At 54.3% G+C, this 70048-nt stretch overlaps 2 protein-coding genes across 2 annotated transcripts; one reads left to right on the forward strand and one right to left on the reverse strand.

Annotated features, from left to right (window-relative positions):
- Positions 1-21884: 21884 nt before the first annotated feature.
- FUT6 (fucosyltransferase 6) lies at positions 21885-25700 on the forward strand. The gene is made up of 2 exons (XM_059831885.1): positions 21885-21909; positions 24607-25700. Exon 2 carries the CDS (start codon positions 24615-24617, stop codon positions 25698-25700), a length of 1086 nt encoding a protein of 361 aa, XP_059687868.1. The 5' UTR covers positions 21885-21909; positions 24607-24614.
- An 11242-nt stretch (positions 25701-36942) lies between these two features.
- On the reverse strand, positions 36943-56042 carry LOC132319912 (neurturin-like). Its single transcript, XM_059831947.1, has 3 exons — positions 56019-56042; positions 39136-39382; positions 36943-37391 (listed from the first exon to the last, which is right to left on the reverse strand). Exons 2-3 carry the CDS (start codon positions 39353-39355, stop codon positions 36943-36945), a joined length of 669 nt encoding a protein of 222 aa, XP_059687930.1. The 5' UTR covers positions 39356-39382; positions 56019-56042.
- Between the last annotated feature and the right edge of the window lie 14006 nt (positions 56043-70048).

A 70048-nucleotide genomic window follows, 5' to 3' on the forward strand; every position in this document is an offset into this window, starting at 1 on the left:
GGCTCAAGAGTTCCTCTGAGTTGGAAACAGCTGGAGACTGGGAGAGGACTTGGAGTAATATATACGCTTGTCTTGTTCTTATGTTTCTCTGGGTGTCCTCTTACGGTCACTGTTAAAGAGAAGCTATGAGGGAAACTGAGCCCTTGGCCTGACCTGGTGGGGTGGTCTGCGTCAGTCCCTTTGACTCTTGTTTATGGGGTCACTTTCTGCTGCTTTGGCATCAGCTGCCTCTCCAGGGACCTGATGCTGGCCTCTGCTGCTGGCTGAGCTGTGAACCAGAGAGGCTGTTTTTTAGACCCGCTCTCTAGATAACTGGAAGCCCAGGCTGTTTCCATCTCAGCACTGAATGAGAAGAGAAGAAAGGCCTGATCCTGCTCAGGTGCAGGGAGGAAAAAGGGAGATGGATGGCTGAGACTGACCCTTCCTCCATCCCACCCACTTCCTCTTCTCAACTCAGCCTCTTGTTCTCATTAATTTCTCTCCAAATCTTCCCTTGCGCTCAAACTGTGACCTTCCCTCTCCCTACAGTGCCCTTGCTCTTCTGCTTCTCCCCTTCCTTTGGTCCCCTGCATCCTCCTCCCAGCCTCTCCTGCCTCAGTCTCATCCTCTGTACGAAAGAGCTCCCAGCCTGCCAACAAGCTTACAAAAAACAGCCTCTACAGTTTGCCAATTCCTAGATTTGTCGAGGAGGGGAAATTGAAGCAAACAAGCAAATGGGCCATGAAAACCAACATCAGGCATCAGGCAAGAATGCAGCTTTCTGTAGCTGGCGAGGGGCTAATATCTACTGTGACAGATCCAGGAAGGTTTTTCTCCTCTGCTTTAAAATGTAAGGTTGGTTTTCTTTTTGTTCTGCATTAAGTCCCACAATCAGAATTGCTCAGCGGCAGAGGAATGTCATGGGTCAGCAGCAGAGAAAACAGATCTTCTCCCTCATGCCTTTTGGGGAGGACGGAAGATGATTCAAATGGATTGACTGGTGGGATTCATGCAGAGGTTCATAATCTGCTTAGAAATATCCCCCTTCTTCACATCCATCCCAAAAAAGCTGCAAATGATGGATTTTCAGGGTGAGCTCCATGGCACGTTGTCTGCCAAAGAAGGCTTTGCACCTGCCTGGCTCTTGGCTCCGTCTCCACTTCAAAGCAGGTGAGCTCTCCATCACCAGATGCCTCACAATGAAAAGGGCTGGCAGAACAGGGCAGAGGTTGTCTTTCTTTTCATCTTGATGTAGCTCATCAACACCAACCACGTCCCCACCTGGGGTTTGTATGGGTTAGCATTAAGATAAACTCCACAGCGCCTCGTCTTGGGTGTCTCGCTGGGAGGTTTAGCTGGATGTAAAAGCACAGACTGTTCTACTGTGAAGGAGGTGTCTTCTGTTCAGTTACGGTTTGTGGGTCCTACCTTGGGACCTCACCCTGCTCTGCCTTTGTATTAAGTCAGGGGCTTGTTCTGGTACCCAATGCCACAGCCATTGAGGAGCTGCCTTCTAATTTCAGGTTGCATTTTGTTGTGGGCCAATTCCTTCCCTCCTGAAGGGGAGAAGGAACATTGTGACAATGTTTGTCCTTACCTTTGTTGACTTTAGTCCCTTCCTGGAAAGGAACTGATGAGAGTGAAGACATTCGTATAGGGGGTCGCAGGGAATTCATCCTGGCTGGAATCACAGGGGCGTGCCCTTGTCCTGACCCTCCCACGACAGTGGCTTTGGAGAAGTCACTGATGCTCTGTACTTTTTGGAGGCTTGAGCTTGGAACAATGTGGCTTGGTTGCCTACTGTGGGAGAGGGATCAGCCAGTGCATTGGAGAGGAGCTGGAATGGGAGAGGCTGTGGGTCTTTCCCAGGTCTGTGCTTGATCACTTCTGAAGGGCTTGGATTTTTGATCTTGATGGGGAGCTGTTCATGATGTGAACTACTTGAAACCACCTTGTGCAAAGTGAATGCTTTCCCTTAAAGAGATGCTTAAACTCCTGTTGATTTTAGGCAGAGCCCGAACAGAAGGTGGTTTGCTCTTGTGTTTTACTGTCTAGTAATAAACATTTATTATTGCTGCTATTCACAATTGAGCACCTCAGCGCAGCAAGCCTTCAAGTGGTGACAGGAGCATGATAAATCTTGCTTCCAGTTCATGCCCTGATCAGTGGAGGACATTTCTTGCTTTGGGATTCCCAGGCTGTTGACAGCTGACATCTAGGTACAGGCTGCCCCAGTGAAACACCCCATGACCTTGACATTGATGTGTGAAGGGTTAATAAGGGCTTTGCTCTGCCTCCGTGTTCACATGTGCTGATTAATTCCAGCCAGGTGTCTATGGTTCAGGTCTTAAAACAACAATTGCTGAAGTGTCTGGGAACACTTAGTTAGGCTTCACTCTGCAATTCCAAGTATGGATAAATATTTGCACCTCTGTGGCTGTAAGACACCTTTGAGATATGAAGGCAATTACTGTAGGAGTTCTTTACAAGACAAAAAGACTGATTTCCTGGAGAGCAGTGGTGGTTCAGAGGCAGGCAGGACTTGTGGGCTCTTTTTGCAGCTCTTTCTGGGTGGTCTTGGGGAGGGAAGGTCATGGGGCAGCTGGTTTTGGGTGCTGGGGGGGTTGTCGTCCTACAGCACCTCGCAGGGAATTCAAGCATGCTCCCACTGATTTTTTGGCTTTACAGTTTCTGGGCCATGGTTGCCCCCAGTGATCCATTTTACATGGGAGAATGAGGAGGAGAAATGCAGAATCCAGAAGCATGTGCAAAGCCCCTTCCTTGAGATACCCTGAGGAAAGGCCCTGTATGGCTCAGCAATCCCAGAAAAGATGTTTTATTTTGGTGAGTTCCTATTTCCATCTAGGTGTAGTTCAATAGCTGTAGTGTTCTGCCTCTTTCCTTTAAAGAAACCAGTGGTTTTCAGTTATATCTTTAGGGGGATACAGCCCTGCGACTCTTAATTTCTGGGTTTCAGCAGTGTGCCATCCTGTGATGTGTGCAAGTATAACAGAAAAAACAGCGTCTGCTTTCTGGCGAGGGCAATTCGGCTTATCTGTGCCTCCCTGCATGCCTGGGGACTCCAAGTAAGTTAGTTACCTGCTCTTCTAAATGTGTTTATGATGGCCCTGCTGATGCACCTCTGACCATTCTTTATTTTTATTTTTATTCCTTTTTTCTGGGTTTGGGTCTGCAAATTGTATGGAGGCTTGTGGACCTAAGCCATGTCTCACTCTGGCCGGAGATACACGTAACCCTCCTGAGCTGGAGTGCGGCAAATTACAACTCGCCCCAGACATTGTCATTGACTTGATTCAGAGACAGGGCTACAGGATCCTTATTATTTGCCCAAATAAATGGCCTCTTGAGAGAGCTCTTTCCTCCAGTGTGTGATGAAGTTGCTTTATACCTCGCTATCCGTACCGCTGGGGAGTCTGTGGTGTATTAAAACTATTGTAATAACTTCACCGGCATTTCCACATTCAAGTGATCATAATAATGCTCATAAAGTACACTCTGGCGTGAAGTATTTATGAATTATTCCACTTGGGGGGGTGGGGGGTGGGAAAAAGACAAAAAGACCTGGGCTGCATTAATAGCTCTGGAAGAACCATAAATTTAGAGGAATCATATTGCGGAGGGTTATTTTGTGTGTGCAATAAAAGGGACATTTATGGCTTTGGTGCGTAAATTTGGTTTTGAAGCAAAGACCTTTGAAATAACTTATAACTTTTCTCCTTTCATTTTAATGTTGCCTTAAAGAGAAACACCAGACACTTCGGTGCTACGCACGAAGGCAAGCGAGGAACAAGGTGGAAGCACAGTGTTAACTTGGCATCTTGTCCTTGGCCGTGGCCTGAAGCAGGAGAGGAAGGTGAGCAGAAAGATGCTCCCGGAGCCCTAAGGGAGATGCTCAGCCTCGGGCTGGCTTCCTCTGAGCCCACACAGGGGTTTGGTGGCCACATGTCTCCCATTCACTGCTGTGGCAATAAATATACGTGATCCCAAATCCCTTGTTAGTAATCATCTTGTCTGGAGGCGTTTCTGGATGCTGCTCACATGCTGCAATAAGGCAGACGGCTGTGAGATTTGTCTTCCCTCATTTCCCAACCTGAGGGAGATGAAGGGGAGGGAGCTGGGGGGCACCCAAGGAGCAGGCATCCCAGCCGCACAGCAGGGTTAATGCCAGGCCTGTGTTTACCCTGGATCGGAAAGAAGGCAGATTCTGCCCTTTAGCAAACTGGGAAGAAAGAATTCACCACATCCCTAGGAGGTGTTCACAAGTGATGGGGAAACGTTTACACCTCTGATCACCTTCTGCCTGAGGAAGAGGAGTGGGAGAGTGGAGCTGGTTTAGGATGTGGCTCTCCGGGATGCCACGGGCAGTCCTTGGTGCAGGATGGCAGAGACGACCTGCTCCAGCGCATCCTGCCCACTGCTGCACCTTCCCTGAGTCCCTGCAGCCAGGGGGGACTGGAGCTGCCAGGAAAGATGTCTGATTCAAGCAGCAGGAATGCAGACACCATCGCTCCTTTTTTGCTCCTTTGCTACATATCATGATCAGGCAGAGAGACCTGAAGCAAAGCCCGAGCTCGTAAATCCTCACTGCTGCCAGGACCGGAGGGTTTTCTTCCCTCTGTCAAACTGAGTAATCAAATCCCCTCAAACACATTTTTAATTGGATAACTGAAGGCTGTAATGTTCCCTCTGGGACATCTGCGGTGTGCTTGCACAGGCAGCAGGGAGACGCTGGCTCCCATTCCCTGGTGTGAGTGACGCCAAGCAGCAGCCGGGGCTTCTCCAGCCTGGAAGCACTTAGGGCTCCGGGTTGCTGCTGGAGCCGTGGCACCCACATGGGAGCAATTTGGGGAGATGCCTGCGAAGCGCTGCGGTTCTGGCTCTGCTCCCTCAGGGCCGGAGTCGTTGGCGAGGTTGGTGACTGCATGGCAGCTGTGGGGAGGTGGGAATGCTGCCCCCCTTTCCCTGCTAAAGCATCACAAGTAGGGAGTGAGCAATGACTGAATAGTTGGGGGATTGTGCTAGAAATCACGGGATTTCCAACGAGGCCACTAGAATAAATTACCCAGGCGTTGAGGCACATTGACCTCTTTGCTTTGAACATTTGAGTTGCCCAGGCTACAAATTCAACGGGAAAGGCACACAATGTGGATATTCCCCTGCCCTTGCCCCATCCCGGCTCTGCCTGCCCAGCCAGCCCCTTCCCTGCTCCGCTCTCTGCTTCCCACAGCAGCTTCTCGGCCGGGGCAGAGCCAGAGTCCCACCGGGACCTTCCCTCAAGGGGCGGTGGAAGAGAGACATAATGTGCGGAGGGAGGGAGGAGATGTTCTTGTCTTGGTCTCCAGCAGACGGATATTGCTGGGAGTCCTGCAGCACTTGGTTTCTATCTCAGCCAAGATGGTTATCATTAATTGTACTAACTCCAGCCGTTCCTGACATCCACAGAAACATCTAATCCTGTTTTGGAGCTACCTACATTCTCAGCCTCTCTACAGCCTCCTTTCCTCGGGAATTTTCCCCTTCAGACAACTGGGCTCTGCTAGAAATGCACGTTACTGTCAAAAACCTAGAGAGGTTCTGCGGGGTAGAAGATGTTGCAATGGGAGCCCGTGCTGGTGCAGGGCGGATGCTGGGGCTTTTTGGGTCTCGGTGCTGGATGCGAATCTGCCTTCTCCAGGGTGCTGCCCCTGTTCCTCAGCCACCGGCTGAGCCCAGCGATGGTGCGTGCCTGTCTGCGATGGTGCGTGCCTGTCTTTCTGTAGACAGTGGCCCTCCTGGTAGGGGTGAAATGATGCTGGATTTGTGGGTAGAGGTTTCATCTCTGACTTAAGTCATTGGGGAAATCGAGAGAAATGGAGAAACTGCTTAAAGAGATGGATGTGTTTTGGATGGAAAGCCTGTTCCCCCTTCATGGGCTGGTTTGCTATGATGTTGGAAAAATGGCATCAAGACCTGAGGATGTCTCTGTCCCTGGGTCTCCCTGGCTCCCTGCCGAGAGCCGGAGGGTGCCACCAGCACCTCTTCTCCGCAAGCCTGACATCTCCAGCAGTCAGTGTCTGTAAGGGAAAAGGAAGCAACCCTAACCTTAACAAAATTAATAAATGGGGAGAAAAGATCCTTGTTCATTCCCGTTTCACTAATAGTAAATATTTAAGTGCTGAAAAACCCCCATGCTATTGCTGCTTTGTGTGCAGGACCTGCGGGTTCTCACGTGAGCCTGTGAGGTTTTCTCGCTGTAACACTGACTGCTGATGGATTTCCCTGCTGGGAGGCAGAAAAATCTTAAATGAATCACTGGTAGAGCTAATTGCGAAGGGTGCCCCACCTCCGTTCCTGGGAGGCTGGTATGTGGATGTTGGTTTGGGATTGTTTACCACAGCAAGGCGTTTTTCCACAGGCAATGTGCGTTTCCAAAGTGTTTCTGTGCATCCAGGATGTAAAGGAGAGTAAACCGAAGGGCAGTTGATAACTAGAGGGTCATTTTCTGATTGACGCTGGCTGGAATCAGGTCTGTAATGGGCCCTTGGCTGTTTTTGGAGAGGTGTTGAGCCCAATGCTCTCTGCTCAGCCCCTAATCTAGGTGAGCCCCTGCCCGGGTGGAAAGTTCACTTCTCAGACCCGTAAATTTAAACAGCTCAGGAGGCAGCTGGGGTCTAATCCAAAACAGTAGGACGGACTGAAATATCCTCCCGGAGGGCTTTCCTGCTGTGCTGGATGCAGATCTGAGGCATTTTACGCAGGGCAGGCTGCTGGCAGTGGACGGGGCGCCAGGATCCCACGTCTCGGGGGATCGGGGGGTTGTCTGTAGGGCCCCGCTCAGATGACGGGTGGTTCCCTTCTGCCACCCAGGACAACGGGCACCGGAGGGGCTAACGGCTCCCCGCATCCTTGGGAGCCTCCTTTGCTGCACACTGGCACCACGAGCCTGGAAAAGGATGTGCCGCCTGCATGAGATTTTGGGAGTGGATGTTACGAGACGATTGGGAAAATGTTGCGTGCTCCCTGTGGTTGTCAGTATGTCCCTTTGGTACGCTTGCCTCCAGGTCTCTGAGCAGGCACCGATCCCACGCTGTGATGGGGCCAGCCTGAGAGAGGGGGGACGTTAATGCAAACCCCGTCAGCTGCACCGACAGCACAGGAATACCTCTCTCTATCCCCTACAGGCTGGATTATCGGGTCTTTCCTTTTTATCCCTGTAGGAAGGAGTTATTCCCCTTGCATTTGTTTCAGAGCAGCGTCCTGGTTCAGACTCTCTCCCTGTGACAGCCCTGCGCAGGAGCACTGGAGTTCCCTGGAAATACTGTGATGGGAAGTAGCCGTGAAATGGCAGACGTCGTCGTGCGTCGATGGCACACGAGGACATTGCTCCCTGGGGGCTGCCAAAAGTCATTTGAGCAGAGAAGTGCAGGTTAAACAAGCCAAAGCCTACGTCAGCCCCCGGAGCACTCCGTGTGCGCCAGCACGTGGGGCTGGTTCCTGCTCCCCTTCGGACTCGTTGCTGCCAGGGGGTCTTGAGGGGCTCCCTGTGGGAGTCCCAGCCAAGATTTCCAGCCCTGACTGTGGATTTTGAGTGCTTTGAGGGGTGAAGCAGGGTTGGTGTTTCAGGGGAGCCGGACCTGCGTGGGGATGGGGCTCCTGGGCACATCTCCGGGGTCGGTGGGTATGGACAGGAACTGTCTCTCAGTAGCATAGCTATGTATTCTCTTAACTAATGTGTTTATCCATTGATCTGGCCTCCCAGAGACCTTTTCACTTAAGGTTTTAAGGGACCTTGTGGTGATGTATGGCCAGTGGTAGAGACAGATGGGTTTTGGTGGAATTAACTTGTTGTCCAAGCCCTTGGCTGGACCGTGACCTTGAGAACAACTTACGAGGGCCTCCTGGCACACAAGACTCAAGCCAGAGGGTCTCCACGAGGGCAAGGGCAGGTGATGGCCATGGGAATCAAGTTAGGTTAGCAACCAGATCATTTTAAATCCTTGTTGGCATCCGGTACCATGAAACAGATTAAACCTTGCACTGAATATGTGAAGTTGGGATAAAGCAGAGCTGGACCCCCCCGGCTGTGCTCCTGCATGGCTTCATTAATGAGAGGAACCAAAATTAACAGTGAGCAAGTTGATTTTTCATTGCTTCTGTTGGATAAAGTTTAGCTTGGAGGACTTTTTAACCTTAAAACAGACGTCTTCAGGTCTGGGCTAAATTATACCTCCACAGGCTGTCATTATATCATAAAAGGAGCAGGTAATTTTAACATTTTTGAACAATTGCCCAGATTAAGTTTGCTAAAGAAGAAACCTCTGTGAGTGTTCATGGACGCGTAGAGGAAACCAGAACTGGAATGCTTTGATTTATGAGTGGGGCTGGGGATGCCCGGGAATGAGCAGGTCCTTGGACAGCCTACACACGAGAGCAGGAGGCTTAAAAGACCTGCTGAAATCCTTTGTGGTCTGAGGATTTCGCTGCTGTACTGATTCATCTCCGATTATCAAACAAAGCACAAATTCCTTCCTGATGACATGTGAGTGAGTGTGTTACCAGAGAAGCCAGCTGATGAATTCAGGGGGAGAGGGATATGGCAGAGGGTCCTTTGGTTTTTGGGGGAGGACTTGAGTGCCTTTGGTTGCTGATGTGATTCATGGAGGTTTCTGCTGCCTGTGGAGTTCATGATGCTCTTTTGTGCTCACTGGAGACGTGGCCATGGAACCAGAAGGCATTTTTAAGAGGTAAAACAGCATCCTTGTCCATGTGCTGGTGACGCATCTTGCAAAATAGCCATATCCCCAAAGAGGAAGAGAAAAACGCCAAACCAGCCCCAAACGACAGCCCTGTGAGCAGCGCGTTGTGAAGACAGGGCTGTGTGTCACTATTCACTCTTTGACATTTTCAAGGGGGGAGAAAAAAGGAGAAAAAGAGAGACATTGTGTGCCGTCTTCTGCTCCAAGTTACCCACATTTTTATACCCCAGTAAAACTTGACTCCTTGAGATCCTGGATCTGCATAGCCCATACCCAGCAGTGGTGGATGCCAGCAGGAGAAGCATCTTGGCCCCATTTTGGGAGTGCAAATGGCAGCAGAGGCTGTGCAGAATCAGGCCTGGGATGGTGTTGGGACCTCACTCTGCTGCCACTGACGTCAGGCGGGAGCGCCCGGGGAGCTGGCTGGAGCAGAGTTAGAAACACCCTTTGCTGGTGTGAATTAGGTTAGAGCGTGGTCCCGGGAGGAAGGGGGAATTCATTAAAACGCCACCACATGTGGAGTGAGGTTATAACTGATTTTGAGCGAGTGCAGCTGACAATCTGAAAATATATTTTCCCCTCCAAAGAGTTTTTATTCTTTCAGCTCTGCCTTGCTTCAGCCTTCCAATACCACAGATGTACGTACAGGCCATGGTCTGGCATTGGCATGAGCTATTCCCAGTAGCGATACAGAGCAGACCAAGGCACTATCAATTATAGGAAGCTATTTAAAGAAAGATGCTGCTTTTCCACGGCTCAGGTCTTTGTGCCTGTTCACGCTCAGTGGGAAGTAAGTGGTATTTTTCAGCTTTTGCAGCAAGAGTTTCTTTTCTTTGTAGTTTCATGCTGCTCCACTGTTGGTTTATTCAGGAATAGCCCAAGCAAAAAGCACCCCAGCTCTCAGCAGGCAACATAAATTCATCTCCTGGAGCTGCAGGAACCCTTTTTGAAGATGCTCCTCAGATGCAGACGCACAGGCAAGCCCTCACGGTTTAACATCACATTGCTAAATTTAACACCATGCACGTCCTTGGCCTGTTTGGGTGATGGGGTTTAGCGTAACTCTGCTCTGAGCTCAGGGAAGTCGCAGCCATTACCCTTGCTCAGCTGACACGAAGGAGCTTGTCTTGCCCTGATGATGTTCTTGGGTGACTGAGCACCCACCCGGCATTGAGTTGCTCTTTGCTTTAATCCCTGCAAAGCCAGGTGCCACAACTGCATCGAAACTGCTTTAAATCTGTGTGCCACTGTCACCCCCTCCTCACCCAGGGATTTCTTTGAGCTTGGGTACCACTGCCCAGCCCTTTCCGAAGGGAGAGCCCAGCTTGGAGTGGGTGGCCCGTTCCATAGCATCCTGGAGAGCCATGTCCTAAATTGGCTCTGCTTTCCCACCCCTTCTGCCCTCCCTGCCAGGTAGAGGGGATCCTCTTCCCCAAGACAAAAAATAGGCTTTGGTGGTGGCTCTTGGGTTTCATTTTTTTAAAGGGTTGTAAAATACTTCTACTAAAATCCACTTGGAGCAGGGGGAACCAAACCAACCCAAACAAACCCATTACAATGCCCCCCTCCCACAGCTGCCTCATCCTTCCCAGTGCTGGGGAAGGGCTTCCCGGCGGGATGGGCTCCTCTCCCTGTGATTTAGGACCCGTCTCCCCGGGAAGCTCTCGCTGAGCCAAGCAAGAGCACAGATCCTGCGCTCTCATTGTTATTCTGCAAAACAGCTGCTTATTTCTGCTTAATCCCTTTCCAAACAGATAGGCTTAAATCAGAAAAGTTTGGTTTTATGCCAGCCTGTACAAGAAGCTGTCCTGAATCATATCTCCGGGCAGACGGACTCTTGTGGGGCTTGTAAAATACTGAGCACCTTCTTGGCAGAGACACAGTGAGTAAGAGTGAGTAAAAAAATTGGCCCGGCCTCCTGGGGAAGGGGGGGCTCCTGGCCCAGCTCATTCCCAGCAGTGCTGCGGCAGCGTCGTGGAAAAGGACTTGCAGCTGAATTGGAGGGGAAAAAAAAAAAAAATCCTCACTATTTAGATTGATGAAGTAAGGGAAAAATGCCTCTGTGAAGAGGACAGCCCCAAAGGGTGTTTCTGTGCACTGGGAAATCACATGCCTGAGTTTCCACTGCCGGTCGAGATGTCCAGTGCCTGGATCCAGCCTGGGCTCTCCTCTTGCAGGGCCAGTGTCCCTGGCTGCCAGGATAGCTCATTTCTCCAGAAATCATGGGGAAGCCGCGAAAGATAAACATCTGTGTGGCCAATGCTGCCTGCGTAAGTGGGGACCTGTTGTGCTGGGATGTCCAGAGGTTGACCTGGGGTGAGTCCTCAGCTGCAGGGACCATGGCAGAGCATCGTGGGGGACACTGGAGACCTCCCTGGCTTGGAGTTAAACCTTTGCTGCTGCCTTGGCCATGTGAATGCAGGGGCAAACCTGGCCTCACCCAGCTTGTGGATGGGTGGTGGTTCGAAACAAATGCCTGGGTATCGCCTCATCCTTGGAGAGAGCACCCGTTTGTGGTAATTCGGACACATGTGTGCAGGTAGAGTTGAAACTCTAACCAAGGAGCCTGGCAGCAAGGGGACACTTTAATTAAATCTCTCTCTTGTTTTGTTTTTTTTAACAAGTCAAGAACTTCGTGAATTTCCCCCTGGAAAAAAATGCACGGCAAAATCAAAGCCATGGGTCATCCCATTGAAGCCGGGTCATCAGAAGCTGAACACTAGCTGCGGGAGAGCAGCTGAGATGAGACGGGGAAGCTTCTCTGCGGAGATGGACTGCCACAGGGCAGCATGGCCTGTTGGAGCTGACAGAGGAGGAAAACATCCTAAACATGTCAGTGCTGGTTTGGGTGGCTGCCAGGGCAGGGCTGGGAGAAGGAGGGCTGGTGAGCTGCAGGTATCGCAGGTAGGATTTCAGATGTCAGGTCTGGGGAAGCGCATACGTACAGGTGCAACCAGCACATGTGCACGCACCAGTGTGGGCAGCCTGTCCCCAACCATGTATGCACACACGTGTGCCTGGAACACAGCCGCCAACGCACGCCCGCAAAGCAGCTCCTGTGGGCGCAAACCGCCCTGCTCATCCCTGCCTGGTCCCAGTTGCATTTTCTTCCCCTTCCCTTTGCATGGCCGCACCTCGTGGATGTGACCATGTCTTTCAACTGGGCTGGGAGCAGCCCGAGTCCAGCCCCGGTCCTGCTGAGCCCCTGCCTTTGGTCCAGCCACTGGAGAGTCCTGGAGGGTAAAATTTGGAGGAAATGGGACTGGAAAGCCTTTCTGGCAGTGAAAGCTGAGTGTTGGCTGGAGCAGGGGGACCATGGTTAGGTCTTTTCTTACATCCAGCTCCAGCAGCATCCAGGCATCACCGGTGCTTCGCTGCCATGGGAGGGCAGAGCGCTGGGATTTGCCCACCGAGGCTCTGGCACGAGAATCATCCAGCCCAGGTATTGGCATTGCCCCTCACCAATCCCTCTCCTAAACCACAGTCCTGAGCCCCCCCTCCCAGCCCCATGCCATGGTCCCATGGGCATGTGGGAAGTGCTGGGGCATCTGCAGGAATCCTCACAGTCTTCCTCCAACGAGTGCTGGGTTTTCAAGCCTGTGGAAATGAAATGCCAGCAGGAGCTGGGGCCAAATTCTGTGGCATGCACAGCCCTCTGCCTTGGCTGGAAGCTCCTGCCGTTCACCCTCAACCCATTTCTTTTTGTTCTATACAAAAGCAGCTCCCAAACGAGCCTGTAAAGGAGTGGCAGCTGCTTTGGAGAATGCCAAAAGCATCTGAAACATCAGTAGGATGGGTGCGTGGAGCTAGAGGAATTCCTCCCGCAAACCCTTGGCGGCATAGGAAGGGAGGCGCGGTGGGTGGCTAGCAGGGCTGCAGAGCATCCCCCGTGGGGCACCTCACCCCGTGCCACCTTCCCGGAGAGGGCAGTGAACTGTGATGCTGGCAAACAGCTCGGTGGTCCAGCTCGGGGAGAGTGGGAGGATGCTCGCATCAGCTGTAGAGCAGGGAGGCTCCTGCCAAAGTCTCCCCAGGGTTAACACGGGGCTGTCTATGCCTGGCAAACGTTGGACACCATGCAGAGGGGATGCTGGTGCATCCAGGATGTTTCCATAACTCAGATCCAACACAGGCACCAAAAATAAGATAAGACAAAAATAATTCCAAACGAAGCTCGCCTCTTAAAAGCAATAAATAACCTTGAGCAGATTCTGGCTTGTTCTTAATCCAATTATCTATCAGCAGGCCTACGCAGTGCTGGGAGGGAAAACACACCGACCCCATCTTGCTGGAAAATGGGGCTTCAGCTTCTTCCAGTTTTTGGACTCCCATCCTGCCCCAAATCCAGCAGAGCTCTCCAGAAACATGACATCCATGGGCAGCACAGCAGCACAGGTGAGCTCCCTGTCCAAGGGCACGCTCTGCAGCCTGAGGGCACTGCTTGTCGCCTGCCTTCTGCATCGTTCAAAGCACTTGGAAAGTGAAGTTTTGCTCTTAAAATACTAAAATCCCTCTTCCCCAAGGCTGCCACAGCGGTGCCTTCTTGAGTTCTATGATGCGGGTTCTTGGGGAAAAGCCTTCTGCAGCCCAGCATGCTCATTTTATAGCCACCTTCCCTGCCCAGAGCATTGCAGGGCTTTGCATCCCAGTCAGGATGTGACTCATGGGATGCCACAGCCTTTGGGGTACCCCAAAGGCAAAGCCAGCTGGACCCTCTGTGCTCGAGGAGGAGAAACCTCCGGGAAGGTGGTTGAGCAGAGCGGGCTTCGCTCTCCTTGCAACTGCTCCTGGCTGCTTGGCCACCCACCCATGCAGACCCACTGTGAGAGGCTGGGACGGGCTCCAGCAGCGAGTGGCCGCTCTTGGGTCTCAGGTATCAGCAGCCCCGGCTGGCGGTGAGAAAGCTGATGGAAGATGAGCCACGTCCGCTCGCTGTGACGGCAGTAAAAGTATTTCTGGAGGAGCGCCCTCGCCAGAGTAAATTGTTGGCAACCACGCGCTAATTCTCTTTTCATAAACAAAGTGAAGGAGATAAAAGCAGCAGCCTCCGCTGCCTCCGCCTTCTCCCTCTAGCGCAGCGCCTCGCGCCCTTGCACACCCAGTCCCGCATCTGGAGCTCATTGGGGGCAGCTGCTGGGAGGACACGGATGGGAACCAGCTGAGCCTCCTTCCACACTGCCGCCAGGTCCAAGCATGGTCCTCGGGAGGGAGTGTGCAAACGGGGCCCTGCTTGAGCTGGGAAGCTCGGTTCAGATCAACGGTGGGAGATGAAGCATCAAAAAGCAGGGTGGTTTGGTCAACCTGTAAGCAGATAAGTGAGGTGGCCTCCCTGTGTTTTTAGTGGCCAAAATAGCTTCAGATTTCCTCTTGGCCATTCATTCCTCTCAAACAACACTGGCCAAATGCTGGGAAAATGCGCCGCTTGTTAGATCTTGCGTATGTCCTGAATTTTGTCCTGTCCCTGGCACAAACCTGAGATGGGCACCACGAGCAGGGTGTTTGCCTCAGGCTCTGCAAAGAGGTGGTCATCTTGGGAGCAGGCACCTTGAGCTTCGGCTTTGGGAAGTTGTTACTAGAAAGGCTGATTTGAACCCTTTTGTGCAGCCAAGGTCATTGCAGATGGATTTCTCAACTCAGAAAGATTTTAGCAGGGTGGAGAGAAAAAAACCTGTGTGGCCACAGTGGAAATGTTTGCATTTTCCATTTGCAAGAGGAACACTTTCCATTTTGGGGTTGGAAGTGACTTCTGTTTAAAAACTTGAGGACAGCATAGTACAATGCAAAAATAACCGGCAAAACAGCCCAATTTGCTGCAGCCCAAAATGAAGCATTTTGAAATAAATGAAAGAGAGTCCCCTGGCTGGCCCCAAATGAGATGTCAGGAAGTGGGATAGGCTGATCCTTGGCTCTACCAAAGCCTTCCCAGGGCATCTCCCAGTGGATCCTGCCGCTGGTTTTGGGCAAGATGTTAGGGACTGAGCCCATGGTGCTTACCTGGAGTTACCATGGACTTGTCAAGCCTGTAGAGAAATGGTGTTTTAATCAAGGCTGCATATAGCAGATGGCAGATGGGAGCTGTCCCGGCGTGGGAGTGTGCCTGCCCAGCCCCAGCTCCCCAAATCGCTCCTGTTCCATTGGGGTTTGCTTTGTGCTTTCCTGACAAACCCTTGCCAGGGTGCTGGTTTTCATTAGCTGGGGGAGGGCGGTTTGCTGCCTTGTTGGCTCTTCCATGTCCGCCCCATCCTTAGGGAAGGCTTGAGGAAACAACTTGAGTCAAGCATGCTTGGGGAACTCCAAAATGGTCCCCTCTGCAAGAGTCAAATTATAGAGCGGTGTGTCCTGCGTTAGGACCTGTGGTCCTTCAACTGCACCTTTATTTGTTTACCTAGACTTCCTCTGAAACCAGAGATGTTATGCTAGCATGGTCTTAATTATAATTTTATTAGTTACATTTCCAGCTACTTGCCTATTACATTTTCCCCTTCTAGACCCTCCCTTTGCCTTTTCTTGGAAAAAAACAGATGCTGTGCATACGGGGGGTCACTGCCCATATCTACTTTCTTCTGGCAACCAAAGTGTGCAGCTGGAGACCTGGAATCATCTGCAAGTGGGCCGTCTCCGGGGTACAGCTCAGCCTTTCCAAAGGATGCTTTGCGAGGGTGTGGCCAGTGTCTGGTAAGGCCCAATCTTCCTCTTCGCTGTTTTGGGTCATTATCTCACGCGTGGGGAGCTGCAACTTGTCTTTGCAACCCCCGAGACACCAAGGTCCTGCCCACACAGTGGCTATAACTGAGCCACTGGCCGTGAAGGGGCTCAGGGAGCCGACGGGAGCTGCACGTGGTGTAGTGGAGGAGATGGCAAGTTGCTGCTGGAGGTAACCTCTGTCTCACCCACCCCTCAGACCAACTGTGCATCCACCCATCAGCCCGTATTAGGTACCTGGACCCACATTCAAACTTCAGCTTCATCAAACTCAAAGGGAAGTTTTGTCTCCTGCTCTCATGTTAAATGATTTTCAGCCCTTGGCCATTTTTTTATTTTTTAATTTTTTTTTGTGGAGACCCATGGCAGACAACTGACAAATCACCCTTAATCCACCTGAACTGCTAAATCTCTTGGTAATCCCTCCCAGCACTGCTCCGATGCTGCTCCCCTACAACAGACCTTCTTGGTACCATTAATCAGTGTCTTGGGCTCCTGGGTGCCTCATGGTACATGTCTATGCAGGGAAACCCTCTCATTTATAAAACTTGGGGACCTCCCACAGTTTCCCATTCCCTGTGACCCCGGTGAGGGGGTCAGTGCACAGAGTAAACCGGTTGAGAGGGAAGGTCCTAATATTTATATGGAAAGCCATTAGCAGGCAATATCTTATCTACCTTCTGTTTTGAAGCGGAGGCTTGGGGCGATGGCAGGGCTACGGGTATTATTGGAGCTGCCTCTGAAATGCCCCAACATGCTCTGTTTTGCCATCCACACTCGTGGCTGGGTTATAGCACGTTCTTAATGTTGTGGGAGGAAAGCAGTGGGTGCGGAAGGATTTCGGAAAAAGAGCTTAGATCCTCACCTGCTGAATTTTAAAGCCAGGCAAAAGCTTCCAAATCTACCTTGATACCTCCTGGGGTGGTGTGTTGTAGCCAGCTGGTCCCTGTGTGGCTGATGTCCTTCCAGGCCCAGCTGGAGGATGGAGTGGTCTTTCCTGGTCTTAAAAAGTATAAACCTATGAAATAGCCGTTGTCTTGTGAACTCCCCTGAGCCTTGCTCAGATGTTGAGCATAGCTTTGAACACAGAGGTGGTCAAATCTTGTTTTCTTCAGTGGAAACTGTCTTGGAGAGCGTCTGTGCTGGATGTAAAAAAAGGCAGGGAAGAGGTGAAGATGAAAGCGAAGATATAGCAGTGGTGAGATTCCTGCAGGACTTTTCACACGAGAGGAGGGGTGGCGACTCCCTGGGAAGGCAGGCACATAGGACACAGGGGACCAGCAGGTCTGGGGATGCTGGGTAGGCAAAATATCGAACTGCAGCACTGTCACAGACTGCATTTCTTTAGGAAATGTGGCAAAAAGCAAACCAGAACCAGACTAAACAACAAGGCAGTGGGATTCCAAATTTGCTGATGGTTTATTCATAACAACTTCAGCAAAAAGAGCCCGATGCTCCCGGGCTGCTGTGCAGCTGTGGATATAACGTTGTGGAGCTCGTTTTTCAAGTCCATATCCTCGTAAGATATGGGAACAGAAGCATAGGTGTAATGAAACTCATTGGAAGCAGTGAAGCTGTTGGCAGTGGGCAGTCGGCTGACCTCCAGGCAGCAGATTCGTGGTAGCATTCAGCATATAGATTCTGGGCACTTTCTAGATGCTTGGCATAGACTGAGGAGAACAGTGGGGCCAAAGCAGCTGTTGGGACTCCATGAGCCCTAACAAATCTCACAGTAACTGTCCCTTAGTTCAAAGCCATCAGGGATATCCGGGCATAGGCTGGAAAAGTCTTCAAGGCAGGGGGAAACTGACCTCACCACCTACTTCTGTGAAGCCGAGAAAGGCAAATTCCCAGAGCCAAGAATATGGTTGCTCCCTCTTTCCTCTCCTCTCTCCAAGCCTGACATGGGATGGGTTCATGTGAGATGGAAGAAATGTTTCTAAACCAGAAAACTGCCTGTTGGCAGCATTCAGATTGCATGTGCGCTAGGAATGATCACGTTTAAAAACCAGGCTCTCCCTCACCACCGGGGATGTTTCTGTGTTCCCACGTAGCTTTTGTTCTACTTAAGTATCTGTGTCTGTCTATTTGGTTTGTTTGTACCAAGATGGATTTCGGAGGTGTTACTATTTGCAGTTGCTGAAATCCTACCCTGACGCCATCGCGTGCTGATTACTAAATGCTGAGAAATGTAGGATCTTGGCTCTTGACCTGGGAAAGACACTTGATGATTTCAAGGAACTGGCAGGGTGGGGACAGCTTGGGGGGAGCAGCACACCATGCGTTGGGCTGCTACTGAATCAGGGAAGGGAGCATAAATTGTCGTAGGGAACAGAGGTTTTTGCTGAATTTACAGATGCACTTGGGCATGCTGGAGACATATAGCATCTCTGATTCCCAAAGCTGATGGGGAAAAAAATAACTTGTTTCCTCCCTAGAAGAATGCTAGAGCCTTTCAGTGCTGTGTGTGAATGTGGCCTGGGCAAGCAGGGCCATTAGTGCTGGCATCCCTCTGGCATGGTTCAGCTCTGGGTGCAGCACAAGCAATTGTTGTGGTTTTTTTTCTCTAGAAGGAAATAGCATGTTCTTGGGAATACAAACAGTTCACAACTTTCCTGCACCACTCCCTGACACTCTGCTGGAGGCTGGAGCCTGTGGGGAGCAGCAGTGGGGCTGCCTGACCTGGGGTCCCCCAAGGAGTCGGACCCATGCCAAAGGGTGGTGTTGCTCTCCGGGAGGAGCTGTGGTCCTGGTGAATGCACAGGACTGGTGATATAATATAGATAGAGCAAAACCATGGGGCAGTCTGGGGAGACACAGCGGTAATGAGGTTTGGCCCACCCAGGGAGGCAGATGGTTAAGGGGATGCAGGGTTTGGGGGATTGCTGGTGTTCGGGGCTGGCTGCCAACCCCACACTCCCGTCCCAGTCTCCCTGCTGACATTAAAGGGCTCTGGATCAGGCATTGCTAAATTTGTTCTTGGTGGCTGCATCTTTCTGCTCTGCTGTTACTGGGCTGGGCCATGAGGTGGGTCTAGCCTAGAAGATCAGAAACCCATTGCTGGATGCCACCCAGAGCACGTGGTTATACAGTGAGGCACAAACAACATGCTCAGCATCTTCGGACCTGTTGTACATTTGGGGTTGGGCCCCTCCCATCTCCCTGATCCTCCTCCCTTACACTGGAAACCCACATAAGAAATTCAGCACGGTGAGAGTTCCTATTGACACTTATGTCTGTGCAGGCAAAAAGGCTGAGGGTGGTGAAGGAGAGCATCAACAGTCATCGTGTTTGGACAAGACCTACCCATCCTACCCACTGAAGCTCAGCTGCATGTTTAGGACTACCACTGGATCCATGCTGGTATTTGCCTGTTGATGATCATCTCCCAAAACATCTTTGTTCCTGGAAAGCCTCAACAAAATGTTCTGCAAGAGATGAGCAGGGAGCAGATGGAGACGGCAGCTGTGAGTGCCCCGGGCAGAGCTCCCCGGTGAGTCTTCACAAAGGAATTCTGCATTCCTCCCACTGCTTTGCCCTGCTCTTACTCTTTGTGGTCTGCCCAAAGCGACTGGAGCAGGCAAATGTAGTGTTGCTCCCTTGTAGGCTCTGCATAAGCTTTTCAAAGGAATTGGAGGTACATCATAGGGACCTTTTTCCACTTAATTTTAATGCAAACATTAAACGCCTTGATATTAGCAGAGATATATTGCTGATGGGGCTGTGAGACATGTGCCCTGTCCTCTTGGAGTCTCTGTCTTTTCTTGGGACAAGATGCCTGATTAGATAAATGCTTCCAAGAACTCGCGCCTCAGCTGTACCCTGGGCTATGGCTTTTCCTCACATGCTACATATGCAATGGGAAACTAAATGGAGCCAGGTCACAGGTCTAAACACCGACCCATTACCACCTGTACTGCACACACCTTGGCACAATTTTAGCCCATGCCAAACAGCGCCCTTCAAAGAGCATTTGGACATGGTCCAAGGATAGCCCAGGGCAGAGAACATTCCCAGCAAAAAGCCTGGATGCGGCTGCAGTTGACTGAGAAGCAACAGGGATGGGAGTCAAGCTGGGCCACTTGGTCTCAGGGACAAAAACTAGTCTCTGGCCCATTTATTTAATAATGTAGATGAATCCAGTGTGTTTGCAAATCCATTGTTGTGGATTATCCATTGTGGACTAACTACGTTTGGTGACCTCTCTGAAGGTCTCAGCTGTTCATCTGCTAGCATCCCTGGGTGAGCAACGATTGCCCCATTGGCACAGGGAGTTCAGCCCTTATATTTTCCCATGCTCACCTGGGAGAGAGCTCAGCATCCGAAGCTCTGCCGTCACTTGCTGGGTCAGCCAGGGCAGTAACCAGGAAGCTTCTCCAAAACACAGCATTATTTGTCTTCAGATGTAGGGATAACTGATACTATTAATCATATAACAATAAGTCTTCATGTCAACTGTGTTTGGTCCTGCCAAGTCTATTACCTGAACGGCCTCTTTGTTCTCCGTGCTACAATCTCACATCACCTTCTGGACTAAGTGATCTGTCACCTCACGTCATGTGTGCCACTTACAACAATTCTCAAGCCACAGCTTTGTGACTGTTTTCCGTGGCTTCCCCACACTTGCTCATTTGTTTCATTTACGTTAATTACCCCTGCTGAGCTTAAGTTCCTCATGATCCTAGTTTTCAGGGGTACAGAAGTCTTGAATTTTCCACCTGCCTGAAGCCTCTTACCTGGTGCTACAGGATCCTTCAACTCAGGGCTTCCTGTGGTGCTGGGAAACTGAAATATTCTTTCTCCTCTACATCCTCGAGTAAAATTGCATCTGGGAACACCTGGGCATGCAGGGTCTTCATTTGTGATGCTGGCTGCAGAGCTCACGGACCCTCAGCAAGAAAGCCAGCTAACATCTGAACCTCCCGACTGCATCTACCCTTGTAGGACAAGTCTGTTTTCCTGAGGCTAACCAGTGCGGCTGGGCCATGTTCATGTTAGAGAAATCCTTTTGCCACCAAGGAGTGGCCACATGCAGATCGCCTGTAGGGAATGGTTGCTTGCCCTGGTAACTCCCAGATTGCACCTGCATCACACTTGGCATAGCGCTAACCGGATCATGCCAAAGCTGGGCCATGGACCATTCCAAATTCCAGCCTCTAGATGAATTAAATCCAGAGCCCGTGCCCTCGTATTGTTTAAGTAACCAGTATAGGCATAGCCTGTGCCATGGGGAAAGGGCAAGAAGTCACAGTTTCTCAAGTGTGGAATTCCTAGGCAGAGCAGTTGAATGGCTGATGCCTTCTCAGGCCCAGGTGAGGAGCCGTGAGACCTCAGGCTGCCTGGCTCACCCTGGGGTGAGCAAATCATGAGTTATGGCTGCAATCCCTCATGCCATGGTATATTTTTTTTGCTCTCACCTGTGCTGGAGTGCTCCCAAGTCTGTAGGAGGCACCTGGATACACTTCAGGTGACCTCCAACTCTGTCCCAGGAAACACACACCTGCTGGTAGGAGGCCTGGAAATGTAAAATATTCCACCCCGTATTGCCCATGTACAATCCTCTTGCCCATCCCAAACCTGCATTAAAACTATTTCCGTGAATTTAATTCCAGACCAGCAATCCCTATTTACAGTTGAATATATTTAAGCCTGATAATAACACATAATGGCTTTTTTATATCCCAGCCAAGTGCAGCCAAGCTCGATGCAAGATCAGTTCACTCTGGCCATAGCAAACAAACAACCTCTCCATGTCCACAGACCGTGATGTACAATGCCTATTCACCTGGGCTGGAGACGCTCCAAAGCACGGTCTGTGGTGCTGGACACAGGAGGGATCCCCCAGACAGTCTTGCTCAAGCACTCATCTACTCTGAAGCTGATGGTGATTGCTGAAGTCACCAGTCCGAAGATGTGCTTTAGCTCAAGATCCTGGAAAGGTGACAAGGAGATGTGGCCTGGCATGGGGATGGAGGCAGCTGTGCCATGAAGTCCATTAGCTGTCAGGGGGACTTGCAGACCTGATGCCTACACCCGCAATCCATGCCAGCTTTGCCTGTCCTTCCCAAGCAGAGCTGTCCTCCTGCGACACAAGATGGAGAAGGAAGCACATCACAAGCAAATCCTGTGGGTCGAGACTGGCAAAGGAAGCAGACTAGTGCATGTGCAGAGGTGCTTTCAGTGGTAAGGCATGCTTTAACCACAAGCAACGTCTGGGCTGCTTTATTTGACCGTTCCTTAATTTGTCGAAGAGGAATCTGTCCTGGCTTTATTACAGCTTTTATTATTGGGTGACATGTTTCTGGTGGTAGCAACTGGCACGCACAGCTCAAGACGCAGAGGAACACCTGGAACACACCGCCAATCCCTCCCTGCGTCTGCGCTCTCCTTTCTTCTCCTCTTTTCCTGGTTGTGTCATCCACTTCAGCGCTCACCTTCACGGTGCACTTTCTCACTAGGACCAAGGCTGGAGGTGAGTTGCAACAGTCCTTTCTTTTTTCGATAGCTGTTGGAGGAGGAACCCGACTTGGGCTGCAAGAGAGAGGCACTGGGTATGGGAGGGAGGGGGTCTACGGACATCTGTTTTCACCTCTGATTGCAGGGAGGCATTGCATCCCTCTCTATTGTCATATCGTGTCTGTCAGTAGTATAGGTATAGGTACCGCTGATATACAATGTAAGAGGTGACGGGTGCAGCAGCCACCAGCTTCTGCTGGAAATCCTGTTGTTGTGAGGGATCTTACAGCTACCTGTAAGACCATGGCAGAGTGCAGGCTGGTGCTATATGGGTTTCCTTGTCCTGAGGTCAATGTTGCAAACAAGAGGCAGAAACCGAGCATGCAACCAAGACTGTCCTGGTGGACAGTCCTGATGACTGCAAAAGCAGCGAGACCCAAGCTTTGGGGCAGGCCCGTGCTCTTAGAGACCACAGCAAGTGGATCAGTAAAAGCAATGGGGTGTTGCAGACCTGAAAGACCGTGACTGTTATCTGGTACAGAGGAGAAGCCAGCAGGATGCTGGTGATAAAAGCGCTGGTGGTGGTGCTCTGACAGAGACTGTCGGAAGTCAGGGGGTGGTGGTCGTACAGGTGCTAGCTGTGCTGAGAAGGCTGTGGCTACTGTTCACAGGACACTGAAGCAAAACACACAGTTAAACAAAGCCGTTAATTAGTGAAGATAAGCTGTTTTGAAATGTTCGGTAAGGTCCTCAACCGGAAGACAAGGGAAACACATATAGCACCAGCCTGCACACCAGAATGGTTTACAGGTAGTTGTCAGATGCCCCACAACCACGGGGAAAGGAAGCTCCCGCACCCGCCATCTCTGTGTGACGCTGATCTCAAAATCCACTTTGTGGTTGATGGGCCCATTGGCCCATTCTTCTGGTTCATGTCATCTTTTGGGGGATCTCCTTCAGGCTTTTTTCTTTATTGTGCCCACACACATGTTCTTGTAAAGGTGGCATTTTGTTCTGGTTTCCCATGTTCGCAGGCAGCGTTGCCTGTGTCTTGCAGCCCCGTGCAAAGGCCAAAGTCTGCCCCAGTGCTTCTGTCGTGCTGCTGGGCTGGGCTCAGATGCTGGGGCTCATCTTTGCACGTGACAGGATTTGTGCCGGGGGCCTTTGGTGGCTTCCTTGGAGGGGTCTGTAGCTCTTGGGCATGTTCCAACTTCTCCATGCCCCCCATCCTTTTGGCACCCCTCTGCCCTCATGAAGTTTCTGCCCACCCCAGATATGGTAAAGTGGGGGACCCCAGCCTGGCCATTTTATATCTATGTTTTTATGGCTGTATGTTTTTAATCTCTATAGCTTTATAAATATATATATATATCTAAAAATATATACACAGTTATACATATATAGAATAGATAAAACAGTGTATCTATATGTAAATAAATTAAAAAATATACATATTTGTACACTCCTTTATGTATACTTCTATATATTGTATAGAAGTACAATATAAACATTCATAGACTATAGTCTATGAATGTATATATATTTATATGAGCACTTCCCAGTCAAAAGGATGCAGGCAGCCAATCACAGGGCTGCTTCCTGGTCCGAAGAAAGTGGGCAGCCAATCACAGGGCTGCCTGAGAACATGTCAGGGAATGACACTGTCAAAAGTGGCGGTCCCCCACGGGGGAGGACATGGCTGTCCTTTCCTGACGCGCTTCAGGCTACACCGGTGGCTAGTCCTGCCCGCCGACCACAGGGCTGCCTGAGAACACGTGGGGATGACGGTGTCATAAATGGCTGTCAGCCAGTGACAGAGCAGTATGATGTTCAAAAAAGCAGGCAGCTCCCTGCCACACAAGGGTGGCTCCCTGTCCTAAAATGGCAGCCAAAGCAAAATGGCGGCCCCACGGGGGCAGAGGAAAGGCCTTCCGGGTCTGAGGTACTTCTGGGTAAACCGGAAGGGGTGGGCAGTCCTGCCAGCCAATCACAACACAGCACATGACTGGAAGAGGAGGCGTGACTTCTGGGCCCTAAGGCTGCTGGGAGGGGGCGGGGTTTCTGGCAGAAGCTGGTGGGCGGGGCACCTGTCACTCCTCCGCGTGCCTGTCAGTGGTGCCTGCGGCTTTTGCCTCTCCTCAGGTCCCCGAGGCGACAGGCCTCCCCGTGACAGAGCAGGCCTCCCCGTGACAGAGCAGGCCTCCCCGTGACAGAGCGGGCCTCCCCGTGATGGAGCAGGCCTCCCCGTGACAGAGCGGGCCTCCCCGTGATGGAGCAGGCCTCCCCGTGACGGAGCAGGCCTCCCCGTGACAGAGCGGGCCTCCCCGTGATGGAGCAGGCCTCCCAGTGACGGAGCAGGCCACCGCGTGGCCTGAGGAACCAGCGAGGGGCAGCTCGCGGCTCTTCTGGGAAATGGTGGGGGGGAAGAAGGGGCTGACGAGGAAAGGCAGTGGGTGGTGATGGAGGGAAGCCTGGGCTCTGTGGCAGGGCGGCTGCGCCCTGTGGGTGAGTGTATGCCTAGGCGCCTTCTGTATGGCACTGTAGAGACCTTTCTTTTGGCAAAGAGGTGGCTGGAGGTAAATGCACTTCAGGTCTTCATGCTGTCCCCTGAGCCCCTGTGCATACCTCCCTGCCAGCCTGCGTACCCAGAGCCACCTCCCTGCTGGGGTCACTATGCACCCATCACTCCTTGTCCTGTTTGTGGTGTTTGCAGATCCATTCATGGAGCTCGTGGAAGGGAAGATCTCCTGCAGGAAACTCCTCACTTTCCTGCTCTTCAGCTTCATCTTCAGCTCCTGTCTCTTTGTTTCTCTTCATCAGTTCTGGACTTCTGAGCTGGAGCATTACAATTCCGATCCCTCTGCACAAATAGCCCGTGCTGGAAATACCAGTGCCCCACCAAAGGGTGAACACAGGCTGACCATCCTGCTGTGGAAGTGGCCCTTTGGGCACCACTTCAACTTCATAAACTGCTCGGAGCTCTACAGCACCCCGGACTGCCATTTCACCGTCAACCGCAGCTGGTCCCAAAAGGCTGATGCTGTGATTATGCATCACAGGGATGTGTGCAGGGACACGGAGGGGCTGGCCCAGCTCCCCAGACTCCCGTCCCAGCGCTGGATCTGGTTCAACCTGGAGTCCCCAAGTCACTCTCCAAACTTAGGTGCTATGGACAACCTCTTCAACCTGACCATGTCTTACAGGAGAGACTCAGACATCTTCACTCCTTATGGGGAGCTGCAGCTCCTTGGCCAGCCCCAGCCCCTCAGCATCCCACCCAAGACCAAGCTGGTGGCCTGGGTAGTCAGCAACTGGAGAGCAGGCTCCCACCGCGTAAAGTACTATCAGGAGCTGAAGAAACACATCGCTGTGGATGTCTATGGACAGCATCACTTGCCCCTGCCCTGGGACAAGCTCCTTCCCACTGTGTCCCAGTACAACTTCTACCTGGCTTTTGAGAACTCGCGGCATGAAGACTACATCACTGAGAAGCTCTGGAGGAACGCCTTGTCAGCTGGCACCGTCCCTGTCGTGCTGGGGCCTTCTCGAGAAAACTATGAGCGCTTCTTGCCCCCTGACTCCTTTATCCATGTCGATGACTTCGCCAGCGCTGGGGACCTGGCGCGGTACCTGTGGGAGCTGAGCAAGGACACCAAGAGATACCAGCGCTACTTCCAATGGCGCAAGTGGTTGAAACCTGTGGTGGGGGCCGGCTGGGCCCTGCATGTCTGCAGAGCTTGTCACTTCTTGCAGACAACGGAGGCCAGGTACCGGGTTGTGCCTGATCTGTCTGAGTGGTTCGTGTAACTGCTGTTTGCTCAGCTCTCTGCTGCGCTGCAATCTTTTTGTCCTTGCTGGCGGGTTGCAATTTCATGGGATGATTGAACTTGATGGAAATGGAGGAACAAGAGGAGCTTTGAAGCGAACAAAGACAAGGAAGCAATTAGGTGTTTGTATGTCTTTGTCTTACTGGAGAATAGACTGTCAGACAGAGTAGTACACTGGGTTTTTTGCTGATCTATTAGTTACCTGAACAACTTGTTATGCTGGCTGCAGCTTGGTCTTTGGAGAAGTTGACCTTCAGTCTCTGCAAAAAATTCTGGGTCAGCTCCACAGGCTGGAAAGCCGAAGCAAGTGGCCAAGAGGGGAAGGTGAGATAGCAATACCTATCATAAACCTGTTACGAGGACTTTGTACTGTGCAAAGCTGCAGCTCGAAGGGGCGGCCACACCACGAGGCTGCCTGCTGCTGCAGGAGGGACTGGCCACGCTCCTTTCTCCCAGCCCTGCAGCCCCAGTCCTGCCCTTGCTCTGCCTCGGGCTCTCCCTGCCTTTGGGGTGCTGCATCAGGATGCTAAACGGGCAGAAAACAACTCACTTTATTTTACAAGGCTGTTTTTTGGACAGGTTAGCAAGAAATATGGGTTTGAGGAGCAGACTGACAGCAGCAGACTGGTGCAGGAAAGGTGTGGGGTGCCAAGGATGCCCCTGAAAGAACCGTAAGTTTTAGTGTCTGCAGCACCCTGTGGCACGGAGTCGCTCAGGACCAGCATGTGATGAGCTACCTCCTCCTCTGAGCCTCAATCATCGCAGCTTCTGGCATTGGCTGATGCCTCTAGGCCACGTGTTTAAAAAACAGTGAATAATTGGCCTTTATTGAGCTTCCTGCTGCCGTTCAGGTCGTATCACTGGAGGTTGTTTCCTTTTCAGGTTGGGGAGCCCCACTGCATGGAGTCGGCGGCCACAGCTATGCCCTTCCAGGCTCCCTGCCGATACCTCTGGACATTCAGTTTGTTTGCCCGACTGCTACTGATCCCTGAGCTGAGTTTTTCAAAGGTCTGTCCTGACCCCAGGGTGTTTCCATGAGGAAGATCAGCTCAGAGTCCAGCAATGCATACAGAGATGCAATTGTTTTCTCCATCAGCAACGTTTAGCAAACATTTCCAAAGAATTCCCTCTGCATTTCCTCCCGCAGTCATTCTGTAGAAGGCCCATCAGCAAGACCTTGTCTTTACCATTGCGAGTGCCTTATTTTCATTAGCAACCTTTGCCACCTTTGTTTTTTCTCTGCTTTGCAGATTGGTTGAATACATTGATCAGCACAAGCCTAAGAACAAATCCTTCACTCTGAAACCTGAACCTTTATCCCTCCCATCTTTTTCCTGTCCTCCTAACAGTACTTACCTAGATGAGACCTTCCTGAGGCTGCCCAGTTTCTTGAAGAGCCCTTGCTGGACCTTAGCGAACCCCTTTGGAAATTCAGGTAGAAAATGTGCCACGTCTTCCTTAGCCATGTGCTTGCTGGCTGCTTCAAAGAAGAGCAGTAAATTTGTGAGGCATCAATTTTTATTGCCAAATAATTGTCTATGCTTCTGCCTCTGCCTTGTCTGCCTGCAGACACACACCTCTCTCCTCCTTTAGCCTGTAGCTCCTGGGATCTCATCAACCGACCCTGGTGCTCTTCCGGTCTTTAGAGCCAGTTCAGTTCAGAGCAGCTGGAGAAATTTAAGACTTTAACACTACTGATTGAGCTGATATGTCTGTAGATAAGGAATAAATAATATTCTGCAGGTGAACTCTATGAACAGTGTCTTCTGTCGATGGGCGGCACTGGGGAGTTGGGATGGACAGTCACTCGTTTCACTGCTCCTGCTAGATTTGGAAGATGATGCCTGTCCCTGGGCTAAATCCTTCCACCTCGAGACTTCCATTGGGAAGTCTTCCGCTTTGAGCATTGGCCTCCAGAGCTGCCTTTTTCTGGAATGGCCAGCAAAACTGATTACAAACCAGAGTGGTTGATTAAACTGAGCGGCGATGGAGCACCACATATGGGGGCATGAAGTCCAGCTGCTTGGAAAGGGTGTTCTATTTGAAAAACCGATCGCAAATTTCCAGGAGCTGCTGGAGACACCCCATGCTGCATGCATGAACGCAGCCAAGAGGAGCTTGCTCTTGGCTTTAGCCAATGCCATAAAAAGCCTTCCCAGGAAGAAACCACAGTGTAAAGCCCCATGAACACGTTCAGTTCACCTGAAATATTTTTGTTTAGCCTGTTTTGAAGGGACGTACTGCAGGGGAGGGGAGTTCCTGGGGCGTAGCAACGCAGGGTGTGTCGGGGCAGGGCCACTGTCTCCAGGGGGCTTAGATGCCTCTTGCAGCAGTGGGCAACTGCAGATATGCAGCTCCCTTGGCCAACAGGGTTTCCAAGTAATCAAGGTGGCATTTGCCGGGTGCAGAGCGAGTGGCCGTGCATGGGCAGGGAGCCCAGTTTTGGTCCCGCTGGAGGTTTGGTGCTGATGTTTATTGAGATCACCCTGTGCATTAAATAGACATCTTAATAAACAGGCAATTCAGTTCCAGCTTGGATCTCATTCCTTTGAGCGACCTGCAGGCACACACTGGGGAAGCAAATGCTCGTGAACAGGAGCTTCAATCCATCCCCCTCAAGACCTGTTTTTGTATAGCCCCTGGCCCCGTCCTTTGAGTTGGGCTCAAAACTGCTCATGGTCCTGTGGAAGGAAACGCACCCTGGGAGCTCTGACATACTCCTTAATAAACGCACTAGCAACCTGAAACCTGCTGCTGCAGCCTCTCCAGCTGTGGCCAGGGAGCATTTTGGTAGCACCCGCCCTGCAAAACAGCTGCAAGAAATCCCCAATTTTCTCTTGCCACCCTCCCAAGCCCGATTCCCTTTGCTTCCAAGACCTGGAGTCATTTAACACCTGTGAAAAAGGGATGAGTCCTGTAGGTTTTTGGACTCTTTTAACTTGGGAATGGCAGCACCAAGGTTATCAGCTCTCTCCTTTTGCGCTTGAGCCTGGGGTTATTTTGGCAGGTCAAGGCCAGCCAGGCTCATCAGCCTCATCCCTCTCCTGGGTCCAAGGGCTATTTGGGGACCTGGGTGAGCCCTGGGGAGAGCAGCCGGGGTCTTGCTGACCCCGAGGCTGGCCAGCCTTCGAGGCTGCAGGAGCAAAGTCAAAATAAATATGCAGGGGGTAGATTTAGGACTGTTGACCTCACCCTAATTCCCCAAATTGCGCTGCAGCCTTCAAGAGGTTGACCAAAATATGAATTTTAGTTCTGCTGAAGCATTCAGGGCTGGGCAGACCATGGGGTGTTAGGAGCTTGCACCCAGCCAGGCTTAAGACATGGTCCTTGAGGAGAGGATGTGGGGTTGGCAGGACAAAAATACAGCATTAAACCTTCCCTTCCTCTAAGCGGGGGCTCGGTGCTGCCGTGGCCTGCGGAAGGGATGCCTGTGGACAATGTGGAGCCACACACAGGATGATTTCGTTAGAGGATGGGAAAGCTGACACCGCAATTGGGAAACTCTGTAAGGGGGGACTTCATTGAGGGAAACATCTAGATGGCTGCACCGTGGGGGCCTGGGGCTGGGAGACTGTGCTGAGAAGTCACAGTCCGGCTTTTCCCGAAACACTGGTGCTGGGGTTTGCAGCCTCTGTGCCAAAGTGGGTTCCACCCTCCACACCCAGTTGGAGATATCAGCATGAGGAGCTGCTTCAGTCCCTCGCAGAGAAGTTGTGAAAACATCCCATTTGTCCCCAAACCTCTCGTCTTTTTACCCAAAGGTGGTAGAATGCAAGCTGAAGTGTTCCCAGCTGATGCTTTTGGGCAGAGATGGTCCAAAAAGCAGAGATGGAGAGGGCTTTACAGGGGGTATTTCCCCAGGAGGTGAGAAAGAGGCTGCTCCTCATGGGAAACCAGGGAGATAATAATGTTGAAAATAGAGTTTTTGGAGCAGTGTCTGACTTCTGCTCTGCGGAGACACCAGGGCCAGAGGGGAGCCAAGAGGAGAGGCAGAGCTTGGGAGAAACACAAACCCGCACCAAGCCTGGCTCAGCAGAGCTTTGCATTTGGGGAAGGGAAGAGAAAAGGCTCAGATACACCAAAATCCTGAAAACACTGCAGCTGGAGCCTTACAAGTTCCAGAGTTCCATCGTCACTGGGTTTGTCCTTCTGGGTGCGTGAAGGTGCCTGAACCGACCCTGTAAACTCAATTATTTCCAGCTTTCCTGAGCCTACGGGCAGATACCCCCCGTGCTTTGGAAACCTGCTCCTCGTTTTGTCCAGTGAGGCAGGGAAGGGGGAACATGGAACTATTAAGACTCCGTTTTCTCCACAGCTGTCCAGCACCACCGAGCTCCCTCCTTCCCTTATGGCAAACCCCCAGCAGCAGCTGAAGCAATGAATATCGTTGTTCCTGGGCTTCACATTTTTGGTAGTACTACCAGAGATATGGAGAGAGAGAACACCATATATACGGGTTGTTTGTTTTTTTTTTTTTTTTTAACACTTGCAAACTCCACACTCTTGTCTTCACTTTTATTTCATGTTTCCCAGTTTGAAGTTGGGCTGGGTTTATTTTCCCATAGTTTTTCTTACTGGGAGGTAATTTTGAGAAGCTCAAACCGAGCAGCGGGGTTGAGCACTCTCAGCACCCCATTTTCCGCCTGTTAATTTTTCCATTTAAAAATGAACAAATGAATACAGAACATCATTTGAGAGCTGGGATTTTTAAGCTGGGGCTTTAAAGCAAGCACCAGCCAGTGAAAATCTCCCACTTACTTACACTATGAAAGTTGGCAACATGCACCTCATCTCCAAAAAATTGCACCCAAAAATCACCCTGGCCCCAGCCCGGCAGCACGTCCTGGCTTCACACTGTTGCCTGCAACCGTTGTTTTCTTTCTATTTTTTTTTTTGCGCTCTTGGAGGAGTCAGATTTTCCAAGCAGCCCTCTCCAATTTGGTCATTAAAACTTCAGTTTGTCCTTTTTTTTTTTTGACAGGCTGGCAGCAGGATTGCAGCTTTTCTTAGTTTCTGGAGCACACGCGCGCGCACACGTACACACATGCACGCATGCGTGTGCACACGCGAAGATTTATGAGTCTCAAAAGATGCTTCATAAAATATTTACAAAGTGGAGCTTCAAGCGTGAATGTTTGACTCGGCCACGGGCCGTCCACGGCTGTCAGGCCTCTGGGTGGCATGAGGGGGGAATATAAACAGACCTTTTTTTCCATTCCCAAAAAAACACTCTAAACCTTTGTGGTTCAAAAGCATTTTAGCTTCTTTTTTTTTTCCCCCCAGTTGTTCCCCACTGGCCGGTGCCAAGCCCGGCAGAGCAGAGGGCCGGCTCACTGGCTTCACTTGAGATGGGGAGTTTTGCAAACAAACACAGGAACTCATACCCACTCTCACCATGGGCACTAGATAGTTTCAGCCTATTTTTCAGTGGGGAAAAAAAAAAAATCATATTTTTCTGGACAGACTGGGGTGGGGGGGAATTGCTTTCAATGGATGTGGCTGCAGGCATTTCCCTGCATCAGGGACACTGATGCTCTGCACATTAAATGCCGTACTGTGTGTTAAATGGGGGTAATGTGTCTCAAGAGGGGGTAATACGCGTTAATTGGGGGGCAATGCGTGTTCAGTGGCATTAATGTGTGTTAAATGGGGGGGTAATGTGTGTTAACTGGAGCTAAGGTGTGTTAACTGGGAGGGGTAGCACATGTTAAATGGGGGCAATGCACATTTAAAGGGGTCAACGTCTGTTAAACAGGGTCAACGTGTGATAAAATGGGGCTTAAACAGCAGGTCGCTGGGCAACCAGATCAGTCCCCGCCAGGACGAGCCCTCCCTCGCCTCTGGATTTTATCCCCTGCGGAGCTACTGGAAACCAGTAGCAGGGAGATGGAGCTGGGCTGGGACTGGTGTGTATGCGGCGGCAGCATTGGTGCCAATGCTTCCGTTTTCCACAGCTTTGCAGTGTGTTTGTGTCCTGAACTTGGCCAGGCTTTCAAATTGCAACATTTCACCCAAAACAAAATATTAACCACTGTAATCATCCTAATAAGAAGAGCAACAAAAGCCCAGCCAATGCCTGCTGCTGGCTTTGAGATGTTTTCCCTATAAAATAAAACATGTTTCTAACCTCAGCACTGCTTCCAGATGAGCAACTGAAACTTTTTTTCTGGCTGACCTTATCAAAACCTCGCGTTTTCTTTTTCTTCTCTTTTTTAATGTGATTTTGCCAGAATTGGCATGTCTTTGAGTCAACCCAACTGGAAGAGCCTTTACAAGAAGGGGGCAAAGATGATTATTTCTGTGGCTAAACCAGCCCAGCCCCACGCAGGCAACGACCCAGGTCTTCATAACGTCTTAAATCCTTGGTTTGCATAAATATAGTTTTGCAGCAGACAAAAATGAAAGAAATGGGGCTGTTTGCAGGTGTGCAGGGAGATTTCTGCAGGAAACTGGAAAATAAAGCCCAGCTCTTGCCATCCTTTGGCTGTCTCTGCTCTCCCAAAAGAAAAGCCAAATTTCCCGTTTCCCTGGCCATCCCCATCCCCAGGTTGGGGACATAACATCACTCTGCCATCGCTTACCCATAGGCAGCAGTGAAAGACGATAACCAGCAAGAAATCAATATAATCCGCCTTTTATTTTCACTTTGTCGTGAGTATGTAACAGCATCACACCCGAGTTTATGTTTGTTTAAAAAAAATAGTATCATACTGCATTTTTTTTCCCCAACGTTCAGAATAAATGTTAAAAAATGTAATAAATGTAAACTGCACTTGGCACCATTTGGATCAATAAATAAAATTTAATAAAAAAAGAGAGAGAGAAAGAACGCATTACGTAGATGGCACACTATGGTATCTAAATAAATAACATAAGTTACTTTGAATAAATAGAGAGTATCTAAAATATAGATGCATTGCATCAACTTCGCAGATGGTCGGTCAGACCCGACAATACCGGAAGGGGAATGGGTTTATCTGGATGGTGCCGGACCGTGCGCTCCCATCCTGCTCCCGCTGACGGCAGTGAAACAAGTCTCCTATTTTTTCCTCTTTCTTCCTCTTTTTCCCTTTTTTTTCCTGCCCCTCCCCTTGGGCCTCAAGTTTGAGGCTACGCCTTGTTTAACCAAGCACGAAAACATGCGGTAGCCCTATTTTTGAAGGGAGGAAGGCTGAGCTTATGAATACTGCCGAAAAATAATTTTTCTTGATAAATTGGGAAAGTGATTTCTTCCCAGCAAGTTTCTGGACCTGTTTAAATCAGAAACGCTCCCTTTGCCAGTGCTTTCATCGAGTGGAAACAATGATGTTAGACCCATTTCCCCCTCACAGATACCAAATCGGGAGTGAGACCATGTCAGCAAATGGGATCCCAACCGATGCGGGTGACGGGTGGATCCAAGCCAGAGCCGGAGCCGCGGCGCTTCAGCCGCCTCCTGCACCGGCCAGCGTTACACAAACACAGGCGCGTACGTATATAGATGTGTATAGTAAAACACAATGAAACGTCCCATAACTCATTGTCGGAGAGCTGGGATAACATAACACTCATATTTTGCGCTGTCACAACCACCAGAAGAGGTTTAAACATCTCCTCGTGTTTCCAAACCTCCTGGTTTTTCAAACATTGTGAAACACCCTCATTTCTTGGGGAGTGATGCTGCTGCAAACAGCAAAGCTGTGGCAACAGACAGGCAAGCTGCAAAAAACCCCAACCTCAAAACAACCCCCCCAACAGAAGTTGCACGCTGTTTATTATTATTAGCAATAAATAACGCATGGGGTGATGAGGAAGGAGCCAGATGAGATTTTGCTGTAGCTTCGAGTAGGGAATTTTCCATCCTTTTTTGCCCTTTCTGCATTGTAGACATTCTTCCGGACAGCTCCAGCTCCTATTACAGCAGAGAGGGCTGTAGAAATGGAAAGCATTAGGGAAATACCAGCCTTTCTATTGGAACCACATTTCCATGCCCAGGCGGCAGTGAAGCGGCGCAGGACGGCACGGGTCGAGCAACGCTGCTGTAGCGGAGCCAAAGGAGCTTCATGCAGAAAGCGAGCCCCAAGTGAGACACACAAAAGAAGACCTGCAAGCAAAAGCCATCCTTCGGCACGGCCGCAATGCCCCGGCTAACCCCGAGACCTGGTCAGGGAGTTTCGCAGTTGCAAATCCCAGCTGCAACCCAGCTGCACCCAAAAAAAAATAAGCAGGCGCAGCGTGCTCGGCCGCCACGCCGGCAGCGGCAGATGTCAGGCGCTTCTCCTACACCTCTGCACAGGCTGGTGCTCAGCTGCCGGCAGGGTGAAAGGAAAAGAAAAAGAGGAAAAAAGAAGATTAATTGGAGCTATTCATGTTGGTTTGTAACGCACGCATTGCATTGGGTTTTTTTTTCCGAGTGTGCCTGGTTTTCTGGGCTTGCAAGCTGGATTTGCGCTGTGCATGGATGTGCCTGGGGTGTTTTGCAGATGGAAGGTATGAGAACGGGTCTGGGGGTGCCTGAGCACCCTCCACCTGCTCCCGAGCCCCCTTGCCTCCCTGCCGCTCCCAGCAAGACCCTGGCGAGAGGAGGGTCCCCTTGGGCCAGGAGGGCCGTCAGCCCGCTCACGCACTCCGCTGGCTGCCTGCAAATCAGGGCACCCTAAATCCCTAGATATTGCAAAAAAAATTCCCAAAGCAGGGTGCAAACAGCTACTTGGGGAAATGCAACAGCTCCAACGTCTCCCAGCCACCTCCTTGGGCTCAGGGTAACACAGTGGAGGCAGCTGCGGGAAGCTCTGCTGCAAATCCTCCTCCCACGGCGCCTGGTCCTGCACTGCTTCTGCAACACCTTACCTTGCTTTATTGCTCTAGTTCCTTTTTTATTTTTTTTTACTGGAGGCTTCTGCAACAAAACTAATTTTAGTTTTATAGTAGTGAGAACTGGAAAGCACCCAAGCCCTTGAGAGTGCAGTTATTATTATTAGATTTGGGTGCTTTCTTTTTTTTTAAAGTCAAGAGTGAGCCGCTTATCTGCCGTAAGCACGGCACGGATCGCACTGACGGCTGCCCATCTGCTGTCCCCATCCTGCTCCCACTGCGCTTCCCCCGGCCGCTTATTGTGGGCCATCTTCAATTTCCATCCAAACCCAGTGGCACAAACTCTCCCTCCCGGTGCTGCAACACCTTGCAAAGCTGTTTTGGGAGCTCTGTGCACTTGCAGCGTGGCTCAGGTTTGTCTGGTCTCAGCAGCATTTGCATCCCCGGGGTGCAGGTTCGCCAGCCCTTGCTGGTTTGCCGGTGTGTGCATGGATGTGTTTCGCACCCTGTGCCCATGGCTGCCTTCTCCCTTTCCAAACAGCAAGGGGAAAACTCTGTGTTACAGAGTGCAGGCTGCTTTCCCGGGGACGCCGGGTGCGCGGCCAGCCCTGCTGAAGGACGATGTTTATATTGCTTCACTACATCTTGGCTCTGCTCAGCCAAGAGCAGCGTTTGGATGAAAAGCAAGAAAAAAAACTCCACCAGCCCGGCCCTTCGCAGAGGTCGGGAGTGCTGCTGGTCGCCCATGGAAGATGCAGGGGGAAGAGGTGTCTTCCGTCCCAAACGGAGCTGTCCTGTCCCCGGGGATGCCAACCTGCTCCCCAAAATCCTGCAGCAGCATCCCTCGGCTGCTGTGGTCACCTACACAAGCACACCTCCTCATCACTACCATGCTGGGATGGAGGTGCATGGGATTTTTTTCCCCGTGTTTAGCTGGACTGAGGGGCTGGGATGCTGTTGTGATCAGGGGGCGGCAAGCAGAGCGTTTTCCCTCGTGTTGGTTAATGCCCAGGACATGACACCAATATTCTCCTTCTGTTTATGATTTGCTTTTTCTGGGAAAAGGGCCAAGGGGAGAAAACCCATCAATCCCAGGCAACAAATATAGCCTGCCCAGAGAATGCAAAAGTCTGCGGTCTCATTTATTTCTCCGCAGAGTAAACAAGAGTGACACTGCTGTAAATGCGAACCGAAGCCAAACCCCAGGCCTGAGTCCCCTCTCCCGCACGATTCAAGCCCGGCCGAGGCGATGGGCAATACTCACGTGCCGCGGCCGGGAGCGCTGGTCCGGCTTTCAGGGGGATGCCGAACTGCGGATGCTCCTGCCCACGTTGCAAACCTGGCGGAGGGCGGTGAGCGCCACGGCTTCGCTGGTGGCCTCGTGAGGCTCTGTCACCTCCCTGGTGGTGGCAGGTCTCCAGCCCAGCTGCCCGCAGGGGCGGACAGGAGGTTAATCCAGTTACTTCAGATTATCGCGAGTTTTAAGAAGAAAAGCCCGGGGCTGCGGGGAGCGAGGCAATGGCAAAGAGGGCACAAGCGGGCACGGGGAGCAGAGCTTTTCCCCCAAGCGCAAACCACTGTCGGTGCATCCGTGCTCCCAAACACGGGGATCTGGGGTGCCGAATTGCCCCTGGCAGTGCAGGGACCCCAGCACAGCGGTCAGGAAACCCTGGGAAACCCCCGCACAGGGGACAGCTACAGACCACAGGGCTCAGCCCCCGTCCTGGGGCAGCACGGGGCACCCGCAGCCATCTAAGGCACCCCGCACCTGTAACGCACCCCATAACACACACCGCGCGTGCAGCACACCCTGTCCAGTACCACACACCACCGGCTCCATGCCATATGCAGCAACACCTGCACAACAACACCTGCGCACAAACACACGGCCGGTGCAGCGCACCGGCGTGCGCAGCACACCCAACACATAACGCCTGGCGTGTGCAGCGCACCCCACACCCGTCACCTCTGCTGCGTGTGGCACACCCTGTGCAGGGGACACCTGCTTTGCAACAGCCCCTCTGCCGGTAACACAACCTGTACATGTGACATGCAACGCACCCTGCGCATGCCATGCACCCCGAGTGTAGGACATGCCCTGTGCATGTTGCACACCCACTGTCACCCGCCGGGGGGGCTGACAGGGACCCCTGGGCCACCCCTGGGGGGGACAACAGCCGCAAGCAGCCGTCACCGCTCCAACAACCGCGGACTCCACCAGCACCAACAGCCATGTCTTTAGTCCTGTGCAGCAAGCGGGACGGTAACGCCGAGGGACGCTCAGTCTCTCCTCCTCCAGCCAGAGGTCTGGGGCTTGTCCCTCTCCCCCCACTGCAGCCCCCGGTCCCTCTGCCTGGTGGCCAGTGGGGTTTTGGGGCTGGGGCATCGCCTCTCCTGCCCGCTCCTCCCCGGGGGGGGACCCCGGCCCTTCACACGCAGCCGCACTCCTTGGCCGAGAGCTCGTTGACGGTGTAGTAGCGGTTGTAGGCGTCCAGGAAGGAGACGTCATCGTCGTAGGCCAGCGGCCGGCAGCAGGGTCGAGCCCGGACCTTCTCCTTCTTGATCCTCCTCCTGCTCCTCATGCTCTTCAGCGAGAGGTCGTAGCTCCGGACAGCCGCCTCGCAGGTGCCGCTGCAGTAGCGGAAAAGCACCGTCTCGTCCGACTCGTAGCCCAGGCCCAGCTCGCTGACGCTCACCTCCAGCTCCTTCAGGGCGCAGGGTTTGTGGCGAGCACGGGCGCGCTTCCTGCGGCTGCCCGCCCGGGGGAAGAGCGGCAGCTCATGGCCGCCCGAGTTCATGGCCTGGCTGTAGCGCTCCACCAGCGCCGAGATCAGCTGACGGATCTCCCCCTCCGTGTAGCTCTCCAACAAGCTGCTGTCTGCAACAGAAGGGGCAGATGTTAGCGGGTGTCTCCCGGGGTGGTGAACATTCCCCAGAGCGGGGGGCTGTCCCCCAGGATGGAGGTCCCCTGGGGCAGGTGGATGTCCCCCAGGATGGAGGGCCCCTGGGGCAGGTGGATATCCCCCATGCCAGGTGGACATCCCCCAGGATGGAGGTCCCCCAGGGTGGATGGATGTCCCCCAGGGTGGGTGGATGTCCCCCAGGATGGAGGTCCCCCAGGGTGGTGGCCATCCCCCGGTGCTGGCTCCCGACTCCCTCCATGCCTGATAGCAATTGCAAAAATTGCAGAATTAAACCCCGCAGCCCGACAACGTGTGCTCAAACTGCAGCGTCTCCCAGAAGCTGTCTTTGAGATGTGCACAAGGTGCCCGAAGGCTTTAAAACCCAAACCCCAAGGCCAGAGATCCCCATGGCCTTGGGAGCCCCAGCGTGGGCATGGGGCAAGGGGGCCATAGCCAAGCGACCCCCAGCCCGCGAAGGTAGAATGGTGACAGGGCGAAAAAACCGCAATCCCCTCCCTCCCCTTTTCTTCGTCTGCTTTATTTTCCTTTTTTCCTCCCTACCAGCTCTCCCCCGCCTGGAGCTGTCCCAAGAAGCCCCTTCCACTGCACAACATCAAGTGCATGCTTAAAAGTCAACTATTTAGGGGGCAAAAAAACCAACCCACAATTAACTCCTGCCACTCTCATGGCTTCCAGATGGCTGCGGCCAGGGAACAGGGCAGCCGTGCTTCTCCGGCATGGTGGTTGGGATATCAAAAGGATGAAGCGCCTGCGAAGAGCATCCTGGCAGGAATTAAAGATGCCAGTGCTGCTCCTTGGTGGCATCACCCCGATGTGCAAAAAAAAAAGTGGAAAAAAACCACCTGACCCTGACCAAGAGACGATGCTGCAGAAAAGCCGCGATAGGACTGGGGAGAAACACCAATAAATTTAATATTTGCACTGCTTCCCTTTGGCCTGCGTGGAAGGGCTGCTCCAGAAGACCCCTGGGCCAGCAGCCAACATGCAAACTGTTCCCGACAGCCGCTGGCAATGTCCAAGTCCCTTTCTCCTAACCCTAAGCCAGGGTTAGTCCAGCTCAGCACCAGGGGAGGCACAGGGAAGACGGAGGAAAGCGTAATTTGACAGCTTGTCATCGATTTACAAATTTCAACCCAAAAAGAAGTTCTTCTGGTTTGGAATCAAAACAAACATGCCGGAGATTTTCAGCACGCTGCCAGCGCAAAGGGGTGAGCGGCACTGCGGGGGAAGCCACTGCCTCCCCGCAGAGCAGAGCCATTCCCCCTCATTTTCAGCTCCTGTTTGACATTTTGCATTTGTAAAAATAGTGCAAAAATAAAAAAAAAAAAATTAAAAAAGGCATTTGGAGCTAAAAAAGCAGCTTCTTTGCATTAAGATGAGCTGTTTGCATTTGGTTTCCCTACGTGGAGACCTGACGTGCTTGCCCCAAGGTTTGGTGCCCAGTGGCTGCATTTTTGCAGGACTCCCCGCTCGCCACCCCAAGCCCTCCCCGCTGCGCCCCGAGCTCGTCTTTGAACACTCCTAAAGGTGATGCACAGAAGCATGAGAGGGTGGCGGGGAAAGCAAATGGGGAATAAACCCGCCGGGCTGCGTCAGGCTTTGCTTGCGAGCCGGAAGCGTGCCCCGCTGGGGTTTTGGGGCTGGGTCCTGCAGGCACGGGAGGGACGGTGGCTCTGGGGCAGAGGCGCAGCAGCTTACACTGGGAGAGCAGCGAGCTGTGGCGTTGCAGGGCCCGTGGGGATCTCCGCGGAGCCGCCGGCAGTGAGGAGGAGGAGGAGGAGGATGCCCGTGAGGAAGACGGCGAGGAAGGCAAGGGGCTGTATTTCCGGCTTCCGTTGAACATGTCTCTACAAACTAAAATGGATAACATGGAACTGAGGAGCATCGATGCAATGGCTGCAAACTTCCATACCTTCATCTTAGAGCAAGTCAGAACATTGAAACTCTGCAAAACAGGCAAAACAAACATCCTTATTACGTGGCCTTCGCTCGTGGCCCTCTCTTCCCTCCCCCCATCGCCGCGGCACGGGCTGGCTGACCATCTCCCGCAGGACCACCAGCATCCCCTTGGCTCCATCTTGCCCCCTCTGCCCTCCCAAGACTGGTCCAGTGTTGCAATAGGGAAACTGAGGCACGGAGATACGGCACAGCCCAGGGCTGCGCTGCAAAGGGGAAATTGGCCACAGTGGGTGAGGGTGGTGTGGGGCTGGTGGTGGCAATGGGGACAAGGCGGTGTCCTCAGCCAATCCATCCCCGACAGCAGGCAGCCTGGCTGGGTAGGTGGAGATCCACCTCCCCTCGTTCCAGCCAGGTTTCCTTGCACTGTGGACTGATATTGCGGTGAGCAGCTGCAAGTAAAGGACGGGCAAACTCATGCCACGCCAGCCTGTGACACCTCTTTGCCTGGCACATCCCCTCCTTGGGATGTGGGGAGCAGTGGAAGGAGCCCCTGGCTCCATCATCCTCCCCTCTCCCTCGCAGAGCCCCGGTGTGGTTTGATGTCCCCGTCCTTCGGCAAGGGGCACGGAGCACTGCGAGTCCGCTCCTGCCATCCTCTCACACAGATGCTCGACCGGAGCCTGAATCCCTCCCCGCCGGCGCACCAAGACGGCAGCTCCATCAAAACCAGCCAAAATCACAAAAACCTCGGGAAAAAATGAACAGGGCAGGTGGACCATCCTGGCGCGGCTGCAAGGCTTGCGGTGGGACCGGGCACCTCGGCCGCGCAGATCATCTGGGGTTGCAGCCCAGCAGTTTCTCAAAGCATAAAAAACCCCGCTGGCACTGCCCTCGCAGGCGAGCCGGGCCCCTACCTTACGCCATTCAATTTTCTCCGTCCAGAGCAGATTGGATCTGGTGGGATTTTACTAATGACCCTGCAGCCAGGCAGGGCAGCGGGGAAATAAGGTCTGTGCTCCTGTCAATGGGCTGTCAGCCATTAAATCCCCATCAAAGACAGGCTCTGGAAATCGGCACAGACTTGCAGCCACTCCTGGCCCTTTTTTTCTCCTTTTTAAACAAATTTGCCATGGGGGAAAAAAAAAAAAAAAAACAAAACGAGAGAAGGAAAAAAAACCCCAACCAACCCCAGTTTAGCAATATTTGCCAAATAGAATTTACCAGGGGGAAAAAATGTTTATTTCAAAATGGAATTTGACAGGTTCACTTTTACTCTTATTGGAGAAAACAACAAGAAGGGCTGTGAACGCTGCCTCATCGCCAGCAACCCTTTATTTTACAGGATGCAGATAATTGCACGTTAACTAACAGTAATTATATGCCCTGTAGGTTACAAGATAATTGTAGAACCCAGCCAGAGTCTAAATATTTTCAACTGGGCTATAAACAATGCCAAGCTAGAAAAAGAATAGTTTCGCCATATAAGGAGGTAAGATCATGAAATCCCGCCGGGGTACAAAGCGGCGGAGCTGGCCGAGACACCGTGCCGATAAGCGCCGGCAGCAAAACGTGCGTCGGGTCGAGAGTTTGCAGCCGGCTGGTGGGGAGTGTCAGGAGCACCGGGAAGGGGACGGTGCCGTCCCCGTCTGCTGCCGCTTCTCGTCCCGCAGAGCCAAGGTCGAGCCGGTCTCCCTGTCCTGCAGGCACAGGGAGGGCGATGGAGGCCACTGGGTGTGTGTGCATCTACATTCATCATCATAATTAGGTGCCTTAAGTTCAGATTTCTCCTCTGAGGTAAGAGCAGGAGCGGGGAACAGGCACTAAAAATGGTCACCGGCATCAAACGGTTCCCAGCAAGGCAGCGGGGATAGCCGCTAAACAGTGAAGGACCAAGAAAATTGCAGTTCATTCTTGGACAGCTTGCAAAATTTGGGGAATGAAGGACTCGTGAAGAAATAGCAGCCCCAGGTGAAGCAGACGGCAGGGGTTTGGGAGGTGGGGAAGGGACCCCATTCGCGGTGAAGTGTTGGACGGCAGCGGTTGGCTGCCCAGGAGGACAAGCGGCTTTCGGCAGGTGACATTCGGGCATTTTGGGAGGTGAATACCAGTGGCCAACCAGCAATGGCATCACATACGACCTAGAGCTCAACCTTCATTGTCGCCTCCCGAGCTGCTCCCGGGGGGCTCAGCCCCCATCGCCCTGTGCCGGGGAAGAAAGGGCTGCGACGGAGCAAGGCTATGACACTCAATCCATCCACCTAAGGAAGGGCCTCTGGCTTATTGCAAGCCCATAAAATTTTAGGAGAGCGGTTTCAGCCTCGCTGCACATCCTGTAAAAAAGCCTCCTATTTCGGCAGCCGGTAATTTTGGCCCCCACCCGCTCACCGGTGACCTTTCAAAAGACGAAAGCCCCAGCTCCAACATGCAAAACAGTACAAAAAAAAATTATTCCACACTTTGCCTTCGGTTTCTCTTGCTCTAAAAAGCCACAGACCACATGTGCCAACCTGCGGGGAAAGCTGAAGTTCGGGGTGGGGGAAAAGGCAAAACACACATACGCACACAGGAATTGCAGCCGTGACTCACCTGTGATGATGTTTGAGCTGCGCCCTCCCATCTTTCTGGTTTCCACGTATTTTAAACCCACTCCCAACAATGGTAAATAATCACAAGGGGTTTGTCACGTGCTTGGCTGGACCCGCGGCTGCAGGCATCACTGCGGGGCTCTCCCGCTGCTCTGTTTAGATACATCGGGTACAGCCCCACCGGCTCAGCCCCATCCCACATCCCCAAAACCTCCCCAGGTGCAGACCTGCATCCAAAGGTGCCCATGCCCCGCGATGCACCATGCACCCTGAGCTGCCCGGAGCCAGCGGTTTGCACATGAGTGTCCAAAGCATTTGTAAGGAGCTGAAATGGGCGAAGCCGGCAGCCGGCGAGACCCGACGACAGCTCCGGCCATGCTGAGTGGTGCCGGGCTCCCACGGGGAAGGGGACCCAGGGCCAAATCTCCACACCTCGAGCGTTTGCCGGCAATGGCAGGCTGCTGTGAAAAAGCTGCCTATGGCTATTGCTCAACATCTGGTGGGGCAAGCATTCATGGAATCCGAGAGTAATCAACTGGTTTGGGTGGGAAGGGACCTTTAAAGGTCATCTCGTCCAACCCCCCTGCCATGAGCAGGGACACCTTCAACTGGAGCAGGTTGCTCAGAGCCCTGTCCAACCTGACCTCGAATGTTTCCAGGAATGGGGCATCTCCCACCTCTCTGGGCATCCTATGCCAGTGCCTCACCACCCTCAGCATAAAGAATTTCCTCCTCATATCTAGTCTGAGTCTGAGTGTTGACGTGTCCAAGTCTTGCTCCCGCTGGCACAGTGAGCCTCCAGCAAGGAAACACCAGGGTCTTCCTCGCCAGGACCATGCGGTGCTGGGCACGGCCGCTGCTGAGTCTTGCTGCCGCTGCTCTTTGCTCCGGTCTAATCGCAGCTACTCCGCAATGCAAAGGTGCGGCCGTCTCCCTGAATTGCCAGCTCCAGGCTCGGCATGGTGGGATGGATATCCCATGTCCCCAGGGCCGGGAGGCAGTCCTGCCATGCAGGGCAGCCCAACTGGCACCGAGGCCTGGAAAATCACCCATGAAACCCACGCTGGTGGCTCATCCCTCTTGCTCAAAGCAATGTCGTAAAACGAAGAGTGCGTTGCATGGGTGCGGATGGGGTTTGGCTGCAAGGCAGAGATGGTCGGCCAAAACGCCAGGCAGGGGGACAAGGTTGCTCCAGCTTTGCCCCCTCTTTCTGGAGGGGATGGAGGAACCTAGAAAATCCCGGGCTTTGGGGTGCCGCAGGAGCTGTAGGTGCAAAAACATGGGCGCGAGGGTGTGCCAAGGGACTGATGGAGAGTGTGCGGGGCAGGATGGCTCCTGGAGAGGTGCAGTCTCACCCAAGGATGCCCGCTCCTTGCACAGCCTCCTCTGCCAGCACAAAAATCCCTCTTTTCACAGGGCAAATAGGCAAGTGCCGGGCACCCTGCTCAGCTCTTACCACGCGTCTCTGGGAGCCAAAACGCATGGAGCCATCACAGCTTTACGAGTCACCCTCTGCCACAGGCACCCGTGCATTTACTCCAGCCCCAAAATACATCCACTGAAGCCACACCACAGCCATCCGTGGGGCCGTGCCCCATGATTGCTGCGGGGGAGGTTTTGGGCTGACTCCTGGCGAGGTCTGGGTGCTCGCAGCCGCGTTACGCCCCGGGTAGGGACCCGGGGATTCTCCCTACCTTGATGAAAGGCAAAGTTTGCACTCAGTTTTTCTTCCGGAGAACGGCCTGAAAGCTCCCTATTTTCCTGCATTCTCCTGATAATCCATTCATGCGATCACAACCGTCCAGCCGCGCGCTGCCTGCTGCCAAGCGGGAAGCTCAGTCCTGCAGGAGAAGACCCTTCCCTGCTGGACAGCCCCCAAACCAGCCCCATTTTGCAGGAGCACAGCACTAAAACCGCTCCAGCACGAAGCCTTTGCTCTGGCAGCCTCCTCTGCCGGTCACCTGCCCCGCTCTCATCCCCACTGCAACTGGCTCCTGCCGGGGCTCACTGCTTTCCAGGCAGAGCAAAAACCATTCCCTGACGGAAGAATTGGAAATCTTACGGAAAAACAACAAATAGCAGCACAGCCAACTCCCATCGCTTAGTCTGGAGGGAACAAGTTGATTGTCTTGGCTCCCCTCACCACTGCAGATCCTCCCCAAAAACCCTTCATGAGCTCCTCGCGCCTTTTATCTTTATTTTCGAAGAGGATCCAACAAATCCACTCCACGGCCCTAAGTAAACTTTTCCAAGGCTTGATTACCCTCACTGTTCAGCAAAAAAAAAAAAGTCAAATCAATCGAGCCACACTTCTATTTTTCTTCGCTTCAGCTCCCAAGTGTTGGCATTTCCGCTGCCTTTTCCTGCTAAATCAAAAAGCAGCAATCCCTTCCTGCAGATGCATTACCTTCGCTCACAAAAACAGAGCATTTTGGGCTTCTCGGACTTCCCTTGCTTTTCATGCTCTCAGTTTTTCTCATAGCAATTTTTTTCTAAGCCATTTCCAATTTTTCAAGCAGATTCTTAGGATTTGTTTCCAATATTCGCTGACTCCTTAGAGCCTCAGCTCCTGGAGTCACGAGATGAGGGGGGAGAAGCAGAGATGGATTCTTTCTTACCCTAAATCCTCCTTGCTGGAGGGGGAAGGAAGAGACACGAAAGCTTTCACTCCTGACACTTCAAAGCCCAGAAACCAGAGAACCCAAAAGACATTATAATACAAGTGTGTCATAAATTTTCAGTCGATTCATGCTTCCGGGCATTGATTCATTATTTTCAAGCGCTCGGCCTCAGCCACACGGCAAGAATGGATGAGGCCACAGAGTGGCCGAGGTTTTTCTGGCAACACAAAACACTTGGAAAGACGAAGGCCTTGACGGGACATCAGAGAGAGCTTCCACCTGCCACACACTGTTTATTTTAGTGCCTTACATGGGAGCCAAGCTGCTTTGAAATCCCGGCTCCTCATGACTCACCCTGCAGGAATTAAACAATTTCCATCCAGGCTCACACTGAAGCAGCTCCAGGGGCTGCCGAAAAGTGGCTCCTCCAGCAGCAGCCTCCGGCTCAATGCCTGGTCCCTCTTGGAGAATGGTCGGTCAGTCCCGGAGAGACCGCCTGGGCAGACTTTCCCCAAAACTTATCACAAGCTCCTGAGATACTTTTTGGGGAACTGAACCCCGCCCCGCAAAGGGCATCGGTGTGTCTGACACCCCTGACCCGGGAGGATGCTGCACTGAGAGTACCGGAGCCTGCAGCGGGATGGCCGGTGCCCCAGGGTCTACCCAGCCCCAAAACGGCCAAATTAGCCCCAAAATGGGGAGCGTTGAAAGGAGAAAAGCCCCAAACCCTCATCTGAGTTGAACTGTTGGATTTTCCCTGCTCTTTTGACAGTAAGTGGATGCATAAAGGAGGGGAAGACAGACAACGTCCCCGTCTCCAGCTCTGCTCTGGAGGTTGCTCCGGGGACACGGAGTGCCACCATCTCCATGCTGACATTCCCTTGGCTGAGGACATGGGGCAGCGACACCCACGTCCTCGCTGGCGGCTCTCCCACCCTGACACGGTGGCGCACCCCCGTCCTTTGAATGCCAAAAGCGGAGATGGCCACAGCGCATCCCATGGCCCCGCAGCGTTGGCTCGTCCCTGCACCGCCTTCTTCCCCTCCCCAGCTCTCCCCGCTCCCCTATAAGCAAAACCAGAGCTGAGCGCGGGACAGATGGTTCTGCTTTGCCTAAGTGAAAACCAGCCCAACGCGAGAAACTCCAAAGCTCTTCCCGCAGCCCCAGCTTCCCCCGGTCCCCTCCCAAAGGGCTGACGGCAGATGAGCCAGACCCTCATCCCTGGGGTCCCCACCACAGCCCGGCTCCTCTGGGAAAGGTTTTTGGGGCGACTGCCAAAGCCTGTCCCGGCTGCAGCCGCTCAGCACGGCCCCCACAAGGAAACGGCAGTGGCGGAGCCAGTCCTGGACCCACGGGATGGCAGAGGGGGAGAAGGGGCCGCAGCCAGTCAGGGGGAGCATCAGCGTTCCCGGCGGCGCGGGGAGTCCCTCGGCTGAACACGCCAACCAGCGGCAAGCTGCACCGTTCCCACGCTGACATGACATTTACATTCAGGCTGAATTACGGCGGGTTTGGTTTACATCTCTCCAAACAGCTGGGCAAAAAAACCCCAAAAACCAACAACCCCATCATCACGATAAAAATAATAAGAAAAATAAGTCCTCACCAAGCCCGTGCGACACAGCCGAAGGGTTTGCTAGGGGCTGTGCCAGGGTCTGTTCTGCCACAGGCGATGCCAGGGGGTGACGGCCATGCTGTGCTCCAGGTCGTGGCTGGAGAAGGAAGATTTCATGGTTTTGCCATGGCCAAGACACTGCATCTTAATGTGGGCAGCAAGGTTGGGGCACAGCTTTCCAGCCCTGCTGAGCTGAGCCCGGGCAGTTGCCACCACACCGAGCAGCCCCGCTCTTGGCCCTATCTGTATTCCCACCATTTCCCCTCATTTCGGACTTCGGGGAGCCAAACCAGCTCAAAGGCAGCCAGGCTGAGCACCAGAGATGGCACCAGGAGGTGGCAGGAATTTCGGGTGCATTAACTCACCTGCGCCGTACACGCATCCTGCATCCCCAGGCACCTCCGGTGACGTGCCTCACCAAAGGGCATCCCCTCCTCGTGGGCTGTAGAGCTGGGAATGAGCAGGCGCAGGACCCCCACAGCCCCCATGGCATGGCCAGAGCCCCACGCCAAGGAGGACACGTCCTGTCCTGTGTCCCTTAGCCGGGGGAGCCCACGGCGCTGATGGGAACTGAGCAGATGCTGCCAGCGAGGGGGTTTGGGAGCTCTTCCAGGAGGGGATGGAGCACAGGGGAGGAAAATCCCAATTTGTGCTATGGCCAAGGGGCACCTTGAAGGGCATGGCGGGGGACAGCACCCTGCCACCCCGAGCCATGCCAGCTTGCAGGGACAGAAGCCAAAATCGCCGGGATGGAAAACCCAGTGCCAGTGCCCTGTCCAGCACCTGGCACCACTCCATGCCAGTGCCCCCAAAACAGAAACCCCGCAGCCATCACCCGCTCACCTCCCTCTGCCCCCCCAGAGCAGAGCCGGCCCCACTCAGCCCCATTTTGGGGCTGGACTCCTCCAAGGAAGGAGTCCTCACGAGCCAGATGCCGGGACGGTGCTGGCTGATCTCACCGTCTCCCGTCCCTCCTGCGGAATTTCTGCTCTCACCATCCGGTGCGCGCCCCAGCCTGGCACGGGACTGCAGGGAGGCAGGCGGTGCCATGGGATGCATCCGCGCCCTGGGAGGCAGCATCAACACCTTTGATTCCTTCCCCGGAGATCCCACGCGGGCTTTCACGTCATTAATTAACAGGGGATACGCAGCGGGCACCCAGCAGGGAGGAATCCCGCTACAGACGTGGACCTGAGCGTGGCGGCACGGTGATTTCTGCCGCGGTGTCCTGCCAGGTCCCCCCCTTGGGGCTGGCTCAGCCCCGGCTGGGCTTGGCTGATCCCTGCGAGGGCAAATAAAGACGCTGCTTTCCCCCCAGCCTCAGCTGCCCTCGTCTCCCACCATGCTGATTCCGACCTTGCCGCTCCCTCCGTCGCTCGCCGGGGCACAACGGAGGCAGATACGCAGCTGCAATATAAATCAGCATTAAAAAACCCAGCGCTTTAAATGCAGCACGACTCACTGCAGCGTTCACCCTGCCCGGCCAGCTCAGGGACACCCGGGTGGTCCCTGCATGGAGGTCCAGGGGCACCCGGCCGAGACCTGCACCCCAGCACTCCTCACCCCCACAGTTCTGCAAAACATCATGAAAAACATCACGTTTTGGGGATCGCTATTCCTCTTCCTAGCTAAAAAATCAGCCAAAGCATTTAAAAATCCTAGCTGGTTGGATGTGGGCGGCACGGTCCCCAGCCCAGCGGCTGCATGTCCCCACTGAGCCTGACGAGGTGTGACTGCTTCGCCGAGGTCAGCAAGGCTACAGCGACCCAAAAACCTTTATAAGCTGATTCAGTCGGTTCTAAGCAGCAGCAAGAGCCACCCTTTATAATAAGAGATGAGTAAATAGAGATAAAATTATGAGAAAATGCTTCAGGAGTGTCTCACATGGTGCGTTAGCTGGAGCAGAGAGCGTGGCTCTTGGCACGATGTGAAATAATGCCAGAACAGGGAACGAGGTGAGAATAAAAACTGCAAAAAAACCCACTGAAGCAGCCAAATCCCCGTGGAAATGGCCGTTTGCTGATGGGCAGAGAAAATAAAATAGATCATCTGAAATCCCACCAAACCCAGGATGGTTTCTATAACCTTGCAGGAAATCAGGGATAACTCCAGCCAAAAAAAAAAAAAGCACAAGCAAGACCCCCCAGCGCTGGGCACCCATAGGTGCTGATGTGCCGGCAAACAGCAGCTTCATCCACCACTCAACACCGTTTCTCCAGCCCAAAATTTCCCACTCATGCCGAAACCTGAAGTCTGAACGTCAATTTTTTTTTTTTGCCAGAGTGACAAACCACTCCCCCACGCAAAAAATAACCGCTTGATGCCAAAAAGGGGCAGTTTGTCGGAGGAAACTAATTATTGTGGCTTGTTTGAACAATCCCAGTGCCTCGGGAAATAGGGTTAAAAGCTTAAATTTTGGCAGCGGGACAGATCCCAGGCCCCAGATGTGCTTTCCTCTGGGCCGGTTTCGACACCGCTGGTATCTGTGAGCTGCAACGGGTGCGCTGGGGGCAAAATCTCCTTTTTTCCCAAGAAAGGAGAAGCCCTCGGCGGGATCCAGGAGGAAAAGCACGACAGAGGCAGGAGGGCCGCCATAAAAGCATCACCTCCTCCCACGCAGCGGCTGTGGCCACTTTCGCCTTCCCTCATTTGTAGGGTTTTCCTTCTTTGCGGATTTGGCCGGCGTCATGGCACGCTCCAGCCCCCTCTAATCCCCAGGAGGTTCTCTGTGCCGCAGTGTGCCTCAGTTTCCCCTTTGCAAAAATGCCCTGGAAGCATGATGGCCCTTGAAGGAGTCCATGTATTAATTCCCCGTTTTTCCAGGGCACACGCATTTTTCCAGGGAGCAGAGTGGCCACCTCTGGCTTTTCCACGTGTCTCTGGTGGGTCCCTTCAGCTTAATAACTTCCCACCTTAATAACTCCCGTTCTAATCCCTAGAGAAACAGATCCTGCACTAACTCAGCATCCCTGCAAGAAAGACAGGTTGAGCCAGAAACGAGCCGTGCCCGGGGCAGGACACAGGAATTACAGCCCCTGGGCGCCCTGCGAGGGATGAGCACCCATCTGCATCCCCCATCAGCAGCCCAACCAAGAAGCGCAGGTGACGCCAATGCCACCTCCGGCCCGGCAATGGGAAATCCCCCGTATCTTCACTGCCCTTTTTCCTATATATATTTAATTTCTTTTTGCACAGAGGGAGCCGGCTTGTCAAGGCGCCCGCCGGGGATTACAGCGCTTTGCTAAGGGCAGAGAGACCCGAGAGGGGTTTGCAAATCCAATTTGTACTAAACCCTTCCAGTGGGTTTTGGACGGTGCACAGACTAATATCCCATTAGCATTTACTGTCCGACTCCAGCAGCAACTGCCGACATATTGAACCACTTAGCACTGCTCCAGAGCGAACAAATGAGAAATTCCTCCCGAGACAGCAACAGCGGTGGATTGGGAATGGAGATTTTGGGTGGAGGAAGTTCAAAACTGGGAGATGCTTGGGATAAAGAGGGCTGGAGATGACGGGAATAGCTGGAGGGTCTCCAAAAGGCAGCAGGTCAGAGTCACCTGGACCTTTGCATGCAGAGATGCTGATACAGCGGCGCAGCATCACGCCGATGCAGACAGTCAAGTCCCCTGAGCTTTCCTGTCGCTGCAGGGAAAACCTGCTTGGGATGCCCTCGGAGACCGGAGGCTTTCTGCATGGAAGAGCCACACAGCTTCCAAAAAAAGAAAAAAAGCAAAGTTTTGCCTTCTGAGTCCTCTGACCACATCGGGGACATCAGTGTGGGGGAGACCTGCGGCAACACTGCCCTTCCCCCCCCCGGCTGCTGTCTCCCGTGACTCCAGTTTGGATCCGATTGAGCTTGTGGATAATAGGTCGGGAGCATTTTTCCTGCCCCCAGCCGACGGTGTGGTGCCGAAGGCATGGTAAAACGTTATTTGCAACCGGAGTGCGTTTGCCCAAATCCTGCCTGTGCTCCTGTGAAGGAGCTGACACCGGCAGCGGGGTGAGGGCAGGACCGTGGGGCGATGTAGGCAGGGACAATCTGCCCCTTTCCTGCCAGTTTTCCACCTTTCCCAGCCCAGATGCTGCAGCGGGACCCACCAGCGCTGTTTGGAGCAACAGGAAATTAAAGAAAGCACTGCTGGAAGATAACGGCGCGGCTGGAGGAAGAGCTCCAGCAAGAAGATGGATTGCGGTGCACCTCCTCTCTCGCTGCCTGTGGGAGCGGAGCCAGCAGGCATGGCCAAGCCCTACACCCCGCTGTTGTCCCCGTCCCAGCGTGCCAATGCCACCTCTCCTCCATCGCCCGCAGCCTGTCCCACCGCAGCTCCTGTGCCGGCGCTTGGGGATGGAAAAGATCCATTGTCCTCAGACCTGCTCTTGGAGATGGGCGGGGGGCCAGACCCCCTCTCACAGAATCACAGAACTGTTAAGGTTGGAAAAGACCTTTAAGATCATCAAGTCCAACCACCAACCAACCCCACCACGCCCACTAAACCATGTCCCGCAGTGCCACGTCCACATGTTCCTTGAACACCTCCAGTGATGGTGACTCCACCACCTCCCTGGGCAGCCTCTGCCAGTGCTTCACCGCTCTCTCAGTAAAGAAATTTTTCCTAATATCCAGTCTAAACCTCCCCTGGCGCAACTTGAGGCTGTTTCCTCTCGTTCTATCGCTTGTTACATGGGAGAAGAGACCAACAGCCACCTCACCACAACCCACTTTCAGGTAGTTGTAGAGAGCGATGAGGTCTCCCCTCAGCCTCCTCTTCTCCTCCCCATCAGTCCTCTGTTGGGGACATCCTACTGCAAGCGATGCTTTGCCAGGGCACAGCCGGACATCACCGTCCCTTCATGCCTACTCGTCCTCCCTCCGCCCGTGCTCAGAGGGCTCATGCCACCCAAATCCTGGCTGGGTCCTTCCAGCCTCTGCTTTGCCCCCCTCTCCCAAAACTTGGGGCACTAAATAGGCATGTCCCCCTGGTTGGGGGCAGTGGGGCGATGTCACCAGCACCCAGCCCGGCTCGGCAAAGCATTGCTGCCAGCGGCCACCTCCCGCGTCCCCCTGCCACGTGCAGCAGCTCCGCTGCCGGCACCGTCCCTCCCAGACGGCTCTGTGGAGCTGCTAAGCCTCAAAAATGTGCTCTTAATAAGCCAGCACCACTTAACGAAGACAGCAGCTGCCCTATTAAAACAGAGGCGAGCCTTTCCTCGGGGACACCCTGGACGGATGGGACCGGTGTCCCCGGGTGGGATGCAGCACCTGCTTGAGGGGATGAAGATGCTTTGGTTTGTACCCAAGGTTTTGGCTGGCTTTGGTCCCCCTGTGTTGCACAAGGGCACGGCATCCCTGCCTGTTGCGGGGAAGGCAGCAGAGTGGGAAAACCCCAGGGGAAAACCCAAAAGGCCACTCCAGCACCTTGCTGGGACCATCCCCTGCCCATTCCTCTTGGCACAGCTCTGCTGGCTGCAGCCCAGAGCTGCTCAGGGACCATGACCACTGGGATGGACCCCACAGGGATTCGGGATTTTGGCTTGCAGCCCCGATGTCAGTGGCAGAGGGATGAGCTGACCCTGCTCCACTCAGGGAGTGCAGCACGAGGCTGCCTGGGGCAGCAGGACTGGGGGCTCTGCCCCGTTTTATGGTGCCAAGGGGTCCTCGGCCACCAGATGCCTTCACTAAATCCAACAGCCCCAGTGTTTTATAGGGGAGGGTCAGGGAGCAACAACAGCCAGCAATAAATACACCCCGTGCTCCCAGCCAGCTCCGTCAGAGCACAGCCAAAACCAACATTATTAAAGGCAAAAAAGTCACCACAACCATGCAGAAGCCCGTGGCCTGGTCAGCGATGTGAGCGCTCAGCGCTTTCGCAAACACCTCTGCCATCGCGAGCGAGACCCAGAGACGGCGAAGATGGGGCAAAAGCGGTTCTCACCCCTGGGACTCGACCAAAATGCATTTGTCAATGCCCGGCTGCCCCTGGAGCTGCCATGGCCTGGAGACAGCCAGGGTGGTGGGCTGCCAGCCCTCCCCAGCCCCTGAGAGCCCCTGATGATGGCTGTTTGCTCTCTCCATCCCCAAAATCCTGGCCTATTTGCTTGCTTAAAACAGGCTCTGAAAATTGGCATTCATTTGGTTCCTTCAGGGACACATTTTTCTCCCTGGGAAGGACTAGGGGTGGGCTTACAACCACCTTACCCCCCTGCCACGGCCTGGAAAAAGCAGGGCAAGATGAAATCGAGGGGCTCCCTAAAGCCTGGAGCCCCGTTACAGCAAACCCCACAAGCCTGGACCCTGCTCACGAATGATCTCCTTGCTCAGCGTCGGGCATCGCCCAGGATTGCTCACGGATGGGATGTATCGCCCTGTCCCCAGCACCACGCAGCCAGGTCCCTGTGCTGCAAAAAAGCTGCTGAAATAGAGGAAAATGCAACTCCTGCCTTAGATTATTGCAGCCTGGGAGTGATGCTAAAGGAGGAACTTCCCCTCCTGGGGCATCTCCTGCTGCGCCAGGGCTGTGCGGGGATGCCGGCCCCTCGGAGCGCTGCCTTCCCCCAGCGAGGGCCGGGCAGGGCTGCCCTGCCTCCCTCCCGGCAGCCGCCATCCATCCCCTTATACACTCGGTTTGGACAAAGTTCAAAGGAAACCTTTTCTGCTGGGGAAAAAAAAAAAAATGCGGTTCCATCAAAAATCAAAACACTTCACGAAAACCAGCGCTGATGCGTCTGACATTTCTTATTAGGGGCCTGACATGCTGGCGACGCGGCCTTTGAACAGCTGCGGAAGGAAATGCTTTTTTGTCATCGTTCGAGAACAACGCGGTGGCAAATAGATTGTTTCAATTTAGCTCTTTGGATGCCGAGTTACAAAGTGAGCCCGTTTCGGGTTTCGTGACGAAGGAGCAATGGGAACAAAACTGCTTGTGGCATTTCCCTTCCCAGGGCGATCGCAGAGGGGGTTGCTTCGTTCCTATGCTCTTGGGATGCTCCTTCACACGAGAGCATCTCTGCACCACACCCAGCACGACCAGGAGGGAGCAAGTTTGGGTTTCTCCTCCTCTTCTCCAAGTTTAATGGGGAAAGACTACTCCAAACTGGCCAAATCCCAGAAAAAGCTGGGTGGGGTGGGATTTCTCCAGTCCAACCAGCTAACGGTGGAGCTGGAGCAAATGGCTCACCCTGACTGAGGGACTGGTCCGCCCCATGGCTGCATCGCCGCGGCAGCAATCCTGGGATGCCAAGTGATCCCTGGCACGGTGGGAGTGGAGGGGCCACTGGTACCCGGGTCCTCACCCCCCCCTCCACGCACACTGAGCCCTGGGAGCCGCCGGAGCGGGACCACGTGCTGCTGCTCCGGCCGGGCTTAGCAAGGGTCCTGGAAGCAGGATTGTGCACATGTGCTTTAGCTTAGACCCGCAATGAAATTGCCTGCAGCACCAGGGGGAAAACCCACACCAGTAAAGCACACACCAGTCCTGAGCTGCGCTACTGCACCTCCTGCAGCGGGCACCCACGGGGGCCCCTGGACCCTCCCTCCTCTCAGCATCTCCCTCTCTGCCGAGGCTCAGCCCCGCTGGGTACCGTGAGATGCTTTATGGGAAGGGGCTGACACCAACAGGTCACTGATGGCTCTTTGTGACCCCCCCCAAGTCCACCCCTGCGTGGGCACGGCGTGGCTCAGCATGTCATGGCTCTCCTGGATGGGAAGCTGCCTGCCCTGTGTGCTGAATGTCACCGCACCCGGCACGTGCATGGCACCCTGCGTGGGGACAGCCAAGGGGACGCCTGCTCTGGCCACGCTACTGGCTGGGCTGTGTTTAGAGCCACAAGAGACATACCTTGACCTCAAAAAGTGGATATTATAAATCTTAGATCCTCCCTTGCAGTCCCCCAAAGGTGGAAATGAACCTTAAAAGCATGGCCTGGAGCCCCCGCGCCGGGCACGGCCATAGGAGAGCCGCCCAACAGCAGCCCTAGGAGGGGTGTTCCACCGGGAGAGCAGGGAGACGGCCGAGCCGAGAGCTGTGATTCACGTCTGCACCGTGGGAGGGCACCCAGTGCAGCCACAGCCAGGCCTGCTCCAGCACCCAGCACCACCCTGCCCACCCAGGGGTGCCCACCTCCCAGGGAGAAGGGACACCGGAGCAGTGCCAGGACCTGCACGTCCCCCCAGGGCTGTGTCACAGCAGACCGGACCAGCTCCTCTTATTTACAGCCTGGGGGCTGGGTGCCACGAGGCCTGGAAGGTGCCGGACTCTCCCCTTGCCCTTGCAAATCCTGTGGCCGTGCAGCCCCAGAGGAGCCCGGCCCTGGCACCGCATCCTGCTGCAAAGTAGCTGCAGCCGCGCACAGACTGATTGCAAAGCGGGAGGGACAGTCCGGCATCCCCCGGGGTGTCTGCAGCCGGCGTCGGGATGCGCTGCACCTCCTATGCTCCTTCCTCCAGGCAAGACACGAGCTGGACCAGGACTAAGCAAGCACTTCGAGATCCAGCGTTATTTAAAAACTTGAGATGTAGAAATGTCGGAAAGCCTCATTTCCCCCCTGCCAGCCGAGCCCTGGACCTGCTGAGGATGGAGGCACAGGACAAGCCCACGTCCTGCCGCCGGCGGAGCGGTGACACCGAGGATGCTTACACTGGGGCACTGCCACAGCCCAAGGCAAATCTCAGGCGCAGCATCACCAGCTCTGCTTTGCAACCCGGAGTCAGTGCCGCAGTGGGTAGATTTGGGTCTGAACCAGAGGCCCAGCTAAAACCAGCAGCCAAAAACCCCAAAACAAGTGCTCAAGCCTCCTAAAATCTTGCACAGAGACACCCCCCCCCCCCTTCCTCTTCTCTGCTTGATTTCTCTACCCTGTGCCATGCAGCATCCCGGTCGCCTCTGCTGTTACACCTAGGAGCACCCACGAACGTGGGAGCCTGAATTTGGGATCCACAGATGGTCCTGGCTTCAGACCTGGGACTTCAGCACACGTCCAGGACTCACACGCCCCTTCCCACAGCCGTCGGTCCCTTCTCCCGCTGCGATAAACCATGCCCTCGACCCAGCGCCTAATTGTGGATTGGCTCCCGAAGCAACGATAGGATTTAAATCAGTGCTGGCTACAAGCTACCATATATGTGCAATAAAGACATCCGAGGTCTAGGTTGTTTTTTTAAAGCCTTCGTACAGACCGCAGCAAGAGTGAGAAATTCCCTCCCTCGACGCCGGGGTGAAATTCCCCTCCCAGCCCCTGCAAAGCTCTGGATATGTTATTTCCACAGCTCGGTGGCGGCCGAAAGCTGGCGGCTGGAGCCGGGAGAAGGTGACGGGGTTGCAGATGCCGACGGAGCCTGTCCGTAGATCCTTCCGTTTCTTAAACTAATATTTAGACAGGACGCGTTTTCCCCCCCTTCTGCGAACAAACTGCACCCCGAGCCGTCCCGAGCCGTGTTTGTGTTCCTGCGTGGCGGGACGGTCTCCAAGTATGAAGCAAACTCCTCCGGCAGCCGCAAAGGCCGCCCCGACACCGAGCGGGAGGTCGGATCCCGGCGCTCCCCCCGCCTCGCATCCTCCGAGGGAGCCCGAGGGACGCGCTCCTGCCCCCTTTGCGGGGCGGCAGCGTCCGACCCCACCGGGCTCGGCCGGGACGCTCGGCCCCGGGCGGGGGAGAGGAACAGCGGCGAAGCCCGGGGCCGGCACCGGGCACCGCGCTCGGCCGCGCCCCCCCCCGGGGAAAGGGGCTCAGCCCGCACCCCCGCGGCCGCCCCCCGGCCCCGCACCGCCGGGCGCGGGGCAGGATCCGTCCCGGGCGCGGGCAGGTGCTCGGGGCCGCCGCTCCCGAGCCGGGGCCGGGGCCGGGGCCGCCCGCGGGGCTTACCTGGACGCCGGGCCGGTGCGCAGCGCTCAGCGGCGGCTCCGTGCCGGGGCCGGGACACGCGTGGGGCCGGGGGCCGCCATGGGCGAGCGGCGGAGCGGAGCGGCGCGGCGCGGCTGGAGCACGGCACGGCGCGGCTCGGCTCGGCTCGGCTCGGCTCGGCTCGGCGGGGGGGGTCGGCCACCGCCTCCTCCCCGCAGCGGGGGGCGGGTTTGGAGCCGGCCGGTTCCCCCGCCCAGCCCGGCCCCGCCTCCGCCCGGTCTGCGCTCCGGTGCCGCTGCCGGTGCCGGTCCCGCCCCGTCCCGTCCCAGGCCCTCCCGGTGCCGGTCCCGCTGCCGCCCTGCCCGGCAGCCAGGCGCGTCCGCGGCTCCCCCGGAGGAGGCACCGGCCGCCTCTCGCAGCGGAGCCGACGGGGCCTGCCCCGCCCCGCCCCGCCCCGCCCCGCCCCGCCCGGGCGCAGCCGGACCCCCCCGGTCCTGCCCCGGATCCCAGGTCCTGTCCCGCAGCCCCGGTCCTGCCCTCCGCATCGCCCCGCTCCCCCAGTTCCCTGCCCCGGGACCCCCGGTGCTGCCCCTGGACCCGGTGCCCGAGCCCTGGCCCACGGGGGGCTGTGCGGGCCGGGGGCTCCGACCCGCCGGGGCTCGCCACGGGCAGCGACCAGCCCGGTCCCATGTGTCGATGACCCAATCTACCCTCGCAGCGGTACCCAAAGCCCCCGGCTGCAGGGCGCATCCCTCCCTGTAGCGGTACCCAAAGCCCCTGGCCGCAGGGCGCATCCCTCCCCATAGCGGTACCCAAAGCCCCCGGCCGCAGGGCGCATCCGTCCCCATAGCGGTACCCAAAGCCCCCGGCCACAGGGCGCATCCCTCCCCATAGTGGTACCCAAAGCCCCCGGCCGCAGGGCGCATCCCTCCCTGTAGCGGTACCCAAAGCCCCTAGCCGCAGGGCGCATCCCTCCCTGTAGCGGTACCCAAAGCCCCCGGCTGCAGGGCACATCCCTCCCCGTAGTGGTACCCAAAGCCCCTAGCCGCAGGGCGCATCCCTCCCCGTAGCGGTACCCAAAGCCCCCGGCCACAGGGCGCATCCCTCCCCATAGTGGTACCCAAAGCCCCCGGCCGCAGGGCGCATCCCTCCCTGTAGCGGTACCCAAAGTCCCCGGCCGCAGGGCGCATCCCTCCCTGTAGCGGTACCCAAAGTCCCCGGCCACAGGGCGCATCCCTCCCTGTAGCGGTACCCAAAGCCCCCGGCCGCAGGGCGCATCCCTCCCTGTAGCGGTACCCAAAGTCCCCGGCCACAGGGCGCATCCCTCCCCATAGCGATACCCAAAGCCCCCGGCCGCAGGGCGCATCCATACCTGTAGCGGTACCCAAAGCCCCTGGCCGCAGGGCGCATCCTTGCCGTGTTAATTGAGGGCATCACCTAAGTCACCTCTCCAACTTGTCTCAGCAGGGCACGCTGTGGCTGTCAACGGCTTTGCGGCACGATAAACTCTAGCCCGGCACCAGGGCTTTTCCCATACCGGCTTTGCAGACCGCAGACACGCCGAGAGCACGGCAGGATCACCGCGCAGGCATGGAGATCAATGCCAGCCGGGACAGGCTGATGAACATCTGGAACGAGCTGTCTGGAGCCGAGGGGTGTTTTTGCACTTCCTCTGCGAGAACCGAATTGTCAGATTGGATTTGCCCGCATTGCACGCGTGGTCCCCTGTCCCCGTGCAGGGTAACAGGCAGGATACAGAAAGGAGCCTGGCTGCACAGCTCCACAGCTCCCAGCCGCTCGGGCGAGTCGCCTGCTTTGCTGGAGATCCCTGAAGTCCTGATCAAAAAGAGGGTGCATTCAGGCAAACCAAAACTTTGTGGTTTATGTTGGTCAAAGCTAAAAATCCCAGGAGCGCATCACATTCCCTAAAAGATTCTTATTAAATTACACTTATCAGTTAAAAACTAATGCTCTTCATGTGCAAAGTGTTTTATTTTTCAGTTACATCGCTTTATCTCTTCCCAAAGGTTTCTTTTCTCTGGCAACTTCTTGGTTTGCAGAAGAGAAAGAAACAGTTTGGAGCGGCTCAGAGATGACGGTCTTTCCCAGCCTTGGCACACAAACGTGTAACGGATCCCTACAATGCGTCCTGGCCACACAGGGCTCGGACAGGGTTGGGGACAATGGGGGACCGGGGTGACAAACATCCCAGCTCCAAGCTCCTGGCCCCAGCCCCAGCTGCAGTGATGCTCTAATATGGCAAACTTGGGAGAAGTTATTTCTAATAATAAATAAATCCAGGTCAGCTATACAGAGCGCTATGTCAAGGAATTTAAATCCCACAAGAAACAACTTTTAATTTAAGGCAAATCTGGGACTCGGCACGCCTGAAGTGCTGCTGTCCCTCAGCCTAGCCACGATCAGAGGGGTTGTTCTGGTTGTGGCCGCCCTGCGGTGGCCCTGTCTGGGGGGGGACCGAACCCCGTGGTGGGAAGGGCCGTGGCAGCACCCACAGCTGGTGCTTGTGCACCTCGGGGCCTTGGCGGGGATGTGCGAGAGGAGCCAGGGACATCCCCCTGCTTCAGCTCTCTCACTTGGCAGCTCTCTCCTAATGGGACAAACGCATCCCCAGCCTCAGTCTTCCCCGTGTCCTCACCCTGGGGCCGGTGGGACTGATTTAAGTATGCCTGGCTCCTTGCAGGTGGGTAATGGCAGTCACCTCGAGAACGACCGCAGAAAGGCACACTGGTTTACAAAAAGAAATGGAAAGTATCACCACTCCTTCTAGTGGGCTTGGTTAGAAACAAGACAGTTCTTGCTGCTGTTTGCCCTGGCATCATTAGGCTTCAGAGTTAACAGCCAGCTTGTGGGTACAGACAGCCCCTACCTCTCTGTGCTCTTGCTGTGGCCTCTTTGCAAGCACCGGCGCATGCTGTAGTCCCAGATTGAGAGTTGGGTGAAGCTTTCTGATGTGAGAAACTGGCGATAGGTGCAGACAGACATCGCTGCAAAGCTCGGCTTAATAATTTCTTTCCATTGTACAGGAATGTTTCACTTAAACCCTCCCTTTCTCCAGCTCCCCAAAAGTGGCATCGGCTTTGTTTTGTGGCAGGTTTTGGAAGAAACGTGATCCGTGTTTTCCGTTTGCTGTTGTGTAAGTCGGAGGGGTGCAGGTCGGGGCAGGCGGCGTGTGCCGGCCGGGGTGCCGGGGGAGGCAGGCACGTGTGTCCCAGCTGGGGCACCCCACGCACCTCGCTGCGGGCTGGAAAGGTTTCAGCTTTCCTGGAAACCGCTACAAATTTCACAGAACAAACAAACAAACAGAGAACCCAAAATAGAATAGTCCCGATTGGAAAACTGTGAAAGAGAAATCCTGTTTATACAGAAATTTGTGGAAAAGCAGCAGGAGGAAAACAAAGAGTAAAGCTCATTGACTGACAGGTGGGGAGGTAGCTTGGATGGGGGAGACTTGCTTGGGTTTGGGGACAGATTAAAGCCAAGCTAAACCGCCACCGTCTGCCGGGGACGGTGGGTCCCGTGCTGGGGGTGGCAGGTCTGACCCAGATCGGAGCAGAGCAGGAGGAACATCCACCCCCATCCCTTGGGACAGTTTTGGGGTTGGATCCGGCCCGTATTGGACCCACGGGCTCTGCCCACTGCTCGAGGAGGAGACTGGCATGCGGAGTAGTGCCGGGGCAACAAGCAGCAAGGGAGGGCTGCGAGCACATTAGCAGCCCGGAGCGGGGAGGAAGGAGCCCAGCCCCAGCCCCAGCCGGAGTCGAGCAGGGAATACAACCCAGATGTGTCTGCTTTCATCCAGCTGTGCGTCTCCGGGACCCCTCTTGCAGGACTGGGACTCGAAGGCGTTTTCAGGCCTCCCCCATACATTTCCAGTGCAGAGCTGGAGGGATACAGTTGCACAAAGGCCTTCATCTCCCCAGCTCAGGATGCTGTCTGATGGCACCAGCGCCCGGGATGTCGGAGCAGGACATGAGGCAGGCGCACGCCAGCGCGGTGGCTTGTAGCCCGCTGAGCAGAGGGCTGCTCACGAGCTGCCAGCAGCTGAGAACCCTCACAACTTGCTGCATGCAGCGACTCCTCCTCGGCAGCAAATGCAGAGTGGTGGCACCCAGGGGCACCCCGGGGTGGCAGACAGGGAGACTACGGGTGCCCTCCGGCTCCAGCCATGCCACTCACCTTGGGGCAGCTTCGGGGGCACTCTTCTGGTGGAGCATCTCGTATGCGGGCTGCCTTGCCTGTTCTAGTCCCAGGGAGAAGGGTGAGCTCTTAAACATACCGAAACACCATTAAACACCCTTTAAACACCCTTAAACACGCAGATGCAACCTGGGATGGAGGTAGCCTCCCCATCCCCAGCTGTCTCTTAGGGACCGGGCAGCCGCTGGAGCCAGGGCTAACTCACCCTTACTCAGCCTCTCTTCCATCAGCCCTTCCTGGCCAGTTCCCAGAGAGGCTGGGCAACCTCGGAGATGGTCAAAACTCCCCAGGATAAGGCCCTGAGCAACCTAAGCAAGGCTCTGCCCTTCAGGGGGTTTGGATCCATCACCTCTAGATGTCCCTTCTGACCTTCACCACCCCACCGTCCCCAAAATACTCACCCAGTTCAGCAGGAAACTCTGGTGAAGTGTTACCATAGGACGAAGCATGGGCTACGGTGCACGGCTTTTTGTGCTGCTCACCGGCTGCTTTCTCTACCGTGGGGTGTCGGGATTTCCTTCATTCCCTCCCCAGCAGCCACTGCTGTTAGTCTGGACCTGCCACGCCAGTCCCATGGCGAATTGCACACCCAGGGACACCCTCAGACATGTCTCCCTGCAGGACCCGGTACCATGAATGCTCCAAGGGTAAGTGGGCTGAATACACCTCGTTTGTGTCGCCTCCTCTTCCTAAGCGTGGAGGAACACAACACTAACGTGCATGCCAGGGCTAACCTCTTCCAGCTGCCACGGGCTGCAACGTTAGTCTGATTGTGCTTGTTGGGCTCAGGAACCACCTAAAATGGGTTGCTGGCCTCTCCTAAAATTAAAAAAAAATTTAAAAAATTGAGAAGTGCTGAGAAGGAGAGATGAGAACCCTTGCAAGGCCCCAGTAGGCATGTTGAGCTGCCGAACCTGCAGCATCTCCCGTGGCCATGCCATGTTTCCCTTGGTTGTGGCTCCTCTCCACGCTCTCCCATCCAAGCAGAGCTTCGCCCCCTTGGAAATCAGGATGCTGCGTTGCAATGTGAGTGCCGGAGATGCTGAAGAGACCACAAAAAAGAGGCAAAGCTGGCTTTGGGAGGGATGTAGGTGCCCCTTCAAAAGCAAGCCATGCTGGGACAGACCTGCTAGGGCACAGCTGAAGACATTTCCAGAGGTTGCTCTTGGCATGGCGTGTTTGGGAAGGCAATGGCCGTAGGAAATGGAGGGATCGGAGGTCTAGAGAAGAGAGGCTTAGTGCTCCCTTAATGGCTGGCTCATTCCTTCTCCTGTCTTCCTAGTGTTTGTTTTTGCAAGCATTAATATGCTGGGACTGTTTTCCTTAGCGCACGTCGGGTCCGGAGGATTTTGCTGGGGGTCTGGGATCTGGGTGACCTTGCCTCATCGGGAGATCTTCCCAGGAGTGGTCTACAGAGCCTGGCCCATGGTTGCCCCCGGTACCCATGGCCCCGGCAGGAGCCGCAGAGGTGCCCCTGCCACAAAGACCGCCCGGCCCGAGCCCACAGGGTGCTGTCAGACAGTGGGACTGGTGGGGCAAGCAGCAGTGATGGGTGCTATTGCTCTTCTCTCTGAAACGAGGAGGCTCCACCTTGACGCGCCTGGTTGCTCTGCGAAGCAGCATTGCATGACACCCTCCTGCTCTGCAACCCGCAGAAGGCAACAGCTGTCCTGCCAAAAACCCAGTAGCTGCTAAACAAACAATTTAATGCAAAACAGCCTCCATGGAGCAGGAGCAAACGTGCCCAAGAAAGCGTCGAAGCCATTACAGAACCACAGCAAAAGCACATGACGTGGCAAAGGCTTTGCAGAGCGCTCAGGAAGCACAGCCTGGTACAATTTGCATCTTTTGTTTTAACTAACGTTTTCCTAATGACGTGTGTAATCTGGTTAGTGGTATGTAGTTTCCATCTATCCCGCAGTGTTTGCTAAAAGCCCAAACGTCAGTCCGTCTGGTTGTCCCTGCAGCCAGCATCTGCCTGTCCCCACACCTCACCCTGCTGTATCTAGCAGGGTTGGTACCAGCACCTTCTGCCTAAAACCACGAGGCAGTGAAATCCGGACCGTAACGGGGAGCCCCTGGCTCGTGGAGGAGGTTTGGGAGTTGCTCGTATTTGGCTTGGCTGCCTCCTCTCGCCCGGTCAAGCTGCCCTTGATGCACCAGGGTTTAAGCCGGCCCCAAGCTGATGTCTCGCAGGCTGACAGCGAGCTGTGAGCAGAGCCCAGAGAGTTCCCTTCGCTCTTCCAGCGTTTCCTGCTTGCAGCTGCAAAAGGAGCCTGAGCAGGATGCACACCTGGGTACCTGAAAAGGATGCCCACCTGGGCACCTCACAGGCATGTCCCAGGACTAGGAGGGATGCTAAGAAAACTGTTGCCTGTAGCAGCATGGACTGGAAAGCTTTCAGTGCTGCCTTTGAGCTGTGTGAGTAGGGGGCAGATGATGGGCACAGGGAAACGGCTGTGCAAGCATCCAGCTCTGGCCTCGCAGCAGCAGCAGGCTGTCGGTAGGCAAGATGTTTCACAAGAGCCTTTTGGCTGCAAGGCGTGAGGGTGCACGGAGCAGTCCTGCCCTGGGGAGCAGGCGAGGCTGAGCTCTACCTTGCCTCCATGGGGAGACGAAGCCAGACTTCATTTTCAGCATGGACTTGGCCTCCCGTCCCACTGTGCATCCTCTGGAAGGTGAGAAGGGATCACCTGTGACCTTGAGCCTCTCCTGATCAAAGCCAGCCCCGGCGTGGTGGCCCTGTGGAGATGAAGGTCTGCTGTGGTGAAGCAACCTGCCTACAGTGACCAGAATCACAGAATCGCTACGGTTGGAAAAGACCTGTAAGATCATCAAGTCCAACCACCAACCCAACCCCACCATGCCCACTAAACCACGTCCCGCAGTGCCACGTCCACACATTCCTTGAACACCTCCAGGGATGGTGACTCCACCACCTCCCTGGGCAGCCTGTTCCGATGCTTCACCACTCTCTCCATAAAGAGATTTTTCCTAATATCCAGCCTGAACCTCCCCTGGCGCAACTTGAGGCCATTTCCTCTTGTCCTCTTTCCTTTGACCAGGCAAACCAGGGGCAGTTCAGAAAGGGCAATGCCTGCCGCTGTGCCACGCACCTTCCCAGGGCAGACCCGGGATGCCCTGAGCAGGGTTACCCAGAGCGCTCCTTCACGCAGGAGGTGCGGAGGCACAGGCGGGAGCAGCACCCAGCCGGTCTGACCCCTGCAAAGGGTGGAGGCTTGTGAAAGAGGCAGCAATTCCCCCAAAATGAGAGATTTGGCAGAGGAATGTTGCTGAGCAAGCCTGCTCCCAGGCTTGGGGCCGAAACTAGCTGCCACCAGATAGCACAGGCACCTCGCCCTGATCCCGCGTGGCATCTACAGCTCAGCTGGAGGACTGGTACCGGCTACTGTGCAATGACATCTCAGATCCCTTCCTTATGCAGACATCTCAAAAGAGCCATTAAAGACCCGGGATTCCCACATCATTTGATAAGGGAGGGATGTGCTGCAGGTTGATGTTACTCGAGGCTACCTCGCACAACCTCGCTCGCCCCATCGACCCACTGGGAGATGACGGAGTCCGCAGACATGATCTATGGCAAGAGGAGATGTTGTGAACCACTGGGATGGAGTGAAAAATTGGAACCAGCCAGAAAATACATAGTACATAATGTCACACTCAAAATCTACTATGAACAAGTGTCCGTAAACACTGAGGGGAAAATCTAAGCAATTAAGTAATTTTAAATGTCAAATAGCCCATGGACCCCACATTTGGACATGACAGATGAACAAAAACATAGACATTAAAAATTCCTGAAAACTAACAAAGGAACAATGATTAATTTCTCTCTGTTCCAGGGCAATCACATTATATACACACAAAGGAGTCATAAAAATTCCAGGATGATGGAACAAAATCCTTACAGAGCTCCACAGATAAAATACAACCGTACTGGAAGGAGCTGGAATGGTCCAGGGAAGGAGCATGCCTGGGGCTGGCTCCTATATATCATGCTGGATAAAACACCCTCCCCAGAGGATGCAACTGCAAGGTTACACCTGGTGAAAGTGCTGGCGATCATGAATGCCACGTGCCAGCTCAAGATGGGACGAGTCCTTCTTGCTCACAGCAGTGGTTCTCCCGTGCTTGCCGCAAACAGCCACACGTGAGACGAGCCGGGCATTGCCCTCTTGTAAAACCCGAGTGCCACGTGGCAAAGGAATTGAGGATGCGGATGCATCAGTGGTGGCACAAGCAAGGACAGTGCAGAAGATGGCAGAAAGGAAAGAGGTCAGCATCCTAGCCCTGCTACGGCTGATTTAAAACTCCTATTGAGCTCCAGGTGCCGGAGCTGAGCATTTAAGAATGCAAGAAAATGAAGGGATAAAGTCAAATCATTTCAGTCCAAGAGGGGGGCTTCTTTCTTCATTTAAGAGAGAGATATTCCAAACCCAAACCACAAAGAAAACATCATTAGAAGAGACCACAGTGTTGCTTGGTGACTGCTCGTTGGCTTTTTGTGGGATGTTTTTCATCAAAAACGGCTGTGTAGTCTGCAAAATTAATTAAGGAGGGTGCTGAGCAGTGCCAGGGGCAGAGGGGGGTTTAGGGGCTGCCCCCATGGGCCACAGACCCCGTACGAGGAGAACAGTCCCTCTGAGAGCAGCAAACACCCACCTCGGCTCCGCAGGGATGGTCCCACGGGACAGGCAGACACAGAGCGGAAGCAACGAGGGATCGGGGTCCCCGCACCCGCCCCAGCTCCAGGAGAGCTGCATCCCCTGTGCTTCCTTGCCGGCTGTATCCTGAGTAATCCCATCCTCGCTGGAGCCTGCAGCCCAGCTCTGAGCCGGCTCATAATTCACTCTCCGCTGCTTGGCAGCCCCAAGCGGTGAACCCGACCGATGGGGATGTTGTTCCCTTATCCTAATGGGCTGTGAAACTTCAGAGTCCTGTCTGGGAAAAGATACAGAAAAAATGTGGGGCTTGTGGCAAAATGGTGTGAAACAGCTCGGGAAATGGCAAAATGCATCACAGCAAGAGAGAGGTGAAACGGGAACGTGGGGGCACTGGTCTCGCCCACGGTGCTGGGGACCGGCGGAGATGCCCGCACCCCGGTAGGTCCCTGGGCGCAGCCGTGTCCCCGTGTCCCCGCCTGGCCCTGGCAGGCGATGGCTGCAGCTGTGCTTGTGCCTTCCCCGTCCCAGTCCCCCGACTTCCCGGCCAGGAGAGGTGTGCCGGGCGAGAGCCATGGCAACTCTTACACAGAGTGTCAACAAAAATCAGCAAAATAATGACTTTCTCATTGAAATCTCAGGGGAGGGAGAAAGGCTTGGGGCCAGTCCTGCCTGCCATAAAACAAGCTTAAAAATTTTTCAGCAGACATTGAAGCGGAGCTAAGGCGAGAGCCTGCTCCAGCTCAGCCACATCCCAGCCTACAGCGAGGGAGAGCTGGGGGAGCCACGGCACGGGCTGTCCAGCCCTCCCGCAGTGCCGGGAGAGATGGCCCCACTGGCACGCGTGCAAGGATGCAGCGGTTGTGCCAGTCCCGGCACTTGAGCTGTCTCACCCCGGCCACAGCAGCCTACGGACGGCTGGATCTTGGATACTGGCCTGGAGAGGTGGGAGAGGGACACCTTGGATTAATTCTATTTTTTTGTTTGGCATACATCTTGAAAACCTATTTTCTTTTAAACCCAAATCCAGCGGTTCCCAAAAAATCTTTTTTTTTTTTCAATGGAAAAATTCCGCTAGAAGGCAGTTTTCTACGCTGGGTGTGAAATGCTCTTCCTTCGCAGGCTGTGAGGGACAGTCCTCCACCTTCCCTGTGAGCAAAGGCAACCCTCCCGCCTTGCTGCTCAGCAGGGACTCAATTACACATACAAACCTGACCCAGCCAAAACGCAGTCCAGAAGAGTTTGACAGAAAGTTGGGAACCTGCCAAGAAATTCCTAATTGAAAGTGGTTACTGAAATGTCTATCAGTGGGGTCTCCGCCTGGTGAACCCTCCTCTGTCACCGTGAATTACGAGCATGCTCTGGTTTGAAATGAGGCAGAGTAAATCTAATCATATTTTTATGAGCCCCTTTTCCTCTTGCAAGGGCTGAGCTTTGGGCACATGCTGCGCAGCAGAAGAGCGGTCGCTTTGCCTTTTTCCATATCCATCTCCTTCTTCGAGTGACAGGTCAGATTATTAACAGATTAAAAGTTCAAGCTGTAATAAACTAAATCCCCAAAAGCGAGTTGCAGCCATGGGCTGGCCAGCGACGGGCAGGCAGAAGAACAGATGCGATTTCCAGCGGCACGCACTCTGTGATGTGTCCCCCACCTTCTCCCTGTAACATGGTCCAGATGGGATGCTTGGAAGGGGCCAGGGCATGGAGCTATTGGGGGACACAAGACATGCGGGTCGCTCCTCAGGGGCCGAGGAGGGTTGTTGAGAAGTGAAGCAAGAAGAGAAGCGCCGTTACATCGCTGGTGCTCCCCTGGGGTCTGTCTCGGCGCCTGGCAGCAGGGCTGCCCCACACGCCTGCATTTCTCCCACCTCCACCTGAACTCGGACCACCTCGACCACCGCCGAGCCGCGGCGGGCAGCCCCCAGCAATCCCCAAAGGTCTCCGGGACCTTGCCCAGGGCTCCACTCCGGAGCAATAATGAGCCACTGTAAAGCATCCTGCCTGCTGCAGAACTATCTCCAAAGAGTTGTTTCACACCTCCTCGGGCGTGAAGGTCACAGACCAGATGTTCCCCATCAGCAGTCAGATCCTAGTACATTTTATACCGGATTTAAGCCCTGCAGTGAAATTGCCTTCATTTTCTGAGAGGCAAGTGATACTTGTTCTTGGAGCAGTATTTGGCTGGGAAGGGAAGGGGATGAACGCTGATGCACAAGGAGCATGATCCTTGGGACACAGAGCAGAGCCTGCCTTCCTGAGGTCTCTTCCAAAATAACTGCTGGCAACCGGAGGTACCTGGCTCTGGAAGAGCGCGCTGTCATCCGGCCGGCACGACTCAGGGTACCGGGTACCACAAGCAAACTTGTTTCATCGCCCACCCTGGCAAAGCAGGGATGCTCAGAGGTTAAGCAGCCGACACACTGACGGGGAGCTGAGCTCTTCCGATGCCACAAGAAATGGCCCAGCTGCACGGGAGCTCCTTGATGGAGGTCTCCCACCGGGAATGGTCCTTGTTGTGCCGCCAGCCACCCACAGCCGCGGGGACCCTAGGGATCTGGTCTTCCAGCTTCATCCCTGGTGCTGGAACCACAGCAAACAAGAAGGAGAGAGGACGGGCCTGTGACCCGCAGGCATGTCCGGGGGAGAGGAATGGCTTTAGATAATATCCCTTCAGACACCCGCAGCCTCTGCTCCCAGCAGGACATCCCTTTGGGAGCTTCGAGCAGCAGACCTCGGTCTCATAGATCCATTTGCAGTCATGGGCTTGGGGGCTGCAGGTTGACCACTGTGAACCAGAATTTGGTCTGCAACAGGATCAGTGCCGGTGGCACAGGGAGCAGCGTAAGGACATTGTCCTGGCACTGCCCAGGGAAAGCAGAGGAGGGGCCGCTCTCGCAGGAGGATTTATCTAATGCCCTCAACGCTGTCGAACACAATAGCCTAATCTCCACGACACGCACCCTCCAAGGAGGACTGCGTTAGTATGGCTCTCGCCAGTCTAACAGGAAACATCTCAAAGAGCAGACCCGAGCCTGAGCCTCACCCAAGACAGCCGGACCAGCCCAGGAGGTGGTTTGGGTCCTGCTTCCTCCAGTCTGCACAGAAATAACCCAAGCCTGATCAGACAGCCCGGTCACTGACTACGAGACAAAGGCTAGAGAGGAGGGATCCATTACAGAAAGTGCGAGGAGTTGCTCCAGGATTGTTATCGCCTTGCAAAGAAATCTCATACCAAAGCTGTTGCTTTGTGCTTGCTTGTAAAGAAACCATGCTTTTGCTGAACGCTGAAGCAGGGAGCTGCTGCCAGCTCTTGACTGACCATTTACAGAATCACAGAATCACAGAATCACTAAGGTTGGAAAAGACCTGTAAGATCATCAAGTCCAACCATGAGACCATTTAGACAGACGTAGAAAGAAATAGCCGCGTTCCTTCAGGGAAAGTCATATTTTTTTGAGAATGAAAGACTGGGGAGGGGTCCCGCTCGCTGGAAACAGCGACCAGGAGCCAGGGCGTGTGGTCGGTAGCAAGAGGGAGGGAGCTCGGTCTGGAGCAGGCGCCGTGCAGGGCTATCTCATGCAGGTCAGGAAGGCCAGAGCATCACTGAAACATGCTCCAACGTTCAGGTCCTGCCGCGGTACAGACCGAAGAGTTGCCTTCCTCCACCCAATGCTGCTGCTGCAGAATTGCTTTTGCCAAGTACCTGGGCAACATCCCTTGGGCAGGCAGTCACCGCCGTGCCACCCTCAGCCCGGCTCGGGCTTCGAGCAAGGTGACACGATGAGTTCGGGGAGCTCAGACTGGGAGCTACAGGTCCAGGGAGATTCAACATCCATCTGTGTCCTTACTACAGATCCTCGTGGAGATCCTTGTGACTCAGCCCTGGAAGCTTGTCAGGCCACATCCACGCTCCAGCCACATCCCCTGCTCCAGCGCTGAGAGAGGGTCTTGGGGAATTGGTTTAATTCCTCCTGGAAAAGCAGCATGTGAAGGACTCACCTGGTGCTGGGTGCTGGTCGCTGTGCCTGGGAGGGCTCAACCCAGGAGCACCGCTCAATCGTCCCTCCCCTTTACATTCCAGCTGGGTATAATCCTTTAAAAGGCACGTAGCTGGTCTCAGCGTGCAGCCATCCTGAATTACGGCCCCACTGTGAGACTCTAGCTCCGGCTGAGGGTTTGCAGCTGGAGCTGCCCGCACAGTCAGGCTTCCGACTCTGCTGCCAGTGCTGGGAAAGCTGCTGGGGCAGAGGGGGTTCACTTCAAAGCTGTTCTGCCTCTTATAAAATCCCCTGCCACGGAAATGGGGATGCCTGGAATTTACAGATGCCTGGCAGGTCTGCAAATATAACATTCAGATCACTTGGCTGCCTTGGGCGGGTTTTTTTAAGTATTGCTATTATGGTGACATATGGAAGCACCAGCTTAGAGCAGAGCCTTGCACTGCCCGCAGAGAGGCAGGTTTTGCCCCAAAGAGACGCGAAGCAATCAGAGAGATGGACCTTGTGCATCGGGACAGAGGAATAACCCAGCCTTTGAGCTGAACTGAGCCATGTCCTGGCTGTGTCGCTCAGAGTAGTGGTGGGGGTCAGCCCTGAAACAAGGGCTGGAGGGGAGACACAGACAGTGACTCGAGGCAGGTCTCTAGCAGCTGAGTTGCAGGTACTTAAAAAACCCTCAAGCATAAGTGCAATGCTGGGAGATCCTGCCTGTCCTTAGCCCAGAGACAGGAGCAGGCTGCATGTGTGCTCCTAGGCAACAGCAATGCAAAATACAAGGGATTTGCTTAAATCCCCCCCCAGACCACAGCCAAAGCAAAGTGCCCCCAGGACAAACACAGCAGAAGCCTGTTATCTGCCTCCCTGAATGTGCCTCTGTTCCCAGCAGAATCTTCCCCCAGGGCCCACGAACCCCAAATGGCGGTCAGCCCTCCGCTTCCCGCTCCTGGCACACCGGCAAGTCCATCCTGGTCCTGCTCCTCGGCTTTTAGCCATCGCTGCTGGGAGATGGTCAGCAGCCTTCGGTAGCAGGGACAGACGAGCATCCCAAGGGTCACCTTCGGAGGGCAAACCTCTGTTGACTGTAGGAAGGTCTCTGGACATGATGTGTTTTAAAATACCATTAAGAAGGATGCACCCAGAAAGGCAACGGAAC

This window comes from Gavia stellata, chromosome 32, assembly GCF_030936135.1.
Source record: "Gavia stellata isolate bGavSte3 chromosome 32, bGavSte3.hap2, whole genome shotgun sequence".
Taxonomy (NCBI): Eukaryota; Metazoa; Chordata; class Aves; order Gaviiformes; family Gaviidae; genus Gavia; species Gavia stellata.

Excerpts from the sequence above, each read along its gene's own strand:
- FUT6 (XM_059831885.1), top strand. The coding sequence starts at position 24,615 with ATGGAGCTCGTGGAAGGGAAGATCTCCTGCAGGAAACTCCTCACTTTC.
- LOC132319912 (XM_059831947.1), bottom strand. The coding sequence starts at position 39,355 with ATGAAGGTATGGAAGTTTGCAGCCATTGCATCGATGCTCCTCAGTTCC. Across the intron at positions 37,392-39,135 it reads CAGCTCGCTGCTCTCCCAGT|ACAGCAGCTTGTTGGAGAGC; the intron begins GTAAGCTGCTGC and ends CTTCTGTTGCAG.